Consider the following 72,089-nt stretch of genomic DNA (forward strand, 5'->3'; position numbering starts at 1 on the left):
CAGAAAATGGAAGACATACAAGACCACTGATAATCTCCCTCGATCTGGGGCTCCACGCAAGATCTCATCCCGTGGGGTCAAAATGATCATGAGAACGGTGAGCAAAGATCCCAGAACCACACGGGGGGACCTGGTGAATGACCTGCAGAGAGCTGGGACCAAAGTAACAAAGGTCACCATCAGTAACACACTACAACGGCAGGGAATCAAATCCCGCAGTGCCAGACGTGTTCCGCTGCTGAAGCCAGTGCATGTCCAGGCCCGTCTGAAGTTTGCCAGAGAGCACATGGATGATACAGCAGAGGATTGGGAGAATGTCATGTGGTCAGATGAAACCAAAGTAGAACTTTTTGGTATAAACTCAACTCGTCGTGTTTGGAGGAAGAAGAATACTGAGTTGCATCCCAAGAACACCATACCTACTGTGAAGCATGGGGGTGGAAACATCATGCTTATGGGGCTGTTTTTCTGCCAAGGGGACAGGACGACTGATCCGTGTTAAGGACAGAATGAATGGGGCCATGTATCGTGAGATTTTGAGCCAAAACCTCCTTCCATCAGTGAGAACTTTGAAGATGAAACGAGGCTGGGTCTTCCAACATGACAATGATCCAAAACACACCGCCCGGGCAACAAAGGAGTGGCTCCGTAAGAAGCATTTGAAAGTCCTGGAGTGGCCTAGCCAGTCTCCAGACCTCAACCCCATAGAAAATCTGTGGCGGGAGTTGAAAGTCCGTGTTGCTCGGCGACAGCCCCAAAACATCACTGCTCTCGAGAAGATCTGCATGGAGGAATGGGCCAAAATACCAGCTACTGTGTGTGCAAACCTGGTAAAGACCTATAGTAAACGTTTGACCTCTGTTATTGCCAACAAAGGTTATGTTACAAAGTATTGAGTTGTATTTTTGTTATTGACCAAATACTTATTTTCCACCCTGATTTACGAATAAATTCTTTACAAATCCTACCATGTGAATTCATGGATTTTTTTTTTCCACATTCTGTCTCTCACAGTTGAAGTGTACCTCTGGTGCAAATTACTGACCTCTGTCATCATTTTAAGTGGGGGAACTTGCACAATCGGTGGCTGACTAAATACTTTTTTGCCCCACTGTATACAAAATGCAGCAAGATATTTATAAAGAACAGTTTTATTGATTACAAAATACACTCTGTATCGGTAGATATCAAAATTTATGATATCGGAATTGGTATCGGACATTAAAAAGTGGTATCATGCCATCTCTAGTTTGAACCATACTGAATTTAGCCAGATACACACACACACACACACACGCACACACACAAACACACACACACACATATACATATATATATATAAAGAGAGAGAGAGTATGCATAGTATGCAAACGGCTTACAAAACAGCCATCATAATTCGTCATACAATGAGAACAGGACAAATCAACAACTGACAATGACTAATTAATATTGTGCCGAAGACAGTCCAAAAGATTTAGTAAGCTACATCAGTGTCTACTGTTTCCTATTATAGCCAAGTGGCTAAAAAATGTAAAGTTTTCACTATCCCTACTAATTAATGTTATCTTGTTGTATCTCTGTTGTGGCCAGTGCTATCCTCTATGCTGTTGCATGCTGGGGCAGCAGGTTGAGGGTCACAGATGCCAACAGACTAAATAAACTGATCCACAAGGCCAGTAATGTTGTGGGGATGGAGCTGGCCTCTGTTAGGGTGGTGTCTGAGAGGCAGATGTTGTCCAAGATAAGGGACCATCATGGATAATACCTCCCATCCACTCCATGACGTACTGGCTAGTCACAGGAGCACGTTCAGTGAGAGACTGAGATTACCAAAAAGCACCACTGAACGACACAGGAGGAAATCATTCTGCCCGTGGCCATCTCCCTGTACAACTCCTCCATCTAACACACTGTAAACACTGCAATAGTTACACCCTTTTTACACACACTCTTCTCTACTCTGTAATATTCTTATAAATTTTCTTGATATTTATTTATAATCATCTCTGTTGATCCTTGATATTAGAACTGAGCGATCTGTATATATTAATGCTATTTCTTAAATGTGTAACATCTGTAACATAATGTATTATTTGGAGTTTAGTCTTTTACTGTTACTATTTTTACATTTACTTCTTGGAGCAACTGTAACCCACATACTTTCCTTAAGGATTAATAAAGTATCTGATTCTGATTGTTTCAGGATGACAGGTCATTATCCAATGACACATCTGCTTACCTGTATCTTTTGCACCTGATGGCTTTGAACGCTTTCTTGTGCATCTTCCATTGGTTTTAATTTTGCACTCCAGTATGAACAATCATCCCCCAACTCGACGATCACACAACATAACCTAACAGACCTACACCTTAGCTCACAGATTCGCTTTTTCTAGGGTTTATTTCTGGGATTTCGCACAACCCAGGAACAAATCATGAATACAAAATGGGCTTGGATTCACAACATTATGAATGAAATGTGCTCTATTTGGAAAGAGCCAGCCCCCCTCCCCTTTCGAGAGGTTGTGTGAGAGACTTTAAATCATCAAACTTTAAATTATAAATTTTAAATTGTTATTGATCCCTTTATCCCTAGTCCTAAAGTGTATATTTATTTTCTTACTCTTCTTATATTATTGTTTGTTTATTTGCACTGCTGTAACTGGAGCCTCGTCGTCTCGTCTCTCTATATACTGGACTGTATATAGTGGAGATGACAATAAAGTTTACTTTGACACAGCAGCAAGCAGGTGCACTGAGGGCTCTTGTGCTCACTTTTTGCGTATAGAATTTTGAAAAAAACATCAGTGCAGATTATAACTCTGTATTATGTCTGGTGTTTTTCGTGTTTATTTTGTTTTATTTTGCAAGTTGTTTTTTAGATACTGTTCCAGCCAGAGAATCCTCCGCCGCCGTGCCCTATCTTCCCTGTGCCGCAAGCAGCAGGTTCACTTCGCAAACGGGAGGGCGCCCTAATTCCAGGCAAATGGGTTTAAGAACACCGATCGTGGCTATGCCATCCCTAAAATGAGCTGGCATGATGTCAGGGCAGCATGAGTACGGGCAACTTTTTTTTGCCAGTCTTTGTAACTCCTGGCATAGACTTTTTTGGTCTTTGAAGCTGCTAGAGACCAAAGCAATCACAAAGTGGCTTTTTGAACAGCAAACTCCTTGCAACCTGTCCCACCAAGCAACAACCATCACCTTCCAGCAACCACTTGCCAACTGGTTGGGGAATCCACAATTTTTCACTAGTGGCTGGAGGACACCATGTGGTTGCCGACCAGTCTGTAGGCCTGTGTGGTGGAAGCTTGACATGGGTCATTATGGCCTTAAATTCCTGTTTTCATTTGTTTTGTTGCTTTTTAATATTAACATTTTTTGGCTTCAGAAGTCAACAAAAAGGTGGTTAGTGTTGTTTAAATCTTTCTGAGTGGCATTTGCATGTAGTCTGGTTTCCTCCTATAATCCAAAGACTTTTATATTAGGTTAATTAGTTCAGGTAGTTAAAGTGTATATGATAAAAAAGTAATTCTGAATGGGAAAGTATTTGCTTTTTGTCTAAAGCTCTTTGAGTTGTCCGGTATGCTAGAGTCACAGTGGGGAGATAAGTGGTTGGAGACCATAGCATGACCAAAATTATTGCGACCATGTGCAATAAACTTGCACAGTCAGCTTCTGGGGAACCAAAATGGTCATCGAAAAAAATTCACTGTAATCACTGGCCTATTTTTTTCACAGTTGCAAGGAGGTTGCTGTCATGTTTTTATTCTAGTTATAGATCCTTGTCCATTTCCCTTATCCTACAACCATTTTCTTCCACTTATTTAAGTCAGCTTTTTCCTGGTAGTTCATGCCCGCCCCTTCAATGGCTCTGTGAGCCACCAGGGGTCACCATACCATGCAAACCACTAGTTTAATTGGAAGACTTGTGAACCTTAGGAATACGTCAAAGCGTTTGGTTTCTGATTGGCTGACTTTGCTCCTTTAGTCCTCTGGTTTTGCTTCTTTTGTTTTCTGAATATTTATATATTCAAATTCACAGAAGGATGAAGTAAATACTTTGCTTCAAAAATTGTTTTCAAACAATCCAAACCAAAAAAGATTTTTTTTAAAGATCTTCTACATTTAAAAGGAGAGCATTTTTGCACAGGTTGCCTCACAATCTGTCCCAACATCTTGTTCATCCCCTTATTTTCTTGTATTGTCATTATAAGGCTTAATGTTCAGCATGTTTACACAAGCTGAATTGGGACTTCTTTTGTCTTACTCGATCATCAAAATTAATTAAATCAGTCTCACATCTATGTTGTGCGGTATTAGGCAATATTTCCACTGGGAGCACGTTGTTTTGAAGAGATATGCATCCTCTGTGTTTTCACAGTGGATGTGTCAGTCACACTTTCCCTGATTCACAAAAAACTGAAGTGAAAGAATTTCATTAAGTTCATATTGGGTATTTACACATCCTTTAAAAACTGAGGCATGATTCTACGAACAATTCATGTAAATTTTGTAAGCCCGAATGTGGAAAGTAATATATTTGCAAGCACTGATATTTTTAATCGAATTGTAGAGCACAGTAAACAACCCAAATTAAAATGAAATGATGATATCATAGGACGGCTAGCTGTACTACGTTACTGCATTAGATTTACCCATCAGATTTAATGTCTCTCCAAATGACAGATGCATCTCTTTACCACATGAGATATGCAATTATCCTTCACCAACTGTCCTCTACAGAACTGATGAGAACAAAGTCGACAGCTTATGAAGGGCTAGGTCATCCTTCCTCAAAGGGGTGACTAGATCATTGGGGTTGAGGAGAAGCCTGTGTTGGATAATTTACTGAGATTAAGACATTTTACCAAGGCTATTCCCTGCCACCTGATGTGCTTTATGAGGATCTATATCTAGCTGCCTAGGCTGCTCTTGACCTTTGGAGCCATTAACGTGATGGGAAACACACCCTCATGCATTAAACACACCATTAAAAAAAAAAAAAAAACCTGACTGTTGTCTACATACCAAGCTGTTACCTAAAATAACTCACTGTGCAGCTAATATTATTCACTTCACTTGTTTTGAGCAAACAATCAGCTGCAATGTTTTGCTAGGAAAATGCAAGCTGCAGAAAGCGTCCATGAAAAGTGAAGATTAACACTATTTGAAAGCACATAAGCACCATGAACCCATCAAACAGCCCCCACAGACTTAACTTCAAATGTCAAATTAGGTGTTTTTGTCAGAAAAACATAACACTCAAGCTGACCTTTTTTTTTTTAATCTTCCGAGCTCAAGGATTTCTCGTTTTGCTGTGTTTCACCTCAGAGCAGTCTCAGAGGTGTTGTGTTGTGAGATTTCATTTGGCCAAGAACTACCAACCCACTGCTGGATTCAAAAGTCTCATCTTAGTCCAGACTTCACAAAAAGCATTTATTTTGCCTGAACTTTATATTTGGAAGATATTTTCTTCCAAAGAAACTTGAATTTTTTGATTAACAGTGACATTCTAGGACTAAGATTGGTTCAAGCATATTATTATTATTATTATTATTATTATTATTATTATTATTATAATATACACTTTATTTGAGGGTGCCTTACTAAAACCCAAGGTCACCTTACAAAGAGAAAAAGACATAAATAAAACAGTATATTAAAATAGATTCTAATAAATTAAAATACAAAAAACAGCAAAATACAACCACAAAACAACAACAACAAAAAACATGGTAAAATCTGTATTAAAGCGAGTAAGCCAGTTTAAACAAGTAGGTTTTGAGTAGGGATGGGTATCATTTAGGTTTTATCCAATACCGGTGCCAAACCGGTACTTTTGAAACGGTGCCGGTGCTTAAAGAATGGAGAACACAAAATTGGTCCAAAAACCTCTCATGTTCAGCTGTTTTTTTGTAAAAACATAACAATGTTAGCCTTTTCTGCAGCTATAGGGGATTTATGGCATCACTCTTGGCTGGAAGCAGTGCTTAAACAATGGGAAAAAAAACAAAAACACAAACTTTGTCCAAAAACCTCTCATGTTTAACTGTTTTCCACTTTTTCTTTGGTCATTTTAGCCTTTTGGCCAGGGTGAAGGGAGTATCTGCCATCAAACAAGAAGACAGCCGCATGTAGCTATGATGATGTTTGCTAGTTCACCTTACATGCATTAATGTAATAACGTGGTTAGCCTACTCAACATAAATTACACACGAACAACATTAAGCTACTCACGCAGAGAAGAACGGCTGTTGCTGCCATTATCATCCGTCATCATTTCTGCTACACTGGCAGGGCTAGGGGCCAGGACTCTCCTCTTCGGGGTTTTGGGGGATGTTACCGATAACAGGCACCACACCCGCAGTAGATGCGCTCGGTGTGAAGTCTCGCAGCAAGCTATCACGGTGCATTTCTCGGCTTTTAAAAAAAAAACGCTATGCGTCGCCAGGTGTTTCATCGGATTCGAGGTGTTACCTCCTTTGACAGTATCACAGTATTAGCTTAAAGCACTTGTTGCAGGCTGCTGAGTTTGCATATTTTGCTGTGAAGTACAGCCAGACTTTTGACCGCTTCGCCTTGGGCATTTTTAATCTGTAGCTCTGCTCTAAAAGAACGTACGTACCTGGTCCCGCCTACTATCCTCGGAAACGTAAAATGATTGGCTAGAATCTAAAGTGTATCACAGCTCAGGAAAAAAAAGCACCGAAATAAAGCACCGAAATGTGCGCTGCTTTTCGGTCTGGTTACTACCATTTATGTCAGAACCGATACTGGTACCCATCCCTAGTTTTGAGTTGTGACTTAAGGGAAGGGACTCTATATTTCTTAAGGTTGAAGGAAGTGAGTTCCAGAGCCGAGGAGCAGAGCGACTGAAAGCTCTGCGCCCCATACTGGTAAGGTGAGAAGAAGGAACAACAAGATGAGTGGCAGATGAAGATCTGAGAGAGCGGGAAACTGTGGTGATATGAAGCAGATCACAGAGATAAGGAGGGGCAAGGTTATGAATACACTTAAAAGTGAGAACTAAGATTTTAAAGTTTATCCTGGCTTCTATAGGCAACCACTGAAGCTGTAGAAGAATTGAGGTAATATGGTCTCTTAAGGGAGTACGAGTTATGACCCGAGCTGCAGAATTCTGAAGAAGTTGAAGTTTATGGAGGAACTTATTGGGGAGACCAAATAAGAGTTGCAATAATCGATCCAGGAAGTAATAAGACAAAGGACAAGGATGGCAGCAGCATGGGGAGTAAGGAAGGGACATCTGCCTAATCCTTTGCCCTACATTCAAACAAATTTGTGCACCACATTGTAAGTATAAATTCATTTTTGGTCATTTGACCTGTCTTTGCTACATCCCTACCTGGCACTAACTGGTAAGGCTTAAGAGCCAAAGGTACACTGTAGCCTTTTTTCCCCCCTTTCTTCTCAATATTAATATATTAAGAAAGTTTTATATGCAAAATAAATTGAAAACTGAGCAACATTTAGTAGATAAATGTATATTTGCCATCGAATTTAGTACCTAGACTTAATGTTTACTCTACTGTTGTCTTTATGTGTGTAATTCAAATTAGGATCCTCTGTGCATTTTCCAGAAGCACACACGTCTGTGTGAAGCTCTACGTGTGCCAGGAACACACAGAGCCATCATCACCTTGCTGCTGTGTAAGCCTGGCCTCTGGTGCGCTGATCATATCCTGCTGTCTGGTGCGCTGATCATATCCTGCTGTCTGGTTAGCAGGATATGCTAACCAGATAGCAGCAGGAGATAGCATGGCAAAATTCATTATCAGTTCCATGCTGACAGAAACCAAACAGAGCCATTTTACCTGACCCCACACCATTATTTGGAAAGCCAAACCGTGAAGGAGAAATAAAATATATGTTATATAAAAAGCTGCTGAACTGTTCGGTCTGATTTGTGAAGCTTGGTTTTAGTCGCTCAGCACTCCTGTGAGCTGCCGGGGTGTTATATGGTACCCATTCAGCATCATGGAGACAGCTAGAAAGTGAAAGAAGACAAAAAAAGTTGAACACTTGTGTAAAAGACAAAAATCACATTTAAGATGTGCTTGAATTACTAAAATAACATAAAAAGGTGAAAATATAAAGGTGCTTTGGCACTCAGCCAACTGGTGTGCATAAACAGATAAAACAGATTTTTTTCATTGTTAAACTACAAAGGGAGTTTTGCCATCCATCCATTCGCTTCCGCTTATCCTTTTTCAGGGTTGCGGGGGGTGCTGGAGCCTATCCCAGCTGTCATAAGGCAAGAGGCGGGGTACACCCTGGACAGGTCGCCAGTCTGTCGCAGGGCCAACACACATGGACAGACTGTTAACTTGTTATTTTCTGTTTTATCGCGAGAGTACTGTTGCCCGCGAAGTGTTGTTGTTGTTGTCGGTATGAAAAATGGCGGAACGAATAAAGCGCTGTGAATGAGAGTACGACGTCGTGTCTTTTGAGTTAACATTGGTAGCAGAGGATGGTTTCCAATTACAAAGTACCACCAAAGCTTGATGAAGCCAGGCCATACGAATGCTGGAAGAATGAAGTCAATATCTGGAGACGAGTTACGGAGCTGGATAAAAAGAAACAGGCACTCGCAGTGGCGCTGGGGCTCGAGGGAAGAGCCAGAGAAATGGCCATGGAGATACCCCCGGAAGATTTGGACAAAGATGACGGTATGGAAATACTACTTGCAAAACTTGACGCGGTGTTTCAGAGAGAAGAGAAAGACCGCGCTTATGAAGCCTACTCGTGTTTTGACTCCATTGCAAAGAACCACAGCGTGTCCATGGCAGACTACATTATAGACTTTGAACAGCGTTATAACCGGATGAAAAAGTACAACATGACGCTGCCTGACGCTGTGCTAGCATTTAAGCTTCTAGATACAGCTTGTCTTGATGAGAAAAGTCGACAGCTTGCACTGAGTGTGCACGGACTTAACGTTTGCGTCTATGAAGTCTGCACTGAAACGGATTTTCGGAGGGAAAGTAACCGGAGTTTTCAGCGGAATTCAACTGAACCAAGAAGCAGTTTTCCTTACAGAACAAAAAGGTCCCAAATACAAACGGAACAACGGTACTTCGTCGCGGAGTGGACAGCGACAACCACTACAAGGTACCAACCCACTTGACAAGTTTGGCAAGCGAACAAGATGTGCTATTTGTCAGAGCACTTACCACTGGGCGAAAGACTGTCCTCATCGTAATGGTGACCAAGTAAAGCTAACTGAAGATGGGAAAGTGGAGGAGTGTAACATTACTTTGTACACTAAAGCCTCAATGACAGACTCTGAAATCTTCCTGACTGAGGCACTGGGGTCAGCCATTATTGATACTGCATGTACACGTACAGTTTGTGGTCAGAAGTGGCTAGATAGTTACATGCGTGACCTCAGCCAAGGCCAAGTAAACAAGCTGTTGCAATCAGAAACCCCCAGCTCCAGACCATTTCGCTTTGGGGATGGTATTGTAGTGTATTCCAGCAGAAAAGTGAAACTTCCAGCCAAAATTGGACAAACAAAATGTGACATTGAAAGTGAAGTAGTTCCTGTTGACATTCCACTACTACTGAGCAAAACGTCTCTCAAGAAAGCAGGGACTGTTCTAGACATGGAGAATGACAGTGTTGTCATGTTCAAGCAGCCTGTTCCCCTAGAGCTCACTAGTTCGGGACACTATTGTGTGGACATTAGAGATGAAAATACTACAGAAAGCTGCAATGAAAATGAAGTTCTCATGGTAACTGCTGAAATGTCTACAAAAGAGAAACAGAAAGTCCTTGTGAAACTTCATAAGCAGTTTGGTCATGCATCTGCAGAGAGGTTATTGAGGCTCATCCAAAGCTCTGGCAATACAGATAAACAATGTGCAGTTATTCTACAAGAGATAGTTCGTGATTGTGACATTTGTCAGAAATATTGCAAAACCAAGCAGAGACCTGCTGTTGGTCTACCCCTGGCTTCTGAGTATAATGAGACAGTAGCGATGGATCTACATGAGCTGGAGCCCAATGTGTGGTACCTTCACATCATCGACCACTTCACACGCTTCAGTGCTGGCAGCATCGTAAAGACAAAGAAAGCTGCAGAGATCGTCAACTCCTTCATTCACACCTGGATAAGCATTCACGGTGCCCCCAGACGGCTCTACACAGACAACGGCGGAGAGTTCAACAACACAGACATTCGAGACATGGCTGAAAACTTCAACATTGAGGTACAAACAACGGTGGGGTATAGTCCCTGGAGCAACGGACTACTGGAGAGACATAACATGACACTTACAGAAATCCTCCTGAAGGTAAAAAAGGAACGTGGATGTGACTGGCATACTGCGCTAGACTGGGCCCTTATGGCCGAAAACAGTATGCTTAATGTACATGGTTATAGTCCACATCAACTTGTGTTTGGCCAAAACCCCAACCTTCCTTCTGTGTTGATGGATAAGCCACCTGCCTTAGAGGGCACAACTGTAAGTGCAAGAGTAGCTGAACATATCTCAGCATTACATGCTTCCAGGAAAGCATTTACTGAGGCAGAGTGTTCAGAAAGGATCAGGAGAGCACTACGCAAACAACTTAGGCCTACAGATGACAAATATGAGGCAGGAGATAAAGTATACTACAAACGAGTCGACTGTACAGAGTGGAAGGGTCCAGGTGTAGTTATTGGGCAGGATGGAACTGTTGTATTTGTAAGACATGGGGGGACTCTTGTAAGAGTACACCAGTCAAGATTGACTAAAGTGGATTCACAGACTGGAGATAAACAAATACCACACAGTACTACTGATGATGACAACAAAGACGCAGTTGAAAATGATGACACTGACACACCCGATGGTGAACAGAGTATTAGTGAGGAAGAAGACATCACTATTGACAGAGAAACTAACACTACAGAAAACATGTCTGTCACACAAACTGCAAATGAGCCCTCTACACCCACTGATCATGTCTCTGCAAATGTAAAGTTAAGATCAGGACAGCTGATTGCTTTTACCAACAGAGACAACGGTGTTCAACACACAGCCAGAGTGCTAGGCAGAGCGGGAAAAGCAAAAGGGCAATACAAAAACTGGTACAATGTGCAATATCTTGAGCATGATGGTAGTGAAGGTGAAAAGAAAGCTGTAGACATGTCACTTGTTGATGGTCTTTGCACTGAAGCTGAAAACAGAGATGCAGATGTACTCATAACAAAAGATATTTCCTTTGATTCTGCTAAGCAGCAGGAGATTGAGAGCTGGCAAAGTAATGGTGTGTTTGATGAAGTGAAAGACCTGGGTCAAAAATGTGTGTCTACTAGATGGGTCTGTACACTCAAAGAAACTACTAATGGTGTTGTCCCAAAGGCTCGACTTGTGGCACGGGGGTTTGAAGAGGTAAATACTAAAGAACTACAGAAAGACGCTCCAACATGTGCGTCTGAGTCCCTCAGACTGGTGCTAGCTGTGATATGTCAAAACAAGTGGAGTGTAAATTCAATGGACATTAAATCTGCCTTCTTGCAGGGAATGGAACTGTCAAGAGACATCTATCTTCGTCCCCCACCTGAAGCTGGCAAGGACAATGTTCTATGGAAACTGAAAAAGTGTGTTTATGGACTTGCAGATGCTTCACTTTATTGGTACAATAAGGTCAAAGACATTATGCTCAAAACTGGTGGTAAAATATCACAGGTTGATCCTGCAGTGTTCTGTTGGCAGAATGAACAATCTGAGGTTACAGGAGTGCTTGCATGTCACGATGATGATTTCCTTTGGGCTGGTTCAAGTCACTTTGCAACTCATATCATTCCTGTACTGAAATCTACCTTCCTTGTGGGCCGTGAAGAACATGACAGTTTTTCTTATGTTGGTATGGACATTTGTACAGTTAATGATGTAATAGAGGTGCATCAACAACTTTACATTGACAACCTAAAACCGGTTCAGTTACAAGCAGCACGGGCTGTACAGAGGGAGGCTTCCTTAAGTGAAACAGAACGTGAGCAACTCAGGTCAAAAATAGGACAGATTTTGTGGGTTGCCAAACAAACAAGGCCTGATGTTATGTTTGACACATGTAGCCTTGGATCTAATATCAAAGATGCAACTGTACAGTCTATTCATGAAGTGAACAAAGTTATCCGTAAACTTAAGGCAGAGAAAGTGACTCTTAAGTTTCAGCACTTGGGTAACAGTGAGGATCTGGCATTGGTTGTTTTCAGTGATGCTTCATTTGGCAACCTTCCTGATGGCGGTACTCAAGGAGGGGCATTAATCGTCCTTATGGGTAAAGGAGGAAAGTTTTGTCCTCTCTTCTGGCAGTCTAAAAAAAAAATCAGGCGCGTGGTCAGAAGTACACTGGCAGGAGAAACTCTTGCCATGTCACATGGAATAGACAGTGCTGTCTTCCTGGCAACACTTTTTTCTGAGCTTACAACTGGTAACACTGGTCTAAACGCTCTTCCTTTGATCTGTGTAACTGATAATCATTCCTTGGTTGATGCACTCAAGTCTACTAAGCAGGTTACAGAGAAGAGACTGAGGCTAGAAATGAGCAGCATTAAAGAGCTCTGTAGGGTAATTTCCAATAAACCAAGTTCAAAAAAGAAGAGTCTATGGCTGACGCGTGTTCCTGGTTTCCAAAAGAAATGCTTCCAGTTGCATTATGATTTGAAGACTGTTTATTTATTACAAACTGAAGATGTAACAATGAACTCCTTCCTAAAAAGCATGAAAGTTCCAAAAAATAGCAGTTATCCAGAACTAGCTGTGCACACGGTCAGAAAACCGTGAGACTCCTAACCTCTCTGTCCATGCTCCTCCCCTTCCCTCTCACACAGGGTTTCATGCTACTATTGCACTTACATACTTAAAGTGAGAGGTACCCCCTTTTAGGTTCCAATCCCAAAACAGTGACTTAAAATTACTTTATGTAAACACATATATTTTCACATTTATTAATCCTGAAAAGATGACTTATGTAATGAATCTATGAATTATAAAACAAACATGAACTCAATCGTAAATAAAAATATAAAGCAGACGTCTGGCGCTTACATTACCGGCCCCTAATTGTTCTAATAATGTATTGCCTTAGAACAATTACCACATTTTTAACTTTACAAACTTAATATGAACCATGTTAGACATATCCAATGTTTAAACACATGACAAAATATTATTTATAGACAAATGAATTGTCCAATACTTTGCCAATCAGCTTTGCAAAGTATATTAAGGCTGGTTTCTGTCCATTTCCAAAAGAACAGATGAAAAAGAATAAGAAAGAAAAGAAGGAAAGAGAGAAAGAAGGAAAGAGCCAGAGGTTGCTAGCACATGGCTCATCGTAGGGGCTTAGTCTTTACCACTAGCCCATTCAGATTCCACAAGCAGACAAATCTTGGTGATGGGTCTGTCCAAAACATTAGTCTTTGTCTTTATCCGTACTCGGCGAACGAGACCCTTCTTGTCTGGAACAGTTTTGATGATCTTTCCCATAATCCATGAGTTTCGTGGTGCACAGTCGTCCACAAGAAGAACGACATCTCCTTCTGCAAAATTTCTTGATGCTGTGGCCCACCGTTGACGTTCCTGAAGTTGAGGTAGGTATTCTTTAGTCCATCTCTTCCAAAATAGATTGGACATATATTGCACCTGTTTCCATCTACGTCGTGAGTAGAGGTCATTCTGGTCAAACAATCCTGGAGGCAATGAAGGTTTTGTTTTCAACAACAAAAGATGATTAGGTGTCAGAGCCTCCAAATCATTTGGGTCGCTTGATGCCGTGGTGATTGGTCGGCTGTTGATGATCGACTCTGCCTCACATAAGACTGTATGAAGGCATTCTTCTTCCAGAACTTGTTCTCTCACAGTAGAATTCAGCACTTTTCGTATTGATCTTATCAACCTCTCCCATGCTCCGCCATGATGTGAAGCAGTGGGAGGGTTAAATGTCCACTTAATTCCATGCTGTTGAAATAGATGCTGAAACGGTGAAGTGTTCCAGTCAGTGACTGCTTCCTTCAGCTCACGATTGGCAGCAACAAAATTCGTCCCATTATCTGAGCGAATCTCCTTCACTTGTCCTCTCCGTGCTATGAAGCGCCGGATTGCATTTATGCATGAATCTGTGTCTAATGATGAGGCCAGCTCTATGTGTACTGCACGAACCGCTAAACAAGTGAATATAACACCGTATCTTTTTAAGATGGTTCTTCCACGTCTTACTTCGAATGGGCCGAAGTAGTCTACACCAACCCTGGTGAAGGGTGGATCATCTGGCAACACTCGCTCTTGTGGAAGATCAGCCATCAGTTGTTTCCCAATTCTCCCATGCAAGCGACGACATGTCACACACTTTGCGATGATCTTTCTAATGGCTGTGTTGGCACTTGGGATCCAAAACTTCTGTCGCAATTCAGAGAGCATGTGATTGCGCCCTCCATGCCCAGTTTCTTCATGTATCTGTTGGAGGACTAAGTCAGAAATGTGAAAGTCTCTAGACAGGATAATAGGCTGCTTAGCGATTTCCGGCATAGCTGCCCAGCTCAATCTTCCACCAACTCTCAACAGATCTTCCTGTAGTACAGGGTTCAGTTTGTATAAGTGGCTATTGCGCTTCACACTTTGTCCCTTGTGAAGAGCTGAAACCTCTTCCGAGAATTTCTCCTTTTGGCAAAATCTGATTATATCGAGCTCTGCTTGATTCAGGTCTTCCACTGAAATTTGTGTAGGCTTAAAGCTTGTCCTGAAACTGTCAATCTGACTTTGCCTCAGCTGTCGATCATTGTCAAGGCTATTCTCCACACTGGCTACGCATAGCTCTTTACGTTTTTGACAGAGACTCCAAAGTAAGGCTTTAAGTTTCAGGAACCACGCCACCGCTCTTTTCAACTTTGTCCATGATGAGAAGTAATTTATCAGTCTCTTGAATGGAGCAACATTTTCTTCCACCTCTATTTTGTTTACTGTGGCTCTCTTGATCTCAGGATCACCAGAAGTGATCTCCGAACAATTCAGTGGAGTGTTAGGCCAAAACTCTACTGGACTGCGAAGAAAATCTGGCCCAGACACCCACGTTCTGTTCTTCATAAATTCATCTACTCTTTGCCCTCTTGAGGCGCAGTCAGCAGGATTCTTGTCTGTGCTGATGTGTTTCCACTGTTCCACATCAGAGCCTTTCAGAATAGCTGCAACTCTGTTTGCCACAAACGTACGAAAACGCGTGGTCTCATTCCGGAGATACTGGAGCACCACCGTACTGTCTGTCCAAAAAACTGATTCTGCAAGGTTCAGTTGTAGTTCTCTTCTCAGGACACTATCCATCCTAATGGCTACTGTAGCAGCAGTCAATTCCAGGCGGGGTATGGTAGGAGGCCTGAGAGGCGCCACTCTGGACTTGCCCATCATAAATGCACATTGTGTCTCATTGCTCGTGTTACGCATGAGTAGGTAGCTGACTGAGCCATATGCATCCTCACTTGCGTCTGCAAAGTGATGTAGTTGTGCAAATACATCATTTCCAAAATCTTTGGGCTTGAAACATCTTGCAACTGAGAAGTGTTCCAAAGCAGGAAGGCTGGTTAACCAGTCAGTCCACCGCCTCTTTATGTGCTCAGGTAAGTCGTCATCCCACCCGATCTTCAATCTGCACAATTCCTGCAGGATAATCTTTGCTGGCAAGACTGCTGGCGCCAAAATGCCTAATGGGTCATACACTGATCCAATGACAGAAAGAAGTCCTCTTCTTGTGAATGGGCGATCTTGATGTTGATCTTAAATCTGAATGTGTCTGACTCAACACACCAATTGAGACCAAGGGCCCTCTCAAGTGGAAGTTTGCCATGATCCAGGTCCAGGCTTTTCATTTCTGCTGCCAGTTCAGACTTTGGGATGGAGTCAAGCACCTTCCTTCGGTTGCTCACCCATTTGTTGAGACGGAAGCCTCCGTTGGCACAGATTTTCATTAGATCTTGACACATTGATATAGCTGCCTCCTCCGTAGCGACAGACTTGAGACAGTCATCAACGTAAAAGTTCTGCAAGACTGTTTGAACAACTTCAGCTCTGAACTGCCTACTCAGGTCTTCAGCACACTTCCTCAAAGCGAAATTGGCACAACTGGGTGAGGATGTGGCCCCAAACAAATGCACAGTCATCTTGTGCTCAGTCAAAGCTTGATTGCAGTCGCCACCTGTCCACCAGAGGAACCTAAGTAAGTCAGAGTCACCGTCGGGCACCTTCACCTGGTGAAACATTGCTTCAACGTCTGCCATAATTGCAACAGGTTCCTGTCTAAATCGTATGACAACACCAATGAGACTGCTGGTCAAATCTGGACCCTGAAGAAGTTGATCATTCAGGGATGTGCCCTGATAGGATGCTGCACAGTCGAACACAACTCTTAATTTCTGTTTCACAGGGTGGTACACGGCGTGATGGGGTATATACCACACTTTTCCTTCTTTGTGCGCCAGTTCACCATTTGACAGTTGTACTGCATAGCCCTTTTTAAGAAGGTCTTCCATGAAGTCTGTGTACTCTTGTCGGAAGCAGTCATTCCTGAGAAATTTAAGCCTCAAGTTACGTGCTCGTTGTTCAGCGACTGAGCGATTATTTGGCATGTTGACCAATCTGTTCTTCAGAGGTAGACATATTGTATAGTGGCCATCCATCAGTTTTGCAGATTCCATGGCCATGTCCATAAACTGATGGTCCTCTCTTGACATTTCCACTTCATCATGTTTTCAGTAGTATGTCAGTTTTCCTTCCAGTGATCTTCAATTTGTCCATTAATGTCTCTGTACAGAATGTGGCAGAGCTTCCTGGGTCCAAGAAGGCGTAAGTCTGCACTACTACACTTCCCTTTTTGGCTTTGACCTGTACAGGAACTATTGCAAGTGTGCAGTCATCTTCCCCGGCCCCAGTTGGCCCACAATCCTCAGACTCTGCACAGACAAAGGCACTTAAGATCGTTTGACTTTCACTGTTCTTAGTTTTCTTCTCTGTGTCAGCGTCTGTGTCCCTTTTCTTGATATGCAACAATGTATGATGAGCAAGAGAACATACCTCACAGCTCACCTTTCTCTTACAAAGTTTGCTCATGTGACCTTGCTTCAAACAGCTAAAACACAGTCCTTTGCCTTTCAAAAATTCCAACTTTTCGTTGTGTGGCTTGCCCTTAAACTTACCACACAGGTCTATGATGTGCCCACCGTTACAGAACAGACATGCCTGTGGAGTGGGTTTCACATAATTTGTGTTTTCCATTGGCTTTGTGTCTTTCTCCTGAATGTCCAGTGGTATGGCACTGGTGGTGAATGACTTCTTCATTACAACCCTTTTCTGATCCTTGTTACTGTTTTGTTTAATGGTGAATGGTTTAGCAGTGGTGCTATCCTTTATGTCACCAAAAACAGGGTGAAGTGCAATTTTGGCTTGTTTATTAATAAACTCCACCAAATCCTTGAACTTGACTCTTCTGTCGCCTCGCTCTTGCATACCACACACAACAGATCTCCACCTTTCACGTAACTTGTATGGAAGTTTTGCTACAATGGCTTTCAGGCTTGCGACGTTATCAAGTTCCTCCATGTAACTCACTTCAGCCATGGTGTTACAGCAAGCTGTCAGAAAGAGTGAAAACGCATTTAAAGCTTCTGCATCTTCTGGCTTGATAGGTGCCCAGTTTGAGACCTTGTTCATGTAGGCTACAGCAACTTTGTAGTCATTTCCAAAATGCTCTTTAAGGAGCTGTTTAGCCTTGTGATAGCCTACATCTGGCTTCATATGAAGGCAGCTCTTTATTAGCTCTTTCGGCTGTCCATTAGTGAACTGCTCTAAGAAGTAGAGGCAATCCTTAGGACTTTCAGTGCGAGACTCTACTCCGTGCTCAAAGGCGCTTACAAATGTATTGTAATCTAGAGGATCACCACTGAAGGTAGGGATGTCTAAAGGTGGCAATGTCATCATTTTTTGTTGTTTCACCATCAGCTCCGTTATATTATTCTGACGTGTCATAACAGTACAGAGTGTTTCAACTGCTTGCTCATCTGCTGCAAAATCCACTCTAGACTGCTGCGTACCAATAGGGTGATTTTGTAAAGGCATGAATTCCCCATATCCATTTTCTGTGTTGGTGACTGGAGTTTGACTTACAGGTAATGGTATGAATCCAGAATCAATAGTTGTTGGGTATGCAGGACTCACATGTGACGAGCGCTCATTTTCAAAATTCTCTAATACCTTTAATTTAGCATCAGAGGCGGCAATAGCAGTTTGCAGATCTAGCTGCTCTCTTTTTGCTTTCAACTCAGTTTCCTGTCGTTCAAGCTCTTGTTTTTGCTTGAGAGCAGTTGCTTGTGCGAGCAATGTGGCCCTCTCCATTTCAGCTTTGAGGCGTACTGAGGAAGCAGTGGACACTTGGCTCCCAACGGCTGACCTGCGCCTCCTGCTTTTACTGCTTAGTGCAGCGGACATCACAGAAACACTGTCGGAAGGCTGAATGTCTGCATCACACTGTCTAGCTTGTTCTGTGCGCTCCTCAGCTGCTTTAACCCACGTTTCCACATGTTGCATAAATCCACGAATACGACTAGCATTAGGTTCATACCAAGAACTTTGGTCCTTTTCAAATTCTTCCTCACGCATTAATACTCTCAAACTATCATTTATCTTACACAGTTCTCCAAATGAATCTTGGTAGTCTAAACGCAATTTCTGCTTAACAGCATTCACGTTAGCATCATCTTCCATTAGCCGTTCAAGCTGATTAGCTTGGCTAGTTAGGTGGCCTAGCTTAGCCTTTCTAGACTGGGTCAACCTGTGCAGCTTTTCCTCGACAGCCTTTTCTGTCATTTTTGATTCTCTTTTTCCACACACTAGTTCTTCATCACTCTCATGCATTATGACAAATTTCCACAGTAGCAAAGCTTGTTTTCACTGCTTACCGTGATTCTTCCTCCAAGTAGGCTATTACCTTCAATCCACAGTGCACGGCGTTGCTAAACATGATCCTTTTCAGTATTCCTTTTCCCAAAAAAGGAGCAAGAAGGTTTTCTGACTAAATGTAGGGTAATTTCCAATAAACCAAGTTCAAAAAAGAAGAGTCTATGGCTGACGCGTGTTCCTGGTTTCCAAAAGAAATGCTTCCAGTTGCATTATGATTTGAAGACTGTTTATTTATTACAAACTGAAGATGTAACAATGAACTCCTTCCTAAAAAGCATGAAAGTTCCAAAAAATAGCAGTTATCCAGAACTAGCTGTGCACACGGTCAGAAAACCGTGAGACTCCTAACCTCTCTGTCCATGCTCCTCCCCTTCCCACTCACACAGGGTTTCATGCTACTATTGCACTTACATACTTAAAGTGAGAGGTACCCCCTTTTAGGTTCCAATCCCAAAACAGTGACTTAAAATTACTTTATGTAAACACATATATTTTCACATTTATTAATCCTGAAAAGATGACTTATGTAATGAATCTATGAATTATAAAACAAACATGAACTCAATCGTAAATAAAAATATAAAGCAGACGTTTGGCGCTTACACTATTTGTGTATGATTGTCAGTCCAAAGAGGGAGAGAGGAAAGAGGGAACGTGAGGAGAAAGTACAAGGTCAGGAAAAACCAGGTAAGAAAACAGACAGGGAGTACTAACAGGCAAAACAGAAATTGTTAAACTGACAAAGAGAAAAAACCTGATTTTACTCATACAATCTGGAAGTTGTGTCCTCCCTATATTAAATCTGCTGTACAGAATCTGCAAAACAAACTGGGTTGAAACATTTTTGACCCTCTTTAACAACATTCCAACATAACATTATAATGGGAGATTAAAATAAATGTAATATTTTTATGTGGTTCAGCCACAACTCAGTCAGTCATCTGCTGCGACCGGTTGGGGTGAGAGAAGGAAGACAGGATAAAAGACATGCTGTGGAAGAGAGACAGAGGTTAATAACAGATATGATTCAATGCAGAGAGGTCTGTTAATACATAGTGAGTGAGAAAGGTGACTGGAAAGGAAAAACTCAACGCATCATGGGAATCCCCCGGCAGCCTATGTCTATTGCAGCATAACTAAGGGAGGATTCAGGGTCACCTGGTCCAGCCCTAACTATATGCTTTAGCAAAAAGGAAAGTTTTAAGCCTAATCTTAAAAGTAGAGATAGTGTCTGTCTCCCGAATCCAAACTGGAAGCTGGTTCCACAGAAGAGGGGCCTGAAAACTGAAGGCTCTACCTCCCATTCTACTTTTAAATACTCTAGGAACAACAAGTAGGCCTGCAGAGCGAGAGCGAAGTGCTCTAATAGGGTGATATGGTACTACAAGGTCATTAAGATAAGATGGGGCCTGATTATTTAAGACCTTGTATGTGAGGAGCAGGATTTTGAATTCAATTCTGGATTTAACAGGAAGCCAATGAAGGGAAGCCAAAACAGGAGAAATATGCTCTCTCTTTCTAGTCCCTGTCAGGACTCTTGCTGCAGCATTTTGGATTAGCTGAAGGTTTTTCAGTGAGTTTTTTGGACATCCTGATAATAATGAATTACAGTAGTCCAGCCTGGAAGTAATAAATGCATGAACTAGTTTTTCAGCATCACTCTGAGACAGGATATTTCTAATTTTAGAGATGTTGCGCAAATGGAAGAACGCAGTCTTACATATTTGTTTAATATGTGCATTGAAGGACATGTCCTGGTCAAAAATGACTCCAAGGTTCCTCACAGCGTTACTGGAGGCCAAGGTAATGCCATCCAGAGTAAGAATCTGGTTAGATACCATATTTCTAGGCTTTTCAGGGCCGAGTACAATAACCTCAGTTTTATCTGAATTAAGAAGCAGAAAGTTAGCGGCCATCCAGGTCTTTATGTCTTTAAGACATTCCTGCAGTTTAACTAATTGGTGTGTGTTATCTGGCTTCATGGACAGATAGAGCTGGGTGTCATCTGCATAGCAGTGAAAATGTATGCTATGTCTTCTAATGATACTGCCTAAGGGAAGCATGTATAATGTAAACAGAATTGGTCCTAGCACTGAACCCTGTGGAACTCCATAATTAACCTCAGTGTGTGAAGAGGACTCTCCATTTACATGCACAAATTCATTTCCCCAGATTTGAAGGATGGGTCGGGTGTATCCTTCATGGCCCAACCTATCATAGAATTCATAGCTTGGCCCAGCCAATTCCAGTTTCCAACAATGGCAACAGCTACTTAGTTGTAATATTACTCTTATTACCCTTTTCAATACTTTACCAATTAAATTTTTCGCTACTCAGGTTAAACATGATATATAAGTCATTTAAATAACTTACAAAATTTGATTGTTTGGCTTTTTTCAGTGTTTTTAGAGTAAATTAAAATTAAAGTTATAGTTTTCACACAACTGAATAAATGTAAAACAGATAACTGACTAAACAGAAGTGTGAGATGGTGGAGGATTTACTCCAAAGTCCTGTTATATTTTAGATAGCAAGGAGCAGACGGCTGTGCTTATTAAACTCCACCGAGACAGCGGTGATGCAAATCTCTTCGGAGGACCCGGCCCACATTGAACGCGAAGGCTGGGTCCTCCGAAGGCTGCAGCCCCTGAACTGAGACACAGCTATTATCATCACCCATCACACTCTGTGAGACGGAAAAATAAAGAGAAGAGAAGATCACACTTCCTCTTTTCAAAATTAATATTTTTCAAATTAAAAGGAAGAAAGACAATAAAAATAAAAAACCCTTTGGTTGCATTAGCAATTTTCCTACAAAGTTTTACTGGAATCAAGGTACAGGTACAAAGTAAGGGTTTATTAGTAAAAATAACATGGCAGCAGTTCAGTTCAGTTCATTTTTATTTCAAACATTTCAAACATGTGCCTTCACAATCATTACAAAATATCATTCCATTATTTGTTTGAAAAGGAGTAGGCTGAAGTATTTACTTATATGTCGCTACCCCCTCAAGTTTTACCTCTCATTCATTTAATTTTTTTTGTCTTAAATTAAACAAACAACATATGAAACATAAGAAGTAAAGCAAAACAAAACATACATAAATCAAAAACAAGAAATTAGCAAGCCCCACCACAGTTTCTTTCATATGAAAAATACAGAATGTGTATATTTGCAGATACACAAGTTATGGAAAAATAAAAAAACAAAAACAAAAAAACAAAAAAAGAACCGCAACACCATTACCAGCAACATTACCGTCCTGGGTTAACCCGTTTTCTTCATTCTTATACTTATTTAAAATTAGGTTTTCATATTTTACTTTAAACTGTTTTATGTTTTTACTGTCTTTTATTTCTTCTGTTAGACTGTTCCATAATTTAACTCCTGCAATTGAGATAGACATAGTTCTTAAAGTTGTTCTAGCACTTTGTATTTTTAAATTCCATTTCCCTCTTAAGTTATACCCACTTTACAGATTTCTTTGAGAAGCAATTTATTTCTTACTTTATACATTATTTGCGCTGTTTTAAGCTTCACCAAGTCTTGGAATTTAATAGCTTGCATTTTGACAAAGAGTGCATTTGTATGGTCCCTGTACCCCACATTATTTATTAATCTAATGGCCCTTTTCTGTATTATAGTTATTGTTTGTGTGTTACTTTTGTATGTGTTTCCCCAGACCTCTACACAGTAGCTCATGTATGGCAGTAGTAAAGCACAGTATAAAATGTGCAGTGCTTTCTGATCCAACATATGCTTTGCTTTCCCCAGGACGGCAATGCCCCGTGCCAATTTCCCCCGAACAAAAGTAATGTGTGGCTTCCAACAGAGCTTGTGGTCAATGATCACCCCAAGAAATTTTATTTCATTTACTCTTTCTAAATATACATTGTCAACACATATTTCTACTTTGATGTTTTTCTTTTGGTTTCCAAACAACATAAATTTGGTTTTATCTAGATTCAATGATAATTTATTTATATCAAACCACTTCTTTAATATCGTTAATTCCTGTGTGATCATCCCCAAAACCTGTGGCAATTCCACACCTGAACACAGTATATTTGTGTCATCTGCAAATATTACAAACTTTAAAATCTCCGATACTCTGCAGATATCATTTAAGTACATAATAAATATTTTTGGACCCAGTACTGAACCTTGAGGTACTCCACAAGCTATATCCATCAAATTAGATTTATAGCAGTTAAGAAAAGATAATGCTGATGTCCTCTGTGTTTTAAATGTTTAACATTCTCACTATTGTCTCCTCAGTGGATCCTTACTTATGAAAGGAGTGCAACCTGTTAAACTTGTATCTCAAGTTTTGTGCTTTAAATCAAACCAAAACTGAGGAACATGTAAACATTTAAACAAACATCTAACAACCCTTTTCCACTTATACCGACTCAACTTGACTTGACTGAGTTTTTAGGGTTTTCGATTAGGTAGTAGTACCTGGTACCAGGTACCTATTTAGTACCTGCTGGGTTCCAAGCGGACTGAGTCCATTTGAAAATGTGATTTTGGAGCCGCAGTTTATTCAGCTGGAGTTAATATGCAGATGTCTCAGTATGTGAATGATATTATTGTGGCATTACTTATGAGTATGCCTAACATTGTTCAATGGGCTGAGGAGTTAAAACACACTTTTCAGCACATCAGATGGACTGTTCAAGTTCATATATAACACGTTTCTACCCTACCTGAGCACTCAAAGTATTTTATACACCGCATCATGGTCTTCCCTGACTACTCCAAACTCATCATGGAAAAACGAGCGGCATTTAATCCCTATAAACCGCTGCTACACGAAAGGAAGATCAAGTTCTCCCTACTGTTCCCGGCGGTGCTTGTGCTGAAAATGACAGAGAGCAGACGTGAGTTTATCGACCCAAAAAAAGCCCAGGACTACATTCTGTCTTTACCTTAAGAGAGTTATTTACTGTCAAGGGCTTGGATTTAAAAACTGTCCTTTTTTTTGCCCTAGCATTAATTAACATGCAACTGAATAGTGGGCCTTGCCTGCTGCTCAGTTATAGTATTTCAAATTATTGATATACTTTGCACCTCCTAACTGTTTAAGTTTAACTATTATAGGGCCTCACACTTTGATTTGATTTATTCACTAGTGTTAGTTTAGAGAAAACGACACAATCTGCTTGGTAGAGAATCTCACTAAGACTGTTAAATTACTCTTCAAGTAATTCACTCCTCATGAGGCCTTTCTTAGTTTGTCAAGGGACAGTTCGAACCTGCACAGAGGTGTGTTCGGGCAGCTAAGTCCCAGAATGAATACTCTGCTCACATTACATTGACTTGTTATGCTGCTGCTGCTGGCGACGAGTCCTGTTTAGGACTGTCTGACTGGTTAGAGTCAGGGACCACAAAGTTTATGTTTTAGTGGCTCTTAGCCCACCTGAGGGTGACTAGTGTTCTCGGTCACCCCAGATGTATTTGCTTAAACAGTTGTTTGTTTGTTTTTTACTTCCATACCCTATTTTACTTGTAGCCAGCCTTTCAAATATTGTCCACTCGGTATTGAACTCCTGGTTTTAATAATATGTTACCTCTCTGTTATATGTTCAATACAAACTGCATGATGGCAAATAAGCACAAAAGGGCCCTTATCTTAACTACCTGGAATGTAAAGGGCCTTAAACATCCAAAAAAAAAAGAAATTTATGACATTTATCAAATCAAAAAAACTGGCACTGGACTTCTGGTAAGCCGCTGCATGGAGTAGTCACGTCGTCGCTCGGCTCCGCTCAATTCCCTTTTCAAACTTTACTTTCCTAACCTTTCTTTAAATCAACAGCTAGACACATACCTATATCCCCCTACGGCGCACTCTAATGGCTTCAAAATCAACTTCGAAGAATAAGGCAGGTAAAAAAGATGACTCACCTCCTGACCTGACGGTGGACGCCATTGCTGGGCTGTTAACCCAACATAAAGAGGAGCTAGCAAAAGAACACAAGGCTGAATTTATGTCTTCCTTCACTCAGCTGGAGGCAAAGTTTGATCAAATTTGCCTAGCAGTGGATAAACATGGCCAGCGTCTGTCTTCACTCAAGCTGCGGCGGAAGATGCAGCTCAGCGGATTAAAGAGCTCGAGGAAGCATTTGGTAACCTTCGAGATGCTAACTCCAAACTGCCCGCCAAAGTCACCGACCTAGAAGACAGCAGGCTTCGGAAAAACCTGCAATACTTGGCTTAGCAGAATCCACGGAAAGCGGCCACCCAACTGACTTTTTCGCCACTGCCCTCTGTGAAATCTTTGGTGATGACATACTGCCATCTCCTCCAGAAATTGACAGAGCTCACCTTACATTTGCCCAGAAGCCGAAACCGGGCGACCGACCACTACCAGTGATTCTACGCTTCCACAGTTTTCACACCAAAGAGCTCATTATCTAAACTACCGGGACCAGCGGATTCATATCGTGGAGGATTACTGCCCTGAAATCTCAAACCAGAGGGCTGAGTACAGAGAGGTGATGGCAAAGCTTTACAATCGAGGCCTGAGGCCCTCATTGGCATATCCTGCCCGTCTCCGTATCACCCTCCGAGAGGAGGTGGCTATGTTCCGTTGAAGAGGCCCGGCGATACATCGACAACCACCCTACTGTGCAGCCCGCACAGTAACTGACACAGACTGTCTTTCTGATCAACACAGCACCTTTACTCGGACGATAAACCCCACTTTTTTCTGCCCTTTTCTTCCTCTTTCTTTCTTTTTTCAGCACCCTACAACCTTTTCCAAGGGCCTGGACTCACGGTCAGCACCTGAGATACGGTCAGGTGGCATAGCGTTTTAATTCCATACCCTCCTTTTCCATCTTAACTCAGATGTAGAGGCATTTATATATTTATATTTATTTAATTTATTCACTTGCATTGCCTTAATTACCACTGTCTATGTAACTATATCCCACTTTTTTTTGTTTTGTTTTTTTTAATTGGGGTGCGTTTTTGCTAGTATTTTTGTTTGCTTGTTTTTGCTATGGGGCTGCTTTTCCCTACATTTTCCATACCTTTGTACTGTGCTGTTTGTACTAACAGAGTGCGCTGTCAGTCTTCCTTTGTGTTTTGGTTTTGTTGTTTGTTTGTTTTTTTTCTTCTTCTCTTTTTGTTTATAGGGTAGTTACTCTTCATTCTTGATTAAGGTTTCAAGTACATTTTCCAGGCTTGAGTAAGAGCCGAGTTAGTAGTAGTTCTGATCTGGAAGCTGTTTCCTTTTGGAGGAATACATGTTGTATGGGGGAGCTTGCTGCTGTGTTCTCCAGTAGCTGTCCTTTGCTCAGGGCGAGGGAGGTGGGTTCAGGTGGGTTTTTTTTGTGTGTTCTTGGGAGGTCTCTTTTTTTAACCCACAGAACTCGTATGGGGTGTTATTCCATGTTCTCTTCTGGGCTTCTCCCATACTTTTCTCTCATCCAGGTATAACAGACTGCTTTACATCCCTTCATTATCTTCCTATAAGCTTACATGACTAGTCCCTTAAATCTGCTTAGCTGGAACGTTAAAGGCTTAAAGGGGTGTGGTCTGATATAACTATGGCATGGTATTCACAGGCACGTGGAATACTAGTCAAGTAGTTTTTCAATTCAATTTTATTTATATAGCGCCAAATTACAGCAGCAGTTGCGCTTTATATTGTACTGTATGTGGCAGCACGAGGTGAGAATAAAGTAAATACTCTTCACAGTTTAAAAGACAACGCCACTCCGGGAATTGCACCCAGAGAATACTGGAAGTAACACTAATCACCAAGAAGGCAGTTAGGTTTGTTATACTCAGTACAGAGATGAGGTTCAATGATAAAACAAGTTGACAATTTATTAATAATTATTTAAAACACTGTATAAAAACACAATCATAAATATCCATGTACAAATATGCTTAAAAAGGTATTCAGAGCTGAGGCTTACCAGTGGAGGGGCAGGGATGCCACACACAAACTCAAAAAAAGAAAACACACCAAGACACAAGTGCAACACAAAATCACACACTCACACTAAACTAAACAAGGCAGGTGTGTACACTCAAAGGATCCCACCACCAAGGCATCCTAGTCTCCTCCACGTCAGCACTCCGCATCTGAATAAAAGAAACAAAGAAAATTTTAATATATTACAACAAAAATAAAATGTAGCGCTGGGGGATAACCCAACTGCAGGACCACACTGGTGATCTGCAGCTAGAAAAAGGACCTCCCACCAGTGGCGTAACAAAAATCCAAACAACAGATCAAAACAACAGAAAAAAACAACATACAATCTGGATAAAACTTTAAAATCTGGAGCAAACGGAATCGCCGTATTGCTCCAACTTGCCGTCTGCCCGACTATAAGTTAATCATCCGGTCAATCAATATGTACGCCAGCTGACTCCCATAACCGGCATGCATACGGCCGCTGTCCACGCCGACGTCCACTTTAAAAAGCTGGCAGCAGCAGGAAAAGAAACATCGCAACGGGAACAGACGGTAAAAGCAAAGCAAAGCAGCAGCACTTCAGTTAGCGTAGCGTAAAACTAAGGCCCACACTTCCTGCAAAGCATAATAAGTAATTACTATAAAAGGCAGAGATCGTAACAAAATTGAATTACATACCGAGTAAACCGCGTCATAGGAGGCTTCTACAGCTATGACCTAAAAACAATATCTGTTTACCACCAAGTAAGGTAATGTACACACTACAATGAGTAAACACCTACCAGCCGCGATGGAGGCTTCAGAATGATCTCTGCAACACCAAAGGGAAGTCAGGTGACCAAAAAGGAGATCACAGGTAAGCGATCCAGGAATGCTCAAATGGCCACTATTTATACTAGCGCCCCCTAATGCGCCAGGCTAAAAGTGGGTTGAACCAAGGATTCATAAACATTCATCCTGCCACATGTAGATCCTACAATAATAGATACAGAGAAAAACAAAACAATCATATGACCCCCTATGAGCAAGCACTTTGGCGACAGTGGGAAGAAAAAACTCCCTTTTAACAGGAAGAAACCTCCGGCAGAACCAGGCTCAGGGAGGGGCGGTCATCTGCTGCGACTGGTTGGGACGAGAAAAGAAATACAGGATAAAGACATGCTGTGGAAGAGAGACAGAGATTAATAACAGATATGATTCAATGCAGAGAGGTCTATTAACACATAGTGAGTGAGAAAGGTGACTGAAAAGGAAAAACTCAACGCATCATGGGAATCCCCCAGCAGCTTACGTCTATTGCAGCATAACTAAGGGAGGATTCAGGGTCACCTGGTCCAGCCCCAACTATGCTTTAGCAAAATGGAAAGTTTTAAGCCTAATCTTAAAAGTATAGTATCTGTCTCCCGAATCCAAACTGGAAGAGGGGCCAATACAGGAGAAATATGCTCTCTCTTTCTAGTCCCTGTCAGTACTCTTGCTGCAGCATTTTGGATGAACTGAAGGCTTTTCAGGGAGTTTTTAGGACTTCCTGATAATAATGAATTACAGTAGTCCAGTCTAGAAGTAATAGCTGTTCATAACACTTCCTACATTGAAATAGACGGCAGCGTGAACTATCGCATGTCTGCCATTACCTGCCCGAAACCGGAAGTGATGTCATTTTCTCGGAAAATGTAGTTTTTTTTACTTGTAGGCCTTATAAGCCTATACTGGTGTTTTTAAAAGTTGTGTTTGACTTTATGCTTTTCTGAATAGTTTCTGGGATGCTTAGAACTCAAATTGCACTGCTTTAAATAGTTTATCAGAATCAGAATCAGAATACTTTATTGATCCCTGGGGGAAATTATTATTATTATTTTATTTTATATCCACATGCTTTTTTCTTTCCAAATTTGATTATAGGATTGTTTTTCGTTTTTTCTGCAGTATATAAAAATTGGTGAATCTCAAAAATAAAACTATGAAGACACCAAAATAAATTTCACGTTGTTGTAAACTATTTTTTGCAACGTTTTTGTATTTAAAGTTTTGAGGGATAAACCTCTTAAATTTCTCTAAGTAGAAATATATGTAAAATAAAATTTGGGCTATAGCAACTTGAAATGCTCCCAAAAATGGCACTACAGCATGTAAAAATATAAAGTAAGCTCTGGCAGACTTGGTTCTATGGTAGGTCTTAAAAGGTTAATTCTGACTCTTTCTATGCCCGACTTACCCAGAACGGACAGGATTTGGTGTTTTAAACCCACACTACTATCTGGTAATACCTTTATGGAATTTGTAAATAACCAAATTAAACTCTTTTTAGACACCAACCTTTCCCCAAATATTTCTAGCCTTTTAGTTTGGGACTCAATGAAGGCCTATCTCCGAGGACAGATCATTTCATATACGAGGGTAAACTTAAAAGAAAGGCAAGAATTGGCTGGTAAAATAAAAACTTAGACCATCACTATGCACATAATAAGGACTCTGAGGTTTACAAGAAACGTATTGAACTCCAAACCAAATTTGAACTTCTTTCAACTCATGCCGTAGAGAGGCAACTCTTAAAGAGTAGGAGTACATTCTTTGTGCATGGAGAGAAATTGGGCAAACTCCTAGCTGACCAAATAATGGGTGTAAAGCCACGTCAGTGTAATAACTGCCATTAACTCAGATGACGGGCTCTTTACTGATCATGCCAAAATCAATGACGCGTTCAGGGAATATTATCTGAAGCTTTATTCCTCTGAATCTCCCACCAACCACTCACTAATCACAAATTTTCTTAAAAGCTTGGACTTTCCTGAGCTGCCTGACACCCACAGAGAGATCTTGGATGTGCCATTTTCCAAAGAACAGATTAGCGCTGCAATTTTCTCTCTACAGTCAGGGAAGTCCCCTGGCCCGGACGGCTTTTTGGTAGAATTTTTCAAATCATTTGCCCCACAGCTTGTACCTCTACTCCACTTGGTTCTATCTGCAGCCTTCACACAGGGCAAACGGCCAACCTCCTGGTACGATTCTTCCATAACTTCAATTGCAAAAAAGGGGAAAGATCCAACTGAGTGTTCATCATACAGGCCAATTTCGCTTTTGAACGTTGACTTTAAGAACCTAGCTAAAGCACTAGCCCACAGGTTGGAAAGGGTCCTGCCAGCAGTCATATCTGAAGATAAGTCTGGCTTTGTTAAAGGGTGCCACCCCTTTTTCAACATCCGACACCTTCTTAATATCCTGCACACGCCGTCCAAGGACACTCCAGAATGTGTTCTTTCCCTTGATGCAGAAAAAGCATTTGACCGTGTAGAATGGAACTATTTATTTACTGTGCTGGAAAGATTTGGGTTCGGTGCCAACTTCATCTCATGGATCAAGTACTTATACTTGTCCCCTGTTGCGTCTGTTTTCACTAATAGGCAGAAATCAAAACCATTCCAACTTAAACAAGGCACACGTCAGGGTTGCCCCCTTAGCCCGTTGTTATTTGATCTAGCTTTTGAACCCTTAGCAATGCTTTTTCGAAGCAGTAAAATTGTCCAGGGCATACAAACAGGTCAAACTGAACACAGTCTCTCTCTATGCTGACGATTTATTGCTTTTTATTTCAAATCCAAATACTTCCCTATTGTCTATATTGTCACTACTAACGCATTTCAGTCAAGTCTCTGGTTATAAATTAAATCTGTCCAAGAGTGAAGTTTGTCTATTAAATGAAGAAGCTTTTCCAATAGATTTGTCGGGTTTCCCCTTTAAAGTGGTCAAAGAGCAGTTCACCTACCTGGGTATTACAATTACAAGAAAGTATAAACAACTTCTCAAAGCCAACTTTTTTACACTATTGAAGAATGTCAAACCAAGTCTTCAACAGTGGCCACCCCTGAACACAACTCTGGTCGAACAAATTAATACAACTAAAATGAATATCCTTCCTAAATTCTTATACTTATTTCAATCTTTACCAGTCTTCCACCCCATGTCTTTCTTTACAATTCTAGATTCTATAATCCCCACTTATATTTGAAAGGGTAAACGACCTCGAGTAGCTAAGGTGCATTTACAGAAACCTAAGATTGAAGGGGGTCTGGCACTCCCAAACTTCTGCTTTTACTATTGGGCTGGAAAAATTCAGTTCCTGGGCCCTGTTTCAGGAAGCCGGTTTAGAAAACTCAGAGTGAAAAACGACACCCACGGTTGAGTAACCCCGAACTGTCCAACTCGGAATATTCGGTTTCAGAAAGGCTGATAACAAGTAGTTCAATCAACGCGGAGTTGCTTTAACCCCAAGTTAAGCACGCGCACGAGGATACATAAAGCCCTGATAAGCGGAGCACAGATTCAGCGAGTCACCATGGAGACGGAGGGAAAGAAGGCGCGGTCAATGTATTTTACAGCGCTTGACGGCGAAATTCTGATGGCAGCCATATGCCGAAAACATGCAAATTCCGCGGAAAAAAGTAACACAGCCACAGCTGCGAAAGAAAGGGAGCATGCATGGCAAAACATAGCCGACAGAGTCAATGCGTGAGTGTTAATTTAAACATTGATCTAGGGATTTCCACCAATTTAACACGTTATTTTATCATATGTTATTTTATTTGTTATTTTATACATTTTATTTTGTGATGTGATGTGAGCGCAGGTGCAACCCAACAGGCCCCAAACGTTCCTGGCAGCAAGTAAAAATGAAATATAAAAATATAGTCCAAACAGGTAAGGTGTAATTGTATTATGAGCCATAGTGCTTGGTCTGTTTGTCCGATGTCAATCAATTGCAGTTAGAGGCTACATTAATTTTCTTTCTGTAAGCACTTATTGAAATTATCTGAGCACATTACAAGTACATATTTGTTTACTCTGTATGCTCAAATGTGACCCGTTATAGCCAACAGAAAAAAAGCGGAGGCCCGAAAAACAGGTGGGGGTCCTCCACCACCACCACTCACAGAGGCTGAGGAGTTGGCCCTCAGCCAAAACAGTGGGCGCCCTGTGGCTGAAGGCATCTCTGCGGGGACATCCTCTGAGTCAATAACCCCGCAAGACACAAGTGCCTACATAGGGGGTAAATTCAAAATAAGACATGATGTGCATACATCCTTTCTTCACAGTCACCTTTGCAGTGCTACTCATTCATTTGATAAACTCTTTACCATAATGGATTATTTTGTAGTGAAGTTATTTTCCTACTGATTTTGCCTTCCCTCAGTCTTGGTTGTCTTTGAGAGCATAATGACAATGAAGTGTAAGGTGATTGGTATGTTTGTTAATTGCCATTTGGTCCCTTGTAAGTTATAAGTGACCTGTATAAACCTCATATTCTATCAGTTGATGGTGGTGGTGTACTGCATCTGGTGCAGCCTCCTGTTGAGCCAGAGCGACATGCAGTTGTGAGTAATACTCCACAGATTACATGAGTTTACAGTAGAACAGCAATGTTGTTTATTTCTTTACCACAGGAAAATAATGAAGAAACATTGACAGCTGTTACAGAGGAGGAAGCAACAGAGACACTTTATGAGGTTTACATCTTTTAATACTTTGTGTACAGGAAATACAGGCGACCAATAAAGCCAGTTGATCCAAAAATCTGTTTATTCTTCTTTCAACATGTTGAGGTGATGGGTCAAAGGAAATGATTGTGACATATGGTGTCTCTGACTGCTCTTCCATCTTGTATGTCCGTGGGAGAGTCAGGATGTTCATGGTTTGGATCACTGCTGATGTTTGGTTCAGAAGGACAGTGTTCTCCTCTAATTGTGGCAATGTTGTGAAGAATCACACATGCCACAATAATGTCACATGCCCTTTCTGGGGTGACCCTGAGTCTTTGCAGGCACTGGAACCGGGCCTTAAGCATTCCGATAGTCATTTCAATTCTGGCTCTTGTCCTGCAATTAGCCAGATTATATCGCTGCTGTGGGCCCGGTTCAGGGTCAGGGTAAGGGGTGAGCAAATAGGGTAAACATGGATACCCCCTATCACCAAGCAAGTAGCCAGTGAACTCTCCTAAGACAGAAGGATACACTTCAGTTCAAATGTCCCTGAAGCAATTGGTCTTTATATATTTTAAAGTATTCTCAACTCACCATGTCCACATTTTGTGCTCAGTGTACATTCACGGAATATTTGTGAGTCATGGACAGAGCCTGGCCACTTGGCTTCCACATTTGTGATAATGTTGGCAGCATCACATATGATCTTCACAGTGCAGAGAACACAAATTAGCATCCATTACTATAATGAAATAATCTGTTAGTTTGAAATGCTACAGGGAACTATGTACCTGTACATTGATGCTGTGGAAAGACTTCCTGTTCACATAGTCTCCTTCATTTACTGAAGGAGCAATGATTGGAATGTGAGTGCCATCTGTACAGCCAATCACGCCTGGGAACCCTGAAAATAAATGTGAAATTTAAGTAGTAGTCCAAGTATCACCACATCATACATTACGTTTTGGTCACCTTGATACCTGCAATTTTGTGGCATCCCTCTTTGATAAATCTTGTGGGTCTGTGACCGGGGAACACCACAAACGAGTACAGGAGACGTTTCAGTGCAACTGTAACATTCCTGACTGCCCGACAGATGGTAGCCTTGGAAACGTGCTCAGCGTCACCAATATTATACAGAAAGCTCCCGTTTGCAAAAAACCGAAGTGCAATACAAATAATATGTAATGAACTGAGAGCATGTCCGCGATGTGTCACATGCGTAATATATGGCCTGAGGATGTTATTCAAATAACTTATAGATTGTGCTGAGAAACGGTAACGTTCGCACAGAAAATCATCAGGAAATGATAAAATGTCCAAATGCGCTCTGATCACTCTCTCCCGGCGGAGAGCTCTGCGGAGAATTTGGGCTTCACGATCTACTGGCTCTTCAAGGAAGGAGCACGCCATGTCCGACACTTCCTACTGTCAGGTTTCCGACAAAGGGGCGGAGACAGTCAGGGTTAGTTGTAGTAAACCTGCTAGGGGGCAGGTTAGCTTCACGGCGTGTGTCGTCATAGTGACTCACTCAGGCTTCAGCTGAACTCGCTTTGTGAAACCGAAAAACCAGAGTTTTCGTTAACTCAGGGTATACTTACTCAGTTTTTCCACTAAACCGGCTTCCTGAAACAGGGCCCTGACCTACTGGTTACAGTCTGGGGAGGGTGTGGGTCCCACCAGCTGGCTGGCAATGGCTTGCTGATCTCATGTCGTGTCTCAGTCTGGAAAAGATCCACTGCTCCATCCAGAACCAAAAGGGCACATTTGGAAAACTTCTCTAACCTTCAACTTAAGGATGCTTCATACTAATGGATTTGCTTCTCCATAGTGGTGTGATGTCTGTCTGTGTTAACGGGAACGTGAAGCTCAGTGAGGGTGTAGCTAACTTCTGTGTGGTTCTAATGGAAAGGGCTAGTTAATATCATAATCCCTCCAGGGCTGGCTCTTTATTTCTTTTTCTGTTTTTCTCGTTGCTTGTTTGGTAAATAATAAGAGAGGATAACAATGTTCCAACATGAGAAGTTCTGTTTTGTATTCATTGTAAACAGTTTGTGTTTTAGTCTTCTTTTTTTCTTTGTAAACTATATCCACAATACTCAATAAAAAGATTTTGAATAAAAAAACTGACACCGTCTTTCTTCAAGAGGCTCAATTGGCATCTCAATTGGCAACAGCCGAATAAACTTTGCCATGATTGGATGGTCAGGTATATTTTTTGTGTGGCAGCAGTCAGAGTAGGAATGTATAATTAGCAATATGGGTGACTACCCAATCCTGATAGAGGGGGTCCTTCAGTTTGGTCATAGATGATATGCTAGATCAAAGCACTCCGTCACAGCAACACTCTAGATCAGCTTCGGTTGCTCCCAGACGTACTATTCTACCATCATGTCTGTGAAGGTTCTCAGTCATCCAGGTCTGAGAAAAGCTTTTCTTTCCAAGCTCCTTAGACTATTCTACCATCATGCTTTTAGTCTGAGACACATGGTTCACTGGGCTCTACCTCCAGCACAAGGCTTCTGAACAAAGGCTTCTGAGCTTCCACCTGAAGTGGGATCTATCTGTTCAGAATAGAGGATCAGATTAAAACTTAGGCATGTTCCCTGCCGGATACACGATGGATGGGTGACAGAAGTGGCGCGTTGTGTGCCTGTCGGGACTGTCGACTGAGGACATCGAAGACATCTACCTATTTGGAACAATGATAATGGGGTTCTGGCTGATCAGAGCTGGCTTAGCTCCGGCTTATTGGAAATTGAGGAATACGGTTACAGCTAGTCAAAACCCCACAAGGCTAGCCGGTATGATCGAAGGTCTGGGAAGAGCTGTGAGTACTCAGACTGTTCTTATGAAACACAGTGTGGGATTCAGTAATATGGGACTGCAATTCAGATGCAGTCTGTTTACACTAACCCAAATAACCACCATCTTGATCTCATGCGGCTAGCCCCCACCGTTGGTGCCAGCTGGACGTTTGAAGGCCAACGCTGACAAGAACAGCAAAATTCTCCTTGATAACGAAGACATTTTGACTCTCTTTCCCAGATCCCTCAAGGCCACTTGCATATGTTGCGGACTGTTGACTTTGGCATAACTGAGTAAAAGGACACTCTCTCAGGCTGAACACAGGACACACACTCTAACTCTAACCCCTTTATCCAACCCTGTTGCTTGTCATGTGTTTTCATGGTGTTGGAGTTTCATGTGCTTTTGTGCTGAGGAGTTTTTGTTTTCTGTACTCATACTGATCCTCTATCAGGAGCTCAGTCTGAGTAGTTTCTTTTTTTCCTCCTCCACTGCACTTTTGTATTGTACATTTCATTGTTTTTCCTTTACGCTACCTGTTCTGACCTGTCTCCTCTATGTGACGTTTGTGTAATGTATGTACGTTTGGAAGGGGTCCAAATTTGCTGCAAGCAACTGCAAGCAACAAATAAGTGTCAGGGCTCTGTGTGCGGTGAGATGAGGCTCCAAATGCAGGACTCTGAGACGGAATGTAACTGAAAACTTCAGCTTTTATTGCTGGCACCAAACAAAAACTGAAACCAAACAGGCAGGATCTGAGGGTACGACACGACACTGAGCAAGGGTAAACACAGGGCTAATATACACAGGGACATAATCAAGGAATGGAAAACAGGAGGGAGACACAGCTGGGAGAGATTGGGGCTAACGAGACAGGGGGAGCGAAGCTGGACACACTAACATAAGACACAGACCTTCACAATAAAACAGGAAACAAGAGATCACTACGCAGACTAGACACGGAACTAAACCCACACAAAACATGAGAACACAAAACCTGCGAACAAAACCCTAAAACAGAACAACAGTTATATAATTTATCATAAATAATCAAAACACCAGAGAAACCCCAAAACACTCCAAAATGCAAAAATAAACCAAAACATAAGAAACTCAAAATGCTGGGTCGAAACTGACCCAGAACCATGACAATAAGGGCTTCTTTCATTTCTTTCAGAAGCACTTCATAAGACCTGTAAAACTGCTTTCTGAGTCTAGATAATTAAGAGTTGGAGACCCGGGGCAAATATACCCTAGAGGAGAATTGCTGAGAGTTTTGGAGAAATGATGTGACTAAGCTTTTCCTGTCAAGAAGGGGTAGTGAAGTGATTTCAGTATTTTTAGTTTTAGTAGCTGGTTTTAGCGTATTTGACACATGAGATGTGTCAAGAAGGGGTGATTTTGGGTTTAATTTGAAATAAGGGGCTTTATCAAGAGAGCTTGATAATTTAGCTATGATGAAACTTACTCATAAGTAATTGCTTCTATGCTAAAACTTAATTGATTGAAAATGTTTGTTTTCTCTTTAATCTTTTAGTAGAATAAGCGGTTATAATGATTTTCTTATGATCTATTGTGAAAGGTGACACAAAGGTCAATACAAAATGCTTCTAGACATAGATAACATGAAGGTTGACTTGTAGGTCAGAGTTAAGGCACATTCTGCTTGGAAACTTTCGCACTTGCAGAAGCAACAGTTTTGTGTACAGGATGTTGATAATGAGATAAAAGAGAAGAGAGCGAGCAACAGGAAGCACCTGGAGGGACGTGAAAGCGGCGCTAAGTGTTAAAGGTGTTAAAATGTTCTTTACTGAAATGAGTAACATTGAATAGTATATATAAATGATTTTTTTTATACACACATTGCAATTGTGCGGATATGAGTTGTCACTCGGTCAACTGAAGGTCAAAAATTGTCGTTCAGCGTGACTGACTGAATTGATATATTGTAGGGATGACCTTGAGTGCCGATGGATAGATGCTAACACGCTTATACACATAATTAGGTTAATCCTTTTGATTAGACAGTCCCAAACATGATAGGTTGAACCAAGATTGAATAATTAAGAGAACAATTGATGAACATAATAAGTTAGGCTGGTGTAGTAGGGAAAGGTGGTTTGTTTCCTTTACAGGAGATTTCGGGACCACAGCGACCACAGGGGTGGGGAGACTGAAGAGAGGCGAGAATCCAGGAACCAACCAGAGAAAGGGGGACCACAAATGAAGCACAGAGCATGACAGTTCAAGAAAATTTGTTGTTTAGGAGATTAAAAGCTTGTTATGGTTAAATGTGAGCATAAAAGTAATAAAGAGTAATGAGAGCGACTTTAGGAATAGTTTGCAGGATTTATATGTTATGTAAATTGCCCAAGAATTAGTGTTAAGACTGGATTTATGTTATCCGTAGAGGGGGTGGGAAAACTTAACTCTACAGAGTTACAGAGGCTCTACAGAGGCTGTTTCCAAAGAGTGATAAACGTAAGTAGGCCTTTTGATCAGGAAAAGCTAATTATATCTGTTGTTAGTAAACAGTAGTTATTGAGGGAGTCAGTTAATTAGTTTAACTAATAGAATTAGTTAAAGAGGGGGAACTGTTGAGGTTTAAATTTATCATCTTAAATGTTTATATGCTGAATATATTGCGTTATATAAGAAAGGCCTAAGAGTACACTCTGTGCCAAAAAGTGCTGACAGGAAACTGCATGGTTTTGCAGAGGTGTGCTTTTGCAGCTAGAAAGTGAAACCAACTAGGCTGTTTGATCGAAACTTAAAGTGTGGAGTGACGTAGAGAGCAAGTATATAAATAACTAGGCTTCCGTTTGTGCTTTAGACCTGAGCTTGTGTGTTCGTGTGTTCAGGTCTCCATATCCAGGATATGTTAATTAAAGATAATTTTTAAAGTAAAAGACCACTTTGAGCCGTGTCTTTCTTGGCCCTAAAGAATCCAAAAGAACCAGAATTTAACACTGCCCAGTTAAGCACAAAGTAAAAAATAAAACTTGCTGTGGTTTAGGAGTAATGAACGTTACTGCACACACAAATTACAATTATGTTTTGTTGTTGCAGACAATATATCATTATGAGTATGAATAAGTATATACTGTATAAATGATACAGTATATCATTGAAAACCAGAAATACCAGTTTAAGATGCTATACTGTTCTCTTGTCCTGTCACTCTACTGTTTTTACAAATGCCAGGTAAAAAAATGTAACTGAAAGTTATTCCAAGCAATCATTTGTACCATCACTATTTTAGCAGAAAGCTAATGCTAACAGCCAGTAGCATTAAGCTTTTTTTCTTTGTTGGACCAGTGATTCTCAACCAGTGTGATGTGAATGAAACAAGACATTTTGAGGTAGTCAATGTGTTTCTAGGTTGATGAATAACACAATAACTCAGCTTTTCCTAGTTCTAAGGAAACATTGGGCAACAAACCAACATTCCTGTATACGCTCTGTAGAACATGTATTACTGTCCTGCCAGTTAATGTTGATACCTTTAGTTCTCTAGAGGTCCTTGCATGTGAGCTGACTGGACCCATTCCCACTATCATAGCTACTGTATACCCCCCCCCCCAAACCTAACCCTGTCTTCCTCAGTGACTTTGCTAATCTACTAACCCATCTTTCATCTCTCTCCCCAAATGTGATCTTGGTGGGAGATTTCAACATTCACATGGACAATAATGACCTTCTGCTCACCAGAGACTTTTCCTCCTGTCTCGAAGGCTCTGAATTTAAACAATTTATCGACTTTCCCACTCACTCTAAAGGACACACCCTGGACTTGGTCTGCTGTTCTGGTCTTACTCCCTCGAATCTTTCTGCTACTGAAATCCCCATAACTGACCACTTCCTCCTTTCATTTAACCTCACTCTCTGCTGCTCTTCTACCAAGCCAACCCGTCTCATCTCGTTCCGCAACATCAAGAACATTGATATGGACATTCTCACTACCAGTTTGGACAATGTTCAGATTCCGGACTTCTATTCTACTCCTGATGATTTGTTGTTATATTATAATAATTGTCTACGCACTGTCCTTGATTCTCTGGCTCCTGTAAAAACCCACTCTGTTTCCTTCGCTCGCTCTGCTCCCTGGTTTACCTCTGACCTCCGAGCTCTGAAGGCCAAAGCTCGGCAGCTAGAGCGTAAATATAAGAAATCTGGTTTAACTGTTGATTCAGAAATCTATAAATACCACGTACTTCAGTATAAAGACTCCATTAACAAGGCCAAACAAAGCTTCTACTCTGGTATTATCAGTTCTTATGAAGGTAATGCAAGGACTCTGTTTTCAGTTTTCAACAAACTAATTCAACCCCCCAACGCTTTACCACCGCACTTCTATTCCTCTGAAACATGCAACTCCTTGATCCTGTTCTGGACTACGAAAATCAATAACATCCACCAGCAACTCAGATCAAATGTTGTGTCTATGCCCTCTCCAGAACCTTTTCTCCTTTTTGAGCCGTTTTCCACTTTTCATCTTCCTGATTTATCTGATATTTCCGAGTTAATATGTAAATCAAAGCCTGCCACATGTCATCTTGACCCCATGCCCCCATGGGCTTGTGAAATCCTGCCTCTCTTCTTTACTCCCACTCATTTCTGCTATCATTCACTCTTCTCTCACCACTGGTATCGTTCCCTTCTTATTGAAGACTACTCTAGTCACTCCTATACTGAAAAAACCTTCTTTAGATCCTAACAACTTTAACAACCTCCGTCCGATTTCCAATCTACCCTTCATTTCTAAGATACTCGAAAAAGTGTTTGCAGCTCAACTTCATTTACACCTGGTTAATAATAACATCTACGAGAGATTTCAATCTGGTTTTCGCTCATGTCACAGTACCGAAACTGCTCTACTTAAAGTCACTAAAGATCTTCTAATTGGAGCTGACTCTGGTCTTCTCACCATTCTCGTCCTTTTAGATCTGAGCTCAGCCTTTGACACCATTTCTCACTCTGTCCTTCTAAGCAGACTTTCCTCTCTCGGCATCTCTGACACACCCCTCGTCTGGTTTCAATCATATCTCCTCGACCGCTCCCAGTTTATTCAACTAAGATCATTCCGCTCTCGTCTATTCCCCGTCACCTCTGGTGTACCCCAAGGCTCAGTTTTAGGCCCTCTTCTCTTTATAATATACATCCTCCCTCTAGGTACCATCTTCCGCAAATTTGATCTTCAGTTTCACTGTTTTGCTAATGACACCCAGTTATATCTCTCTTGCAAACCTGATTCCTCCCTCCCACCTTCTTCCCTTACAGAATGTCTATCCGAGTTAAAATCCTGGTTTACCTCTAATTTTCTAAAGCTCAATGAGGATAAAACTGAGATCCTCCTTATTGGCACCAAATCCAACCTTTTGAAGGCAAACCATTTCTCACTCACCATCAATAACTCCATAGTTTTCCCTTCTCCTCAGGTTAAGAGCCTTGGTGTCATCCTAGACAGTTCACTTTCCTATAAATCTCACATCAATAATCTCACCCGTTCTGCCTACTTCCATCTACGTAACATTAACAGATTGCTTCCTTCTCTTTCCACCCAGTCTACATCCATTCTTGTACCATAGTCTTGTTACCTCCCGTATTGACTGCTGCAATTCTCTTTTGCATGGTCTCCCCCAAAAATCCCTCCATAAGCTTCAACTGGTTCAGAACTCTGCTGCTCGCATTATCACCAGAACCCCCTCCTACCTGCACATCACCCCTGTTCTTCAGGAACTTCACTGGCTCCCTGTGAAATTCCGGATAATTTTCAAACTTCTTCTGCTCACCTTCAAGGCCATTCATAACCTCGCTCCTTCTTACCTTTCTGACCTGTTAACCACCACTTGTTCTGCCCGTTCACTTCGTTCTTATTCTTCTATCCAGCTTACTGTACCTTCCTTCCGCCTCACCACCATGGGAAGCAGAGCTTTCAGCTGCTCTGCTCCCAGGCTGTGGAACTCTCTGCCCCCTGAAATAAGAAATATTGGTTCTCTCCCCCAGTTTAAATCCCAACTCAAAACTCATCTGTTCAAATCTGCATATTCACTGTGAATCCACTGTTTGTTCATTTTATCTTGTGCTTTTATTTTATTGTTCTTATTCTGCTATTGTTTTACTAAGTGTTTTATCCTATTGTAAAGTGTCCTTGGGTGACTTGAAAGGCGCTCATAAATACAATTTATTATTATTATTATTATTAAAACACCCTATATATCTGGATTGCTGTCGTGTCACTCCCTAACTCTTGTGTTCAGTAAAACAAAAGAACAGAAACAGAAAATGACTTTTACGCACTCACTAGCCAATTTGTTAGGTACATTTTATTCTATTTGAATATTAATATTATGGAGCACCAAATAACAACAACGGTCACTTTAAGGCACTTGGTGACATTGGGTAGGAAGAATCCTTTAGCAGAACCAGACTCAAGGAGGGGTAGCCATCTCTTTTTTTCTTTTTTCTTTTTTTTACTTCCGGCGCCGCTCCGAGCTGGCAGCCAGTATCAGCAGCTCCGACCTGACCGATTCCTTTTTTGTCTTTAATATATGTTTCTTTGTTGTTTTTGTGTTTATTGTTTTGTTTTTCTATTGTGGACTGCTGTCCCCCACAATGGAGCTCAGAATTCTATGGACAATGGTGTTCTTTATGACATTTTTTACGGCGTCTTTGTCCGGAGAGCGTGTGGCGGTCCGACCTCCTATTGTTTACAGCAGGGATCAGCTGTTCTGATTTATTTATTTATTTATTCATTTTTACTTGTGGCGATTTTTTATAATTACATGCAGCAACAAGTGGGTGAACTATAATTTTTTTTTTTTTTATATTCTTTATTTCTACAATATTACTTCACAAAGGTGATTACAGGCATTAATTAACACAGTTTACAAGAGAAAAACAAAACAAAACGAGAAGGAAGAAAGAAAGAGAGGAAAAAAAAGGGGGGGGGGGAATTATATATATATAAAATAAAAGGAGAAAACTCCGTCGGGAGTGAGCAATTAACTAAATTGGTGGTTTCAAGCTTTAAAAAGAAAATTCGGTTTATGGGTATTGACGTATTGGACCCACTTAGCACACTGGAGGATTCCCATCATCAGCTGGATCAGCTGTTAGCCCTCGGAGCCTCCGCTGCCCTGTCTACCGCCAAGCAAGCTAACACTCGGGCCGGGAACGGGCGTCGCAGTAAAGTTAGGAGGTACCGGCCAGCGATTCCATCTATTATTATGGGGAATGTGAGATCTCTCCCCAATAAAGTAAACAAACTGGCGGCTCTTACCCGACATCAGAGGAGCTACAGGGAGTGCAGCCTGATGTGCTTCACAGAGTCGTGACTAACTGCGCTAACTCTGGACTCACACGTAAACATGGATGGTTTTCATCTGATCCGGGCCGACAGAACAACGGAGAGTGGTAAGAAGAGAGGAGGGGGTCTGGCTGTGTTTGTGAACGATAGATGGTGTAACTCTGGGCATTTATCTATCAAAGAGACGCTATGCTTTAAGGCAGGGGTGTCCAAACTAATTGGCCCGCAAGTAATTTTATAAATAGAATAGAATATGGACCGCACTTCAACTTTTGCTTGAGTGTATTGCACTTCTTAGTTTTAACATCAGGGGGAGCTGCTGTTGATCAAGGCAGTTGCTCCATCAAAAAGAACAATCACAGAATAAATTTACCCCAAGTTACTAAACATGGCAGAACCAAAGAAGCGAAAGGTAGAAAGTGAATGCAGAATATTTCAGACACGGTGGGAGAGTGAATATTTCTTTAAAGAATTCAAGGGGAAGTGTGTCTGTTTGATTTGCACTGAAACCGTGGCAGTTATGAAAGAGTATAATGTACGACGTCATTATGAAACCAGACATCAGGTCTATGCATCCTACACTGGTGCAGAAATTAAAGCAAATGGTAGCTATCCTGCAGGGTCAGCAACAGTGTTTTTTTTCTTGCTCAAAAGGTCCAGGAAAAGGCTACAATAGCCAGCTAAGAGGTCGCCCAACTCATCGCAAGACATGGTAAGCCTTTTTCAGATGGAGACCTCATAAAACACTGCCTCGTTAAAGTCACCGAAATAATGTGCCCAGAAAAAGTGCAGGACTTCAACAACGTCAGCATGTCCAGAAATACAGTTGTGTGATGCATTGAAGACTTGTCAGCCAACATTAGACTGCAACTGTCTGATAAAGCTGGGCTTTTGATTTTTACTCCATCGCATGCGATAAGAGCACCGATGCCACAGACACTGCACAGCTGCTATTTTTTTTTTTGCGGGGAGTGGACGAGAGCACGAGCACTTTGAGTGAGTAAAAAATATATTCCACCGTACCCATGTGTTAATGTGCAGGTGCACATGCTTCAAATATCAATAATGCGCATCAATTCTGTCACTACCCTGCTTTTGCGCACCACTTTCTTATATGCGTTTTTCTTGTTAACACACAGAGTACACACCGCTGTGCACAGCACATGCACACGCAAAGTCAGCTGATCTCATCTGATGCAGATTTGCTCCTTGATCAAGTGACATTTGTCCGGATTTTTGGCACGAGTGGCGTACGATCAGCACCGCAGCTGGATGGTCCGATTTACATACCCAGTGCAGCTGATACTCCAGAATAATTTACTAAAATTATATGCACTCCTGTTATTATGTCCAGTTCAGTCTGTTACTGTTGATAACGGTTTCAAAAGAATGTTAACAGGTGTGTTGCTAAGCCTAATAATCTAAATAACAAACTTGAAATTTACCCGTTCTATTTTCCCCTTTATTGACTTTTTCTCTGTACTGTAAATCTTCTGTCTAAGAAGAAATCTGAGGCTGCTGTTCTGAGAATGAGCTACCAAAGCTATTTCTGAATAAATCAATAAAGACCCATTTATGGAAAGCTGTAATGAAGGCAGTTTTGTCTTTAATTATATTCAACAATATAACATATTTGACCACTTTTAAGTGATTTTTCTAACTTTAATACACTAAAGTCAAGGTTATATACATAATTTCCAGTAAGTGGCCCAGCCCCTCCTATATTTTTATGTATGTGGCCCTCAGTGAAAAAAGTTTGGACACCCCGGCTTTAAGGATATTGAGCTGCTAGCGGTTAGCATGAGACCGTACTATCTACCGCGAGAGTTTACACATGTGATTATGATAGCTGTGTATGTCCCGCCCTCTGCTAACGCTGCAGCAGCCCTTGAGGTCCTGCACACTGTAACCAGCAGACTCCAAACACAGCACCCTCAGGCCCTTTTCCTGATCTCTGGGGACTTCAATCACATCTCCCTGTCCTCCACACTCCCCACCTTCACCCAGTATGTCACCTGCTACACCAGAGACAATAAAACATTGGACTTATTGTATGCCAACACCAAAGAGGCATACAGCTCATCACCTCTCCCTCCCCTGGGGGGCTCAGATCATAACCTGGTTCATCTCCAGCCTGTGTATAAACCTCTAGTACACAGAGAACCAGTTGTGAAACGCACAGTAAGGAAATGGTCGGCAGAGACTGAAGAGGCCCTGAGGGACTGTTTCCGTTCTACTGTGTGGGGAAACCTCTGCAGCCCCTTGGAGGATGACAGCATCACAGACTGCATTACGGATTACATGAACACCGTACCCATCATAAAAGTACAGTGTTTTTCTAACAACAAGCCATGGATAAATCCTGAAATTAAGACTCTCCTCAAGGAGAAGAAGAGAGTCTTTAGATCTGGAGACAAACAGGAGCTGAGAGTTGTCCAGAAGAAGCTGAAATGGAAGATAAGGCAAGGAAAGGAAAACTACAGGAGGAAGATGGAAGGGCAGCTGCAACAGGACAACATCAGAGGGGTTTGGAACAGCCTGAAGACAATCTCAGGACAAAAACCAACCCCCCAGGCTGCAGGAGACTTGGGGTGGGTGAATGACCTAAATAAACATTTTAATAGGTTTGATAAAACACCCACCCCTCCCACAGCATCGTCCCCCCCTGCTGCAATCTCCTTCATCTTCAGGGACTGCCTGTCCTTCATCTCAGAACTTCACACCTCCCAGCTCCCAGTCATTACACACCCCGGCTTCTGTGGAGTCCAACATACACCCCCCTCCCCGAAAATCCACTCTTTCTATCTCAGCACTTCAAGTGAGGAAGGAGCTTCGCAAGATCAAGGTGCGGAAGGCTGCAGGTCCAGATGGCGTCAGGTCCAGGCTCCTGAGATGCTGCGCAGATGAACTGTGTGGCATCCTAGGATATCTGTTCAACCTGAGCCAGTCACTGGGGAAAGTACCACAGCTGTGGAAGACCTCCTGTGTGGTACCGGTACCAAAGACCTCCCATCCCAAGGACCTCAGCAGCTACAAGCCGGTAGCCCTGACATCGCATCTGAAGAAGACCCTCGAGAGCTTTGTTCTAAACCATCTGCGCCCCCTGGTAAGGTCTTCATTGGATCCACTACAGTTTGCTTACCAGCCTGGCATTGGGGTGGAGGACGCCATCATCTACCTCCTGCACTGAGCTCTGACTCACCTGGACAAGCCTGGAAGCACTGTGAGGATCACCTTTTAACACCATCCAGCCACGACTTCTGAGAGACAAGCTGGAGCTATCGGGAGTGGACCACCACATGTCCCAGTGAATACTGGACTACCTCACAGAACGTCCACAGTATGTGAGGTCACAGGGCTGTGTCTCTGATACACTGGTCTGCAGTACGGGGGCCCCACAGGGAACTATGCTGGCACCGTTCCTCTTCACCCTCTACACTGCAGACTTCTCCATCAACTCCCCACGCTGCCACCTACAGAAGTTCTCTGACGATTCTGCCATAGTCGGCCTCATCACAGGTGAGGACGACTCAGAGTACAGACAGTGGACTCTGGACCTTGTTAGACTGGTTTCAGCAGAACCACCTGCTGATCAACGCCGGGAAAACCAAGGAGTTGGTGGTGGACTTCCGAAGACGCAGACCAACCACACTGACATTGGTGAACATACATGGAGTGGACACTGAGATAGTGGACTCTTATAGTTACCTGGGTGTTCACCTGAATAATAAACTGGACTGGAGCCACAACACTGATGCTCTTTACAGGAAGGGTCAGAGCAGACTCTACCTGCTGAGGCGGCTGAGGTAATTTGGAGTACAGGGAGCGCTTTTAAAGACCTTCTATGACTCTGTGGTGGCATCTGTCATTTTTTACAGTGTGGTATGTTGGAGCAGCGGTTTATCGGCAGTTGAGAGGAAGAGGTTGGATAAACTCATCAGGAAGGCCAGCTCTGTTCTGGGATGCACCCTGGACCCAGTGCAGGTGGTGGGAGACAGAAGGACTCTGGCAAAAATAACATCTCTGATAGACTGAGTCTCCCACCCCATGCCTGTAAATGTTGCTGAACTGCAGAGCTCCTTCAGTTAAAGACTGCTGCATCCTAGATGCAGTTTTTCAACGCCTTTCTCTGTCTCTTGCTAGTAAAGTTGACCCAGACAGTCAAACTAATTCTCAGCTATGAGATCGACATGGAACACGACGTATTAGCCGGAGGTCCCATTACTTCGGTTCGGAGCATGGAAGAGTTGTCTATACGAGATTGCTGCAAAAAAGTTCAGCCTTACCTAAGGTCCAGGGTATAATTGGCCATTTTTGACTACTTTTGATTTTACCTCTATATTTCACCTTTAAAATATGTTTTTCTTGCCTTGTTTGGTACCATTATTTTCAGCACAACCTGAAATATCTGAAATCTGAGTTATTTTTTTCATTTTGGTATACTATATTAGCACAGTTAAAAAATTCAAAATCAGAGTATAAAAAAGTTATATTTCTTACTGTAAAACCCACAAACATGTTTAACGAATCATTTTCATAACTTGAAATGCAAATAGAAATTGTATATTTCTAAAAATTATGCACAAGTTTTGCAAACAACAAAGTTATATGGTACTATTTACCTAAAAATGCAGCCCAGGCGTTTTTTATATAACCATTTAAATCTATTTACAGAACAATCAGGTGTGCTGCATCAAATAAGAAGGCACACAAATTATTTGTGCCAGTCCAAAAAATGTAGTTAGTGTTCAGTATAAGACAGAGGAGAACACCACAGGCCTAAACCCTGCAGGTCTGACAGCAGGAGGTGGATCAATCCAGTTTTCCATGTGGGAACAGCGTTTACACTGGAATCTGCCTTTGACGGCTTTTTTTGGAGAAAATGTGAAATTTAGCAGTATAACTGACACATAATACAAAACAATAACTACACAACAAACTAACTATAGCCTCCAAACACGCTAAACGTCACTAATGTCTCACATATGAAAACTCGCTCTCTCTCTTTCTTTCGCTCGCCCGCTTTCCGTCGCAGGTGTCACTTCTAAAAACTTAGAGGTAAAATCTTCTTCTTTGGCTCTCGGAGGAGGCCAACTTTTCTCCTCTCCCTTATCTTTCCTGCTAGTTCTTATGTCCTTGTCTAGTCTCGTGTCTTTTTTGTATTACTTTCCCTGGAACACTCTCTCACAGTCTGTGTCTAAAACCTAAAAGAGAATTATGGATTTGATCAACTGGTCTCTGAATGCTATTGACACCCTTTAACGAGAAGTCTGGGCTCAGGAGAACCCGAGTGCCCTGGAGGGACTTTCCCTGCCGGATACACGATGGACGGGTGGCAGAGGATCGTGTGCCTGGCGGGACTGTCGATCGAGGACGCTGAAGATATCTACCTATTCGGAACCATGATAACAGGGTTCTTGCTGATCGGAGCTGGCTTGGCCCTGGCTTATCGGAGAATTAAGAGAGCGGAACCGGCTGTTCAAACCCCCACAAGGCTGCCCGCTGGGATTGGAACGACAGGTGCGACTTCTCAGAAAGGGCTCACTGAAGGCAGCATGGTTAAGAGCTTGGAGGCGCTTACGACTGCAGTGAATGCTCAGCGGAGCTGGATTACACCTCGGATCAGTTGGCTGCGGTCGTGAGGTCTCAGAATCTGCTATGTGAGCAAAAAGAGTGACAAGACCACAGAATCGACGGCTAATAACATCACGGAGAAGCTCGCAGCTATTAACGGGAGACTGAGAGACCAGTGTCGGAGTGTTAAAAAACAGCTTGAAATTCTCAATTACCATCATAACCCGGCTACCCCTTCGGCACCAGCTCAAGGCTGGAGCCGAACAACAACTCCCTGATAACGACTGTGTTGAGTCTGTTCCTTTCCATTCCCTACAAGGCCACCTGGGTTGGCTGGAAGACTGTTTACTTAGCCTGGCAGGGCGAAGGACACTGTCTCAGCTGAACTATGGACACGCACACACATACATATACTGATACTGATAAGCACTCACTGACGCATCACCCTCGCTACCCCGGATCCAACGCCACCTCCAACGCTTACCTCCCCCATGATGTGGACATCGGGTCAGCTGGAGGCGCAGTTGAAAGATTGGAGCGGTCCCAGATCAGATGTACACACTGGAACTCTTTCCCATGTTGCTTGTCTGTGTTTATTGTGTTATGGTGTGTTGATACCTGTGCATTCCTGTATTATCCTTTTGTGTTGCACATTTCAATGTTTTTTTTCCTCGCTACCTGGCCTGACCTGTCTCCCCAATGTGATGTTTGTATTGTATGTACGGTCGGCAAGGTCTGTCATCTCGGTTGTGGGCAAAAGACCTGCAACTGACAAATAAAGGCTATCTCATCTCATCTCATCTCATCTCATTGTGAAACCTAGTTCCACCTGTGAAACTTGTATATCAAGTTTCTGCTTTGAATTGAACCAGAACTGAGGAGCATGTAAAAATTTAAACAAACATAATTTGTCAGTACTTACCGCACTGGTAGTACCTCTCCATTAGTACCACCTTGACTTGACTCAAATCAGTTTTTAGGGTTTTCTGTCTTGTTGTCGTACCTGTTACCTGTTTAGTACCTGCTCCACTGGGGTTCCAAGCAAACTGAGTCGATCTGAAAATGTGAAATCAACAGACTACATGCCACCGATTACACATTTAATGACCTTAACGCAGTGGTTCCCAAACTTTTTTTGCTAGGCCCCCCTTTGTTTTACAAGAGAAATGTTCGCGCCCCCTGTGCGCGCACAAACACATATTCCAACCACACACACCCATATTTTGCTCCATTGTGGTTTATTTCACACCTCAAACATTTAGCAAACAATTAAGCAAATACAAGTAATCTGCAATAAAATACAGGTAGTAAGAAAATAAACTACTAACTCTTATGCTACGTCCGCAGCTACACGGGTATTTTTGAAAAAAGGGAGCTGTTTTGTCCACACGTAAACGGCATTTCAAATCAATGAAAATGGAGATTTTTTAAAAACTACTTTTTTTGCGTTTACGTGTGGACGAGGAATACAGAGTTCCTCACGCAACGTCAAAGGTATGTGCCTTTTTTCACTTCACGCTGTGCGCCACGTTATTGTTTACATGAGATGAATTGCAGAATGGCAGCTAGTCAGATTAACAGTATTTTGTCTCTATCTTCAGGTTTTACACACTTACATATACACACGGAGTTACTGTCCCTCTATTTAGAAAAGCAGAGGCGTCACGGTGTGATTATTTTACATGTAGTTGTTTTTTTTCCCTGTGTAATAATATTCAACATTGCTATCAATACATTTTTCAAAAAATGCCTCTCTGTGCAAAATGGGTTTAAAAACATAAACAACTGTGGGATACTGTTTGTCCGTGATTTGGAGAGCCCAGTGCGTGCTCCTGACAAAGGGAAAACCATTTATGTAGGGGAGACCTAGCTTGGCACTTGTGTAGGTGAAACCAAAGGGAAGATATGCTTCACCATATTTTCTAGTCTTTGGCTTAGAATGAAGTTGGTTTGGAAACATATTCAGCGATGCTTCATCTCCTGCTTTGCGTCTTTGTAGGTGCCCGTGCTAGCAGTGTCCAAGCGTTGTTTTTTTTCCCCCTTTTCCCCCCTACAATGGCTCTGGACCCACACTTTGGGAAGGTCTACCTTAACGAGTCATGACAAAAACTCCTTCACAATAACTAAAACTGCTATTGTTGAAACCTAGCAAAGTTGGAAATGCACAAAAATAAACCCCATGGTCCAGAAATGTTGATAGGCAAATTATAAAAGGAGTTTAAAATTCTGGTTTGGCACAGACACAGACTTTATTATTCACATGCAACAGCAGCAAGGGCAAGGGACAGCAAGAAAAAGTTAAACAGAGATATATTAGAAAAATACAAAGACAAATCAACAGTGTACAAATTTAAAACAAGCAAAAAACCTATGCAAGAGTAATTACTACTGATCTGTAAACGGTTAATGGAGACAGTAAATACACTCAGAGAATTTTAGCATGTCAATGTAAATCTGACTGTAATTCCTGGTCAGGCTAGCTGAACCTCTGTTAACTATTTTTATTTCTAATTTTAAATTCCATATCAGATTTATTTATTAGATCTACTGCTACAACTAAAACATAGGAGATAGTGGACCCAAACGCAGGCACGGAGGCGAGGGCGGATGAATAACAAAAGGCGAGCCTTTATTTTGGAGGCTGAACAAAACACAAACAAAAGGCAAGGAACAACTATATACGAAACACTGAGGAGGAAACAGAGGAAAAAGGAGATGAAACACAGAGGTAACGTGGAGGATCACATGCAGAAGGACCGACAGGGAGCAGAGGGAAACACACACTAAACATACACAAGCAGGACAACTAGAGAATGGGCAATAGGTGGGAACCCAGCTAGGACTAATCAGACGTGATAAGACCGGGAGGAAGCAAAACAGAAAACATAAACACAGGATCTAAGACTATCAAAGTAAAACAAGAAACATAACACAGGCACACAGACATGGACTTACCCATATGGAAAAGAAATAGTAAAAACTTATAAAAGACTTACATAAGATGTGGTCTACTTCATATAGTGAATCATATAAGGCTTATATGATTTATTCATGAAAATGGCCACTTTCTCATTACTTTCATATATTGTTCATATAAGTATCCAAAACATAACAAGGAGACATGACTGACAGGGGGGACCAAAAGAACATGGAGTACAGACAGAGCACAAAAACAAGAGAATAGAGATACAGAAATAATAATGAAAGCAAAGACAATAAATAATTCACAACACAAAAATATGGTTCACCGACCCAAGACTGTGACACACATTGCTTGTATAATGCTGTAGGCTCTCGCACCTTCCCCTTTTCTCTCCAGTACCACGACAGGGTGATTAATAAGGTATGACCCAATAGACAGAGCCTCTAAATGTCATGGTCCTGGGCCATGTTGGCCCAGTATTCTTAGTTTTTGTGTTTTGTATTTTATTCCCTATTTATGCCTTGGTTCCTAGGTTATTTAGTTAAGATGTTCCTTATTTGGTTACCTCCTGTGTGCCCCTGTGTATCTGTGAGCCCTCGTCTCTCCTTGTGTTTTATTCCATGTTTTCCCCAGCCCGTTATGTCTGTGTTCTCCCCGTGCTCTCTCTCTCTCCTGTCTGAACCTCCGTGCACTTCCTGTTTTACTTTGACAGTCTCTCGTCAGTATGCGTCATGTTGTGTTCACTCCTGCCCTGTCTCGTTATGGTTATCTGTGTCAGCTGTGTTCCCCGTGTGTTCCCAATTCCCTCGTTAACCCTCTGTGTATTTATGTCTGCGTCTCCCTCAGTTCGGTGTCGCATTCTCCCTCATGCTGTGTGTGATTCTCCCCGTGTCTCCTGGTATGCATTTTAATTAGCTTTTCCAGTTTAGTTTTGTATTGCTTGTGTTCTATTTTCCAGCAATAAAGCTGTGTTTTTGAGTTCAAGTTCTGTCCCCGTGAGTTTGCGTTTGGGTCCTCTCCTGCCTGCCACACAGCCAAAACATGACACTAAAGCCAAAACAGAAAGATACAGTTTGAAGATCAAAGATTAAGGATTGTGTTTTTATAGTACGTAGACCACCCCCTCATCTTCTCGGCCTTGTTGCTTGTACCTTAGAAGTCAAATTATACATTAACGGTACTTCCAAAGATATTTTGAATTTCATTTATAACTGAGATGCCAAGTTGTTATCAGAAATCTTATGCTCATCAGGAGCAGGTATCCCCACTTTCAAAACCTTAAGATGTCAAATCCACGACCCCAACATGGGGTCATTACACACAGGCTACAAGTGCAAGTCATTCTTTACTGACACATTGTAAATAAGTTTAATGCTGGACAACACGGCTAACAGCCTCATGCACTCTAAGATTTTGAAGTATTTGTACACTGTTTTAGCCACAAGCATAATTTCCACTTCTGGATAAAGATCACTCCTTCGTCATGCCTCTTAAGAAATTGAGCATGTCACGTCTTTATTAAGTTGTTATTTATTAATGCCTACATAATAAAGCACACCATGTGCTAAGTTACATTAAGGTCCCCTTTCCAGAGTTTGTGTGCCACACAAACTCTGTTTCTTTGTTTTGGTTTTGGTTTTGCCAGCTTCTATTCACAACGCAGTGTTTCAATTGGTTAATAATTTTAAGTCCAACCTTCCAGGTTGTTATGATGGCCCAGATTTTTATTATTTTGTGATTCAAAAGTGAACCATGTGGAATACATTACTTATTTAAACACTTGAAAAAGATGGTGCGATGGCCTTAATACTTAATACAGGTCAAATATTTCAAGAATGTTTCTCGATGTGAAATTGTAAAGAATCTTTAGATAGGATACAACATTTTGTAATCAGCTACTCCACAACCTGTTGAGTCATGCCTCTCCTGTACTGTTAGATGGATGTACATGCAGGTCTTTATAAACCATTCCACTTTACTCCTGCTTAAGTAACCAAACAAACAAATTTACTCTTGGAAATTATAAACATTCCAGTCTTTCTTTATAAAAGTAACACAAACACAAGATAACAACAAATGACACAGTAATGATAAGTAGAACTAGACTGGTATTCAAGGAGACAATAATTTACATTTTTTGTGCCTCTGCAAATTAAGAAATGTATGATTATTGACTCAAGAAGACCTGTAATTTCAACGCATGTGCATTCAAATTTTGGAACAGGCCCAGCATTGATGTTATAAGTTTTGTGTTGTAAGTAACTTTTGGCTTTAATATTTCCTGCCTATTAGGAATCATATTGCATTTCAAATGCACACCCAAAGGCTTTTAAACATCTAATTTGTCTGTAATGATAGTGTTGCACTATGGAGTGTTGTTTTTTACGCAAATTCAACATTTTCAGATGAAAATTCACCGGTGAGTTTTACTTATTTCACTGTAACAACCCCAGTATGCCATTTTTTAAACATATATGGTTGTGTATTTCTTTTTCTTTTCTGATGTAATTTACCCACCGAGCACCAACCTCTTTTTTTTCTTTAAGTGAGGGCCTCTAATACAAATGTTGTCATCATGTTTTGTACTACCAGCTTTTAAAAGAGTAAACAGTGGGCAGGAAAGGCTCTGTTTTTACTTTGAGGAGTCTGTTTTTACTTTGTCTCCAAGTGTGCCTAATATTAATTCCATCCAAGCAGTGCTTCCAGATGACTCTATATTTTATACAGTAGTGGATTTATGTTTGGCATATTACTCAGTCTCTGTACATGAAAACATCCAAGGGCTGTTCATATTCCTATACAAAGATAAAGAGTATGTGTGGTCATGATTGCTGATGGATTTCATAGATTAAGTCGCTCTTTATTTAGCTGGAGTTAATACGCAAGAGTTTTAGTTGGTCTTTCCAGGTCCATCAAAGCTTTTATATGTGGATGATATGCTGTGGGCATCTCCCACGACATATAAGTTCCTGAGAGATTTTCTTCCTTTGCTGATGCAAATTACACAGCATCATTGGATAAGCTGCAGTTTTCCCATCCATCATTCAGCTATTTAGGACATGTGCTGAAAGAGGGATGTCAACACCTGTCACCTGAGAGAGTGCAGGCAATTAAGGACAGTAAAATGCCATGCACAAAGACTGGGTCTTTGTCATCTTTGGGGTTCATGAATTATTGTCGTCCATGATTGGTGGATGTGAGATTATTATATTACCTTATGCCATGTTATACGCCTAATTAAGATTGTGAAATCATTATGTAATTTTAGTTTGCATTATTCTCCTGACTTAGAAGAAGGTGATAACTATTACATTTGTTAAACTGATTTGTATTACATTAGATTGCCGATTTATGGTGAATGAATGATATTGTTTTATGATGCATTATACTGCTGAGTTACAAGAAATACTGTTTTCAAAGAGTCATGGCCTTATTTGTCTGATGAGAAAAGAACAGAACATACTTCACAGGAAGCCAAGGTCATAACTTAGGCTCACTGAGAGAGAGGAAAAAAATGTGGATGTTTAGGTTTTAGGACTTTGGAGGGGGGCTGAAGCTATAAGAATGTGAGTAACGCTCAGACACTTTGAGATCAGGCGGACACCCTCCCGTGCTCATCTCCCCTCCAGATGGTTTATGCTCAAAAGTGTTGTATGGGATAATACGATTTGTATGGAATAAAATGATTGTTGATTGAGCACTTATACACCGAGTGTTGTCCTTCCTTCAGCCCAAAGATGAAAGAATTGGGAGAATTTAACATGGATTATGCCACTCATGATTCTGTACTACGAAAGGCCACACTTAATATGCTTTACATTGTTCAATGGGATGAGGAGTTAAAGCACACTTTTCAGCACATCAGATGGTTTGGACTGGGTCTTATATAGCACATTGCTACTCCACCTGAGCACTCAAAGTGCTATTTACAAGGTCATTTAGCAGCTATTCACACATGAGTTTGAATGTCAGATAGAACACTGATGGATGCATCAGAGTGCAACTTGGAGTTTATTTGACATGCAGTCTGAGCAACCAAGGATGGAACTACCAACTGTCCTGATTCATGATTGAGGTGAGAGACAAACGACCTCTGGTCCAAGTGCGTCAAAACAATTTTATGTATTATTTATTTATTAAACACGTGTGGAAAGATACACAGCTCTATATTGTCACCCCAGATCTCCCATCAAAACATACTTTCAGCATGGTTTTATTATGTCAGGGTTAACGCCCCTTCTCGCGTTAGACAAAACATCACATGTACAGGTTATAATTAATGACAGTTCAACTAGTTTCTGTGTTTAACAGCATTTTTCCCTATATGGTTGTCTGGCTCCTCCAGATGCTTCCTGTAGACCCCGGATCACTAGTTGCCAAGCAGAGACAAAGCAAGATGTCTTTCACCTTTACCCTAGAAATTATACTTCATGTCTATGTGTATGTAAGCGTGTTAGGCATTCATTCACAGCATTCAAGTCATTTCATCAATATATCAGTTCAGACATAACGTCGAACGACACTTTTAACCTTCATTAGACTGTATGCTTAACTCTATTATGAGCACAAATGCAATGTGTGTTAATAACATGATTGAAACTGTATGTTTAATAAATGGAATAAATGTTTAATCAAATGCCACTGCTCAAAGCTTAATAAAAATAATCAACATGATATAAAATGATATAATCCCCACACAACCTTCCATTGTGTAGATGGCCTGCTCTACCTCCTGAGCTAGAGCCCAAATGTCTTTGCTGCACTACTCCCCTTCTAATTGCAACCAGATTATACGCTGCTTCTTCATCTATATGTGGGGAAAACTGGACAAGTCACCTCTGTTGTATTGGCTTAGATCCATGGGGACAGACTGAGACCAGTTGTGTATTGCTCTAAAGTTTTGCCATTGATGGTGTTGATGTCAGCAGTAGCATTTGATTATAAAATATGTCTGAAATATAAAAATCTGTAGAAAAGGTCTGTCTCCTCAAACCTGTGCAGTAGGAAGATTTAATATGCTTATTTAATAATTTGCTACAAAGAGATCAATGTGTCTGGGATCTTATTAGCCTCTCTGTGAATCGCTACCCTATCGTGGTGGAGGGGTTTGTGTGTCCCAGGGATCCCAGGGGCTATGTTGTCTGGGGGCTTTTGCCCCCTGGTAGGGTCTCCCATGGCAAATTGGTCCTGGGTGAGGGAGCAGACAAAGAGCCATTCAAAAGACCCTTATGACAAAAACATCGAGGGAACAGTTTACCCTGCCCGTGATAGGGTTACCGGGTCCCCGCCCTGAAGCCAGGCCTGGGGAGGATGCCCGAAGCCGAGCATCTGGTGGCCGGGCCTTAGTTCACAGGGCCCGGCTGGGCACAGCCTGAAAAGGGGACATGGGCCCATCCTCCGGCAGGCCCACCACCCGCAAGAGGCGCCATAGGGGTCGGGTGCATTGTGTGCTGGGCGGCGGCCAGGAGCGGAGGCCCTGGCGGACTGATCCCAGCTACCAAGACTGGCAATTGGGACATGGAATGTCACCTCTCTGGTGGGGAAGGAGCCTGAGTTAGTGCGTGAGGTTGAGAGGTACCGGCTAGATATAGTCGGGCTTCACCTCTACGCATGGCTTGGGCTCTGGAACCAGTCTCCTGGAGAGGGACTGGACTCTGTCTCAGACTGAATAGAATAGAATAGAATAGAATAGAATAGCCTTTTATTGTCATTGTACAGAGTACAACGAAATTGGAGTGCCACTCCCTTGGTGCAAGTTTCAATAATAAATATAAATGTAAAATATAAAAAGTACAGAAAAAAAAACAATCGTAAGTACTCAAACAATAGTATGTACAATATATACAGTGTAGCAGCATTAATATAATGACAGTATGAATAGCAGCATAATATAATGACAGTGACGGTATGGAATAGGTTCAATTGTTTTTGTGCTTATTTACTACGGTGATAGCTCTGGGAAAGAAGCTATCCCTGAATCTGTTTGTCCTGGTTTTATGTGACCTGTACCGTCGGCCTGACGGTAATAGTTCAAACAGTTGGTTGCTGGGGTGAGAGTGGTCCTTGATGATATTGCCAGCTCTGCTGAGGTACCGAGAGTTTGCAGTGACCTCCAGGCTGGGCAGAGAGCAGCCAGTGATCTTCTGGGCTGTGTTGATGACCCTCTGCAGTACTTTCCTGTCTGCAGCTGAGCACCCTGCATACCATGTTGTTATGCCGTACGTTAGGATGCTCTCTATGGTGGCTCTGTAAAATGTCACCAGCAGCCTCTCCTCCAGGTTGTTCCTCCTGAGCACTCTCAGAAAGTGGAGACGCTGCTGGGCCTTTTTAACCACCGCTGTAGTATTTGCAGTCCAGGAGAGGTCATCAGAGATCTGCACGCCCAGAAACCTCATGGAGTGTACCCTCTCCACACAGCTCCCGTGAATGTAAAGTGGGGCCGGGTCTGCTCTGCCCTTCCTGAAGTCCAAGATAAGTTCTTTAGTTTTCGTGGTGTTCAGTTGGAGGTTGTTAACTGAACACCACTCAGTCAGTCTGTTGACCTCATCTCTGTAGTCCGACTCATCCCCCCTTGAGATGAGTCCAACCACTGTGGTGTCATCCGCGAACTTTATGATGGTGTTTGAGAGATGGGTAGGGGAGCAGTCGGATGTGTAGAGCGTAAACAGGAGGGGACTCAAAACACATCCTTGTGGAGACCCGGTGCTGAGTGTGATGGTGCTGGACCGGTGGGGGCCGAGTCTGACAGACTGTGGTCTATTTGTCAGGAAGTCCTTGATCCAGAGGCAGATGGGGGTGGAGAGTCCCAGGTGAGACAGTTTCTGGACCAGGATCTCCGGGATGATATGATTGAATGCTGAGCTGAAGTCCAGAAAGAGCATTCTCACATAGCTTCCTCGGTGCTCCAGGTGACTCAGCGCAGTGTGGAGCGCTATGGTGATAGCGTCCTCGGTGGAACGATTTGTCCTGTAGGCAAATTGGTGGGGGTCCAGAGTGGGAGGCAGACCGGCCCTGATGTGCTGACAGACCAGTCTCTCAAAGCACTTCATCACTACAGGCGTAAGTGCAACAGGCCTGTAGTCATTTGGGCTGGCCACAGCTGTCTTCTTGGCGATGGGGATGATGGTGGAGGTTTTGAGGCAGGGCGGGACGGTGTTTGATGACAAGGAAAGGTTGAAGATTTTAGTGAAGACTCCGGTCAGTTCGTCAGCACATGCTCTGAGAACCTTTCCATGTATTCCATCAGGACCTGCCGCCTTCCTGGGATTCACTGACCTTAGAACACACCTCACTTGGTGCTCCCTAAGTGTTAGTGTGCCAGTGCTGGGGGCGGGTGGAAGTGGTGTGGCAGCTGAGGGCTTGGTCGTCTCAAAGCGGGCGAAGAAACGGTTTAGATCCTCAGCCAGTGAGGCATCAGTCCTAGATGTTGCCTGGTTATTGCTTCTGTAGTTGGTAATGTGATTGATCCCCTGCCACATTTTTCTGGGGTCGTTGTCAGCAAAGTGATCTTCAATCCTCCTCCTATAGGCAGCCTTAGCTTTCCTGATGCCTCTACTCAGGTCTGCCCTGGCCGCCCTATACGCAGCCCTGTCCCCTGACTTGAAGGCAGTGTTGCGGCTTTTTAGGAGGGATTGCACTTCACTATTCATCCAGGGTTTTTGATTTGGAAACACCCTGACCCTTTTGTTGACGGTGACATTGTCAACACAGTTCCTGATGTACGAGAGTACAGTGTCCGTGTACTCCTGGAGGTTGTGGCTGGAGAATAAATCCCATACAGTTGTTGAGAAGCAGTCCTGCAGTTGAGAAAGGGCTCCTTCAGGCCAGGTTTTTATTGTCTTTGTCTGGGGCTTTGTTTTTCTCAGCAGGGGGGTGTAGGTGGGGGTGAGGGACATGCAGAGGTGGTCAGATCCAGCCAGGTGGGGGAGGGGTGTCGCTCTGAAAGCATGCCTGATGTTTGAATAGACATGGTCCAAAGTGTGTTCTCCTCTCGTAGCAAAGTCCACGAACTGGACAAATTTAGGAAGCACAGTCTTTAGGCACGCTTTGTTAAAGTCGCCGGCGACAATAAAAACCCCATCGGGGTGGGCAAGCTGTTGTTTGTTTATGGTGTTGAGCAAGAGGCTGAGAGCCGTGCTAACGTTAGCATCCGGTGGTATATAAACAGCTATCACAATAACTACTGTAAACTCCCTCGGGATGTAAAAAGGTCAGCACGAGACTGCCAGAACCTCCAAATCAGGAGAACAGTGTGTGTGAATGATCCTGCTGTTACAACACCACTCGTTATGCACGTAAACACATAGCCCCCCTCCTCTGCTTTTACCTGAGTTGCTGTTTCTGTCATGCCGGTGTAGCGTGCGGCCTGCTAACTCGACTGCAGCGTCGGGAATCAGCGGGTGAAGCCACGTCTCCGTAATAAGAATAATGCTGCAGTTACGTGCAAAGCTTGTGTTGGCTATCTGTAGCTCCAATTCGTCAAGTTTGTGGGTGATGGATCTGGCGTTCGATAGGAAAAGGCTCGGAAGTGCTGGCCGGTGTGGATGTTTGCGTAGCCTAGCGTCTGAGCCCGACCGGCATCCCCTCTTCTGCTTTCTTTCCCTCCGTCGCCTTCTACGCTTGCTGGGCGGGCAGACCATCCACGGTGACCCTGGCGGTCTCGCTATCTCCACCAGGATGTTGTGTGTTCGCTGATAGTCACCAGAAACAGACAAACTATATTTAAAACCTAGGTCAATTAGGTTCTGGCGACTGTAAGAGATGGCGGCGTTGCAAACATTCAAAAATATCCACATTAAAAGTAAAAACGAGCACCAAACTGGAGAGCTAAGAGCCGCTGCACCCGTGCGCGCCGCCATCTTGGACAATGGAAGTTGTCCCTGGTGAGAGGCGGCGGTCTGGGGTGGGTATTCTAATATCCCCTCGGCTTGCTGCCGGTATGTTGGGGTTCTTCCCGGTGGATGAGAGGGTTTGTTCCCTGCGCCTTAGGGTCGGGGAACGGATCCTGACTGTCATGTGCGCTTATGCGCCAAGTGGCAGTTCAGAGTACCCAGCCTTCTTAGAGTCCCTGGGTGGGGTGCTGGAAGGTGCTCCACCTGGAGACTCCGTTGTCCTACTGGGACTTCAATGCTCACATGGGTAACAACAGCGAGACCTGGAGGGGAGTAATTGGGAAGAACGGCCTCCCTGATCTGAACCCGAGTGGTGTTTTGTTATTGGACTTGTGTGCAAATCACAGTTTGGCCATAACAAACACCTTGTTCGAACATAAGAGTGTCCATAAGTGCACGTGGCACCAGGACTCTCTAGGCCGTAGGTCGATGATCGATTTTGTAATCGTATCACCAGACCTGCGACCATATTTTCTGGACACTCGGGTAAAGAGAGGGGCTGAGCTGTCAACTGATCACCACCTGGTGGTGAGTTGGATCAGGTGGCGGGGGAGGACACTAGACAGACCCGGTGCACCTAAGTGAGGGTGTGCTGGGAACGTCTAGCAGAGGCCCCGGTCCGCCTCCGGCAGAGCTTCAACAGCATTCCGAGGGAGACTGGGAACATTGATTCCGAATGGACCATGTTCAGCATCTCCATTGCCAACGCTGCTGCATTGAGCTGCAGCCGCAAGGTGGTTGGTGCCTGTCATGGTGGTAATCCCTGAACCAAATAGTGGACACCAGAGGTGAAGGAGCCACCAGGCAGAAGAAGGTGTCCTATCGGGCTTGGTTAGCCTGTGGGACTTTGGAGGCAGCTGACAGGTATCGACAGGCCAAGCGGAATGCGGCTCGGGCAGTGGCTGAAGCAAAAACTCGGGTGTGGGAGGAGTTCAGAGAGGCCATGGAAAAAGACTTTCGGACTGCCTCCAAGAGATTCTGGCGAGACGTCAGGCGTCTCAGGAGGGGAAAGCGGTGCTCTACTTGCACTGTGTATAGTGCTCGGGGAGCGCTGCGGAAGGAATACTTCGAGGACCTTCTTAATCCCACTGACACGTCTTCCGAGGAGGAAGCAGAGTCTGGGGATGAGGGGGATGACCCACCGTCTGGCCCATTGTTACAGGTCATTCGATCCCTATACAATCGTTGCAAGAGCTTGGTTTGCATTTCTGGCAATAAGTCGGACTCGTTTCTGGTGGGTGATGGGCACCACCAGGGCTGCCCTTTGTCACTGATTCTGTTCATAATTTTTATGGACAGGATTTATAGGTGCAGCCAAGTGGCGGAGGGCTTTCACTTCGGTGGCCTCAGAATCTCATCTCTCCTTTTCGCGGATGATGTGGTTCTGTTGGCTTCATCGGGTAATGGCCTCCAGCTCACACTGGAACAATTCGAAGCCAAGTGTGAAGCAGCGGGAATGAGGATCAGCACCTCCAAATCTGAGGCCATGGTTCTCAGCCGGAAAAGGGTGGAGCGCCCACTCCGGGTCGGGGATGAGTTCCTGCCCCAAGTGGAGGAGTTCAAGTATCTCGGGGTCTTGTTCACCAGTGGGAGAAGGGAGCTGGAGATCGACAGACGGATTGCTGCTGCGGCCGCAGTGATACGGACGCTGCACTGGTCCGTCTTGTGGAAGAGGGAGCTGAGTGTAAAAGCGAAGCTCTCAATTTACCAAGAGCTTGACTCTTGTGAAATCTCAGGAAAGCTGTCACAGCAAAACTTTTTTTCTTTCATAATAACAAGCTTAATGTTATGCCATACAGTCCATCCAAAACATGTTTGTGCATATGTCAGGACCAACCTGATACATAAAGTTCTGCTGGAGGACATTTATTAGTGGCAAAACTTTAGTCTGATTGAACTGATTGGTTTTTCTGAACTCACTCAGCCTGTGGAGTCAGTGTAATGGTCTCACTACCATCACTTATATTTGTATGTTAGTTTTATCATAGCATTGCTCTGTGGCTTCAGACATGTAAAATTCATAGTAAAATCTGCAGATTAAATTTTGAGTGATATCTGGCTGATTTTTTGACACGTTATAGAAAGCTGTCCACTGTTTCATAGTCTTTCCTGCATACAAAAAATATCTGGCACTCTTGCCAAATGGTTTCAGTCTCCAATAGAAGGAAAATTGTAATACAAAATTTACTCACATTAAGACAGTGTTTAATTTATCCCATAAAATATATTTCTGAATGTCAAATTGCAAGAAAGAACAGCAAAATACACAAGCGAGGTGGCACAGATTTTGTGGCTTTTAAATATATTTTCTCCCTCTGCTGGTAATGGACCTTCTGGGAAAAGAAAGATTGAAATATCTATAAACTTTTTTATAAAAAAGAAGAGGAGGAAGAGAAAACCTGTGGCTCAAAACTAACTTCAAATCAAGTCTCATCCTCCTTTTTCCTTCTTCATCACCACAGAGTCATCACAACACAGTTACAACACTGCTTAGTTAACTCATAATCAGTGTTGGGCAAGTTACTTTGAAAAAGTAATTAATTATAGTTACTAGTTAGTAACTGAGTTACCAGATTTAAAAACTCTTTACTTTGCCTTGTTTGGTATCATTCTTTTCAGCACAACCTCACGTGTCTGAATTTACAGTTATGTTTTCATTTTGACATACTGTATTAACACAATTGATCTAAAATCAGACAAAAAACATGAAATCTGTGTAGAAAAAGTTATATTTTTGTACTGTAACAAGCACACACATGTTTAATGACTCATATTTCAAAATGTTAAATGCAAATAAAAACTGTCAATGTTAAAATCATATACACAAGTTTTGCAAACAACAAAGTTATTTGCAGCCATTTACCTTTTACCCTTTTTTTTATAACCATTTCAAATTATTTACATAACAATCAGGTGTTTTGCATTTAATACGATGCCACACAAATTATTTGTGCAACTCCAAAAAAAACAATTTCTGTCAACATCACAGCCTGATACCTGCAGGTCTGACAGCAGCAGGTGTATCACTCCTGTTTTCTACCTGGAGACAGCAGTCGCCTCATTGTTCTGACACACAACACAAAACTATCCACAACACTACACACTAACTACACAAGACAACACATTAACTACACACTCCAAACACCCTAAACGTCACAAATCTCTCACATCTCAAAACTCGCTCTCTCTCTTTTCCTGCTCTCTCTCTCTCTCTATCTCTCTCTCTCTCGCGCCATCACTCCTAAAACTTCCCCCTCTCCCTAAACAACCAATGTCATGTTGCCATATCATTTTGTGATTGGTTGACATGGTACATTTTTCTGTACATTTCTGCTATTTGTTTTGTTTTTTTATTTTTTGCTCATAAGCAGAGAGTGCTTGCTAGCGCTGTTCTTAGACAGTAAACGTGACGAAACTATTGAGGAAAAAACGCCGCATATGTATTGTTTATCATGACTCTGGTTTTACGTGGCCTATCAGCACAATTTAAAAACTGGTATATATCACCTTGTTGCTTTGTCATCTTAAATTGGTTGTTTTATTTGGCTTACCACGATTACTATATTCTTCCTCAGTCAAACAGCAGCACTCATGCAAATGTTTTGACCCCTGAGCTCCAGGTGCTGTGCCAAAAAGTGATCGTCGGGCAGAAAGTGATTGCCGCCCGCGGGAGCGCGCGCTGCTGCTTAAAGCTGCAGCGCCCCGATTACTTACATAGACAGCTACTTCCGTACAACTGATATAAGGTGCGGTAAGCTGAAGACAGCTTCAGCTGTCTGTTTGTTGAAAAATAGTAACGTGGCCGCACCGCGTTTTTTTGTTGGTAACGGTAACGGCGTTGTAACGATAGAAATAGTAACTCGTTAGATTACTCATTACTGAAAAAAGTAACGCTGTTAGTAACGCTGTTACTGCTCATAATTCATATTTTACAAGTGGAAAAATGTCTCAAAGCAGAAAAAAGAACAAAACAACTGATCAACTGGTTAGATTAACTGCTGTGATATTCTGCAGATTCTGTTCACACAACATTTGAAAACACAGCTGGCTGAAGCAAAATTAAAATTGTACTGACCTCATTTTACTGAGGCAGTGTACAAAGATGAGACAGGCCCTGATTAAGATTAACACTAGTGAGATGCATGCTACAACACTACACAGAGTGTAGAGACTGTTAATAATGATGATTTCTGAAAGAAACTGGGGGCATTTGCATGTAGGACATTGATCTAAATGTTGATCTAAATGTACTGGGGTACATTTAGATCAACAACTGAATCTATTTTTTAGCAGTGTACAGACAGAGAGGGACATTCAATAACAAGAGACCAAAAACTGGACCTTGCATGAAGTCAATGTAATATAAACATGATAAGTTGGTGAATTTGAGCAAAATACATAAATAAATAAAACCCTGTGCCGATCATAAGTGAGTCAAATTAGTCTTGAAAGGATAAAAACCTCAGTCCTCTTCTGTGGCACCTGGTGGCCAAAAATATGAAGAGCAGCTTGAATCTACAACTTGTACTGAACAGCTTAATTATGATTGCCCTTTCTACATACTGAATAAAGTGTAAGTATTAGATTTTTAAAAATATTGTTTGCTAGTTTATAAATAATTCTTCCCCCAGCTCCAGTTATTGCTAACTTCGTAGTTAAGTCATCTTGCTTTTGGGGATTTTTCTATCTGTGTGCATCTCTGTAATGTTTTTTATTGAGAACCTTTGGCAGCTAGGTCAGCCATAAAACTTTGCATATTTTGAATGTGATTTGGTTAACTTGAATGACTAAGCACTCAGTGGATATCTTGGGATACTTGTGGATAAGTCACTAACCAAATTTAATCCATCCATCTTCTTTTGCTTATCCAGGGACTGTCACCAATCAAATTTAATGAGCAGGAGAAAAAATTGTACATGTGAGGACAAGAAATGACAAAAAAAGAAGACATTAACAAAAAAAAGACACCCTTCCCCCATACCATAATCGTTTATTTACAATATTGTATTTGGTGAAAATGTTCTGATTGTTCACGCACACATTGTTGTAAAATAATGTGTGCGCCAGTCTCCAACGAGACATAGCGCTGGAAGAGTAGTTATTCTCCGTTACACCACAAGAGGGAGTATCTCCTGAAATGAGCAGCTGAAGTGGGAGTAAACGAGCCAGGCCACTCACCTAATGCAGTGCGCCTAACAAAAGCTGTGTGAAAGTGTGTACAAGCGTGTAACAATATACTACTATGGCTATATATTTGCACTTAAGCAGATAAAAATAGTAAATAACTTGACCTTGGTCTTAAGATAAGTCCACATGGTTGCAGGGAATGTAGGAAAGTTGGCTGTTAATTCCCATCATGTGTGGTTAGTGTATATTTATTGTTAGCAATGTAGATTAGCCATGAAGCTACCGGTTAGCAGCTAGAGCTAATTTGCCAGTTTGTGTGAAAACCTCATGGCACTGTGGTTGATGTCTACCTGTACTGGGCTGTAATCACAGTTAATTCAGACCTGGGAATCAGACTTTTGTTTAGGGTTATTTCGTTTATGCTACTGTAAGAAGTATTGGTGTTTTGAGTTTGAAACAAGCCAGGCCACTCCCCATAATACAGTGCGCCTAACAAAAGCTATGTCAGATGGTGTACAAGTGTATAAAAATGTCTATATATTTGCAGAAGTTACAGTAAAGGCGGACTCACAACGCTATGCTGGTTTCAATTCCTTTTAATCTAAGTGTGCAACATACAACAAGAATTGCATTTTACAGAATTCTTCATGTGAAAGTTATCCATGTTTTGTTTGTGTAACACAAAGTCACTCATAATGTGACCTCTGCTAAATGTAGCAATGTAGTTTTCATCTGTTGTTTGCAAAGTTAAACAACCAACTGGGCAAAGATCTAAGGCTTCATAGGGTCCATAGCGCAGTGCTATCTGGGTCTAGATAATTAAATACATACTAATTAGAAGTCTCCACGATTAAAGAAGAATAACAACTATGCTGCATTATTCTTTTAATCCTGATGCTGCTGAAGGCCTTTTTAAAGCTTCTTTAAATAACTGAATTGTTGTAGTTTTAATTGAGTTCATTTGATTGATATTTCTGTTTTATTAAAGTGATTTGTTTCTTTTTATTTTTGAATCAGTTCATTTACTGAATCCTCTTTAAGATTGTTTTATTTCATTGCTGAAGCATTATTAAGCTGCAAATAATTGTTTTCATAGGACAGACTTGTAAATTATTTATTTATGTATTTTTATGATCAGTGACTTTTTAGTAGAATATGCTTTGCAATCAGTTTGTGTGGTGGTTCTCAAAGTAAATTTCAATACAGTTTAAGTACAGATTAACTGTGATGGATATTTTAGATATATACGTATAATTACGTACACATGTTAACAATGACATGCACCTGTAACCAGATGATGTTTGAAGCCTTTTAATTATCTTCCTGATCTGATTTATTTCTCTGTCTGTCTGTCTGTCTGTCTGTCTCTCTCTCTCTCTCTCTCTCTCTCTCTCTATATATATATATATATATATATAAATATAAATATAAATATATAAATATAAAAGATCTAAAGGAAGACTGAAGTTGTCACATTCAAATGAAAACTGACTGTACATCTGCATCATCAATGTTCGTGTCATTCCTGGAAGGACACTAGCTGCTGGGAGATTTCAAGTGACATAATAATGAGTATACATACTTTGCACTTTTTGACACTATTTTTATGCATTTCTTTCATTTACAAGATTTGCCTGATGTTTTTTTTTTTTTTCATTTTAACCTTCAAGTATCAGTTCAAAATGTTTTAGAAATGTTAAAGAAAGCACAAATCCATAAAGTACATTTTTTTTAAAGGAGCAAATTTTAAAATATTTGAGAAAAAATAAAAAGACTGTTGTTTATGAAACTTTATATTTTTTGAGCGAACTCTTGGTGAATATGTGGAAGTATTGTGAAGGTTTAAAGAAAAACTGGGCTGTGCTATTTTTTTTCATCAGCTAAGAGAACAAGACCAAAGCGATCAGTGGTGCCACAAAGCATACAAGGATGGTACTTGTTGATTTGCCAGCAGTTGTGCTGCTGGGCTGTGATCCTGTTGTTGTGCCAGCAGTTGTGCTGCTGGGCTTTGATGCTGTTGTTGTGCCAGCAGTTGTGCTGCTGGGCTTTGATGCTGTTGTTGTGCCAGCAGTTGTGCTGCTGGGCTGTGACGCTGTTGTTGTGCCAGCAGTTGTACTGCTGGGCTGTGATCCTGTTGTTGTGCCAGCAGTTGTGCTGCTGGGCTGTGACGCTGTTGTTGTGCCAGCAGTTGTACTGCTGGGCTGTGATCCTGTTGTTGTGCCAGCAGTTGTGCTGCTGGGCTGTGACGCTGTTGTTGTGCCAGCAGTTGTGCTGCTGGGCTGTGACGCTGTTGTTGTATCACTGTTGCAGAGGTCACCCTGGCAGCAGCTGACTTCTCCTCCAATGATTCCTGAGAGCTGTGCAGTTTGTGTGTTTGAACAAATCATCTTGGAGGCGCAGCCCTTTACTTTAGTAGTTTCCCCTCCTGCATTCACTGAGAAAACAAAAATTATTCTACTGTGCTGCAAGTTTTAAAAAAGCAATCACTGAATATTCCTCTAAGCAGAAAAGAAACATACAGAAACTTAATGTTCTAGGCCTGTTACCTGCTGCTGAGATGCAGTAGTCCTCATTTCTGTTGCAGGTTAGAGTTTTGGTGCAGTCATTTCCATCACATTGCGAGCATTTTTTCCCATTTGGCGAGGGTATGCTCCAATCTATGAAGCACAAATATATATGTCATATTTGTTTCCTTGATTATTTTATCAAAGTGCCAAAAAACATCAGATATGCAAATACTGGATGCTTTAATCCTCATCCATCAGGAGAACTCAGTGATTGAGAAAAAATTAATTTTCCTAAACCTGGCTCACTTTGTAACTTTTTCCACAATATTAATAAAATCTACTTATTTATCACAACAGGAAATACTATTTCAAAATACCAAGAAACATGTTGTAAATTACCAGGGACATCTTGAGAGTTGCACAGATCAGAGGTGCAACACTTGCTGTTAATTACAACTTGGGCAAATCCAAAGTTGACTGAGCCACTGAAGCACTGATCAGGCGTAACACAAGTTCTCCCCATAAATTTAAATTCTGAACCACCTGAAACCAAAGAGGAACCATTGTAAACTCGGTCACTTCAAAAAATAATAGAAGAACTATAAAATACCATTTTACCCATATTTGAAATCATTCTGACTGAACCACACTGAGTATTGGAAGGACAATCTTTTGTTGTCTCAGTGCAGCTTCCAGATGGTCCTGGTATGCATTCATAACATTCCAATGGACATGCTGATAAAAGACATTTAAGAAACACAGTTTCCTTAAATAAGGAGTTAAATCAACTTTTCTTGCATTAACCGTATGGACAAATCCTGAAACTCCAACTAAAATAAATAGATTCAAACAAAGGACTAAAAGTACAATAAATAGTACAATCATTTGTAGGAAGTAGACACATTTTTTGCTGGGTTGTAAATAACATGATGTAAAAGCAATAAAAAAAAAAAGTTTCATTGAAATTACAGAACTTTCTTTAAAATGTTAAAGAACAGATAACCAAGGAAAAACTTGCTTTTAGGGAGCAGCAGGATCCCAAGGATCAGCGCAAGGATCTGCATTCTGTGATGGTCAGATAGAAGTGAAATTTAGTTTAGTTTCTGTTCAGGTTGTAAGTAATTCTTATTGGGGGGAGTGGTTTCTCTCTCACTCTGACCACCACTTAACCCTTCCTTTGACAGTGAAAGAACCTGACAATCAAATTTTTTTTATTTGCATAGCAAATATTAGCCTTTGTTAAATTTGTAAATAAATTATCTTATTGGTAAACCTTGCATTTCACACACTTTTGGTTATTTGAATTTCTGAACTTTTTAGACATGCTTCTGAGATCCTGTGAAAGCTGGTAAAACTGAAGCATAGTTGCCGTCAGTCTCTATTTAAAAGAGAAGGCTAGTCCAACAATAACACTTTGCATGCTTTGAATATGATTTGGTTAACTTCAATGACTGACTACCTTCTGGAAAAGCCACTAATGAAATGTATTCAATTAAAATCCAGGTACAAAACTCTTGTGCAAATATACTGTACAAATATTACTAGTCTACTAGTAGAATTGCATTCTACTAGACTAGTTGCACATTGCAGATTGCACTCACTGCTGCCACTGCTGTATAAAAGTAAATGGAAGGAGAGAGACCCCTTCCTCTACACTGGAAATTTTGCACTTGTTCCACAGTGTTATGACCTGGCTCAAAAGCAACAACATAAATAGGGAAACTAACACCAGAATTTCACAGGGAAGAGGGTGTAACACACAGGGATTAGACATGGTTTCTGTGGGAGCTCAATGGGTAAAGATGTTCATGATGGCTTTGTCCTGTTTTTTAACAGGTTATATGAATGGTTATATGAATAAAATGACAGACTATATTATTCTAAATGTGAAAATGAGTTTATAATGTTTACCAGTGTTTCTCAATGATAATAGTATTTGGCTGCGGAGTTTTGAAACCATGGTGGAGAAAGCAGGGTGTCCTCTATAGCCGGGGATCAGGAAAAACAGTGGGTATGTTCCTGACCCTAAACAATATGCTAAGATTAATATATTTTTGATTCAATACACGAGAAGCAACTTTAGTTTTACCTTATGAGAAGAAGCATTTTCTGTAACCTGCAAATTGTCCTCCCCAACAAATTGACCTCAGTTGACAGATAGTCCTGCCCCTGTACTGGGAAGATATTGTATCAAGCATGGATAATGTTTCTGAGAATAAATCACGTGTTATAGGATGAGAAAAAGGTGTGGCCTGCCTGCTGAAGCAGCTCAGAAGTGCTGCTTTGTTTACAGCTGTGGTTCTCAAACTTTTCACAATGAGTACCACCTCATAAAACATATGGCTCCCTACCCATATGGAAAAGATATATATATAAATCTTATAAAGTTTCTATCTGTCTTGTGTGAAACTTGTATGAAAAGCATACAAGTGTTAAAACAGATATAAGATCCCTTGAAAAATTATATAAATGAAACTTGTATGTTTTGGATACTTCCTAAAACAATATATGAAAGTAATGAGAAAGTGGCCACTTTCATGAGTAAATCCTATAAGCCTTATATGATTCACTATATGAAGTAGGCCACATCTTATGCAAGTCTTTTATAAGATTTTACTGTTTCTTTTCCATATGGGCATGACCAGCATTATAGTAGTATTTAATAACATATACAGTTTACATGAGACAATTTTATTTTTTATATGAATGCTATTCATTTTAATTGTCATAAAAAGTAAAATAAACATAAACATAAAATTGGTTTAGGGCCCAGATGGCTTGGGGATAGAAGCTCCTCTTGAGTCTCTCTGTCCTTGCCCGGATGATGCGGAACCTTCTGCCGGATTGCAGAAGTTGGAACAGTTCGTTGCCAGGATGGGACGGGTCCTTCAGTATCTGCGCTGCTCTAGTCCGGCATCTCCTGGTGTAGGTGTCCTGAAGCGGGGGGCGAGGAATTCTGCAGCAGCGTTCTGCTGTACGGATCACTCTCTGGAGAGCTTTTTGGTCCTTCACACAGCTGTTCCCAAACCACGATGTCATGTTCTGTGTGAGGATGCTCTCCACAGCGCCTGTATAGAAAATCCTGAGGATCTTTGGAGAGACCCTGAACTTCCTCAGTTATCGTAGGTGGTACAGGCGCTGCCTAGCCTTTTTGGTCTGGACCTGAATGTGGGCAGACCATGTCAGGTCTGAGGAGATGTGGACACCGAGATACTTGAAGGACTGCACCCTCTCCACTGGAGCTCCATTGATGATAATGGGCTTGTAGTCTCTGTGCTGACTCCTTCTGAAGTCCACCACCAGCTCCTTGGTCTTGCCAACGTTCAGCTGGAGATGTAGGCCGCCTCATCGTTGTTGGAGATGGCACCCAACACCACTGCGTCGTCAGCAAACTTCACAATGGTGTTGGAGCCGTGGGTGGCCACACAGTCTGAAGTGTAGAGGGAGTAGAGCAGTGGCGAGAGGACACATCCCTGTGGTGCTCTTGTGTTGATGGTGATGCTGTTAGAGACTCATCTACCCACTCTCACCACCTGAGTTCTGCCAGTGAGGAAGTCCAACACCCATGCACACAGGTGGCTGTTGAGTCCTAGATCCCTCAGCTTTGTGAATGGTCTGCTGGGTACTATTGTGTTAAATGCTGAACTGTAATCAACAAACAGCATTCTCATTTAGTTACCCTGTTTCTTGTGCACGTGGCTGAGGGTGGTGTGCAGGACATGGGCGATGGCGTCCTCAGTGGATCTGTTGGGTCGGTAGGCGAACTGGAGCAGATCTGTGGTGTCTGGGATGGAAGAGGAGATGATGTTCTTCAGCAGCCTCTCAAACACCCTCATTACTACCGAGGTCAGTGCAACTGGCCGGTAATCGTTCAGGGATGAGGGTTTGCTGTTCTTGGGCACAGGAATGATGGTGGATCTTTTGAAGCATGTGGGGACCACAGACTTCGCCAGGGACTCATTGAAGATGGAAGTGAACACACCTGCTAGCTGGTCAGCACAGCAGCGCAGCAGACGGCCGGTGATGCCGTCTGGCCCTGCCGCTTTTCTTGTGTTTACTCTCCTCAATGCCGCTCGGACGTCATGCTCCGCGATGCTGGTCACCGGTCTCTCGCTGATGACGTCACTGTCCTCGGTAGTCAGGCGGTAGATAGCATTAGCCGCCTGGCTAACCTCGAAACAGGCGTAGGACTGGTTCAGCTCATTGGTAAATGCAGAGTCGGCGTTGATCGACGCAGTGTCCCTGGCTTTGTAGTCCGTAATGTAGTTTGTAGTTATATTAACAAGTAATATAACTACAAAGACAAGGAGCTGGGCTAACAATCTACAGTCATCCAAGCAGGTAATAGAAGACAACAACGAAAGCTAAAAGCGTAACACATTTAAGGATGGAACAATCAAGTAACTCATTATCTGGGATCTATACATTATTATCACAAAGAATTGCTAATCAGGAGATAAATTCACCAGCAAACAAGGAATACAAAACACACTTCACAGAGCAGGACATTGATCCAGAACTGAACTTTTTTAACATCAAAAATACCTGCTATTATCATAATGATGATCAATTCAACAAAACTG

At 41.9% G+C, this 72,089-nt stretch overlaps 2 protein-coding genes and 1 long non-coding RNA gene across 3 annotated transcripts; 1 reads left to right on the forward strand and 2 right to left on the reverse strand.

The window, feature by feature from the left end:
• Positions 1–10,001: 10,001 nt before the first annotated feature.
• LOC120733033 lies at positions 10,002–13,571 on the forward strand. The gene is made up of 3 exons (XM_040031030.1): positions 10,002–11,399; positions 11,529–11,715; positions 13,528–13,571. Exons 1-3 carry the CDS (start codon positions 10,002–10,004, stop codon positions 13,569–13,571), a joined length of 1,629 nt encoding a protein of 542 aa, XP_039886964.1.
• Positions 13,572–21,836: 8,265 nt separating this feature from the next.
• On the reverse strand, positions 21,837–27,814 carry LOC120732091. Its single transcript, XR_005695519.1, has 2 exons — positions 27,676–27,814; positions 21,837–27,610 (listed from the first exon to the last, which is right to left on the reverse strand). It is a non-coding gene; the product is annotated as an uncharacterized LOC120732091 (long non-coding RNA).
• Positions 27,815–63,921: 36,107 nt separating this feature from the next.
• Positions 63,922–69,666, reverse strand: LOC120732092 (mucin-13-like). The gene is made up of 6 exons (XM_040029430.1): positions 69,596–69,666; positions 68,525–68,571; positions 68,125–68,241; positions 67,906–68,049; positions 67,546–67,656; positions 63,922–67,433 (listed from the first exon to the last, which is right to left on the reverse strand). Exons 1-6 carry the CDS (start codon positions 69,610–69,612, stop codon positions 66,880–66,882), a joined length of 990 nt encoding a protein of 329 aa, XP_039885364.1. The 5' UTR covers positions 69,613–69,666; the 3' UTR covers positions 63,922–66,879.
• Between the last annotated feature and the right edge of the window lie 2,423 nt (positions 69,667–72,089).

The sequence above is a fragment of the Simochromis diagramma genome, unplaced genomic scaffold (assembly GCF_900408965.1).
Source record: "Simochromis diagramma unplaced genomic scaffold, fSimDia1.1 OVJJ01000361.1, whole genome shotgun sequence".
NCBI classification, from domain to species: domain Eukaryota; kingdom Metazoa; phylum Chordata; class Actinopteri; order Cichliformes; family Cichlidae; genus Simochromis; species Simochromis diagramma.

Bases quoted from the DNA above. Each gene is read 5' to 3' on its own strand.
- LOC120733033 (XM_040031030.1), top strand. From the start codon at position 10,002: ATGGATCTACATGAGCTGGAGCCCAATGTGTGGTACCTTCACATCATC. The intron at 11,400-11,528 runs GTAAATACTAAA...GCCTTCTTGCAG, and splicing joins TGGCACGGGGGTTTGAAGAG to GGAATGGAACTGTCAAGAGA. The intron at 11,716-13,527 runs GTTGGCAGAATG...CGTGGTGCACAG, and splicing joins GGTTGATCCTGCAGTGTTCT to TCGTCCACAAGAAGAACGAC.
- LOC120732092 (XM_040029430.1), bottom strand. The intron at 67,657-67,905 runs GTAATTTACAAC...TGTGCTTCATAG, and splicing joins CAACTCTCAAGATGTCCCTG to ATTGGAGCATACCCTCGCCA. The intron at 67,434-67,545 runs GTAACAGGCCTA...TTGTTTTCTCAG, and splicing joins CTACTGCATCTCAGCAGCAG to TGAATGCAGGAGGGGAAACT.